Here is a 67,414-nt window from a genome sequence, read left to right on the forward strand (position 1 = left end):
ATCTCCCTCTCTATTATCTCTCTCTCTCTCTCTCTCTCTCTCTGTCTATCTATCTATCTATCTATCTATCTATCTATCTATCTATCGATCTCTCTCTCTTTATCTATTTATTATTTCTCTATATCTATCTCTCTATCTATCTGTCTATCTATCTATCTATCTATCTATCTATCCATCTATCTATCCATCTATCCATATCTATCCATCTCTCTGTCTATCATTTATCTCTCTCTATCCATCCTTGCAGGTGTATTGGGAGAGGAGTGTCTCTGAGTTCTGACGCACTCTCAGTATAAATACAGTCGACTGCTTTCATGAAACTTTATTGTACACAGTGATTATGTGGGCTCTTTCACTGCAGACTGCGGCCAGACGCCTCTGCAATACAAGCATCTCTACCCAGCTGCAGGGGTCACTTTGTAATCCTCCCAGTGTAATTTACATGCCTCATGCTATACACACAGCACTGCCTAAATACCAAAAAAATGACAAATCTCTGCTTTATGTCCCTGTGGCCAACTATGCAGCTAGAAGCGCAGGTTTTATAGCTCAGATACAGCCTAATAGTTCCGAGCCTTTTATCCAAACTTGTAGCCTTGTTAGATCTCATCAGTGCAAGCTATTGGGACATGACTTCTGTCTTGTATGTGAAGGGCTTTTTGACTCCTTTTGGCCCATCTCACTCTAAGCAGGTTGGTTTCTCTGCTTTCAAATCCCCCTGATACCTTCTCAAGGCCTTGTAGACTTACACTTCTTTTTTATAAATGTCACACACACTTGTTTCGGGTGTCACTTCCTAATAGACTTGAGATGATACAAGAATTGTTTTACCAAACCGGTTAGAACACAGTTGTGTGTGTGCAGCCTACTGGCATTGTGCAGACACTTTTTGCTCACATATACTATGTATAGTGTAAATCAGTTGTAGGTTTTTTTTTGTTGTGTTTTTATTTCTGGGACTATTTGTTCTCTGTCCAATATGTTTTGTTTTGGGGGGTAATAATGGGAAGGGTGTCTCTTTTATTTATCTGTAAGTATCTTGGTCTGTATGAGGGAGTTATCTCTAACTCGCATTGACATGACATTGAAGAGCCACAAAATAAGGTCCGTATCTTTGCAGAAGTTGCTCAGGGCCACAATCAGGGATTAAAGGCTACAAAGGAACAGCCTGCACGTAGCAGATAACAGCAAGAAGCAGTATAGACACAAGAACGCACGCATTCTGAGATGGTCCTTATTGGTAAGCAGGGACAGCGCCTGTAGTCATAACAGGTTCTGAAACGTGCGACCACCGCGAGCGAGTGTAAATGTGGTTTTCATGTGATGATATTTTCTGCATTTGGCACATCCTGTTCTGCAGAACAGGAAGTTGCATGTGGTTTCCTGTAACCGTGCGCTTGTAGGGCTGTGATCTACCATTGACTTCAGCTGATACTACAGGTGGTCCTCAGCCTGAAGACACTCAATATACATCTGTATTGGTGGCGTCATGGGGGGCCCATTGCCGTCCCCATTGAAGAAATATAGTGGACTGTTCTACATGTATGGTCAACTTTGCTAACTACAACTTGTGGAGTGGTCCGGTTAGGGAGCCAACTAGGTGCCAATACTGCTTGGCCTGGCTCTGCTGAACATGGAGGGTGCTGCGTAAATAGGTCCAACATACTTGCTTAAATTGGACGCAAACGCCATCTTGAGCACCTGAAAGTTACACCACTCTTAACACTTTAGATCAGGGGTCTCCAGACTTTGTCACCTGGTGATCTACTCTTGTCACCTGACGTCCATCACAAGATCTACCTTAAGAACTCATAGCAGGAAGGCACAGAGGCAATTCCATGTATAAATACCAACGATACCCCAAAATGCATTGAATTGTATGAGCGTGCGACTATTCTTTTTTTCTGCATGGCTATTTTTTCCGTTGTCTACCAGGAACTTTAAAACGATCATCTGGTCGACTGCGATCGATGTCTTTGGCCCAATTTTTAATTTATTTTGCAAACCACTTTTAAGGGCTCGTCGAGGAACCCAAGTGCAATTTCGGATGCAAGTCGCTCTGCTTTAGATGCAACTTGCAGACTGCAACTCACACCCAGTGAAATTATTGGAAAACACTGCATTATGGGTTAAAACATGGCGACTTGCTGCACTTGTGTTCAAAAGCGACCCCTTAAAAGTAGTTTGCAAAATAAATAAAAAATGTAAAACTCATGACTTACTTGTTTCAGGCCTCAGTTAAAGGGGAATTAACCCAACAAAGAAAATAATATACATACTATCTCCATTCTCACTGGGTTTAACTACAAGTGTCTGCTGCATTGTTTCAAGAGACGGAACAGGAAGTTGAAAAAAAATGGCCAGACAGACACTTCCTTTAATAGCAATGACATTTACTCATAACTTTTGAACCAATGATAATTTATAACAAATGTATATGGGGAAGTTGCTCAGAATTATATTTCTTTTCATTAGGCAAACTATTTTTTGGGGGGTTCATAGTCCCTTTAAGTCCTTTGCTAAAAGAGACATTGAAAATATTATACAGCGATGGTCCTGCTTTAAACTGCAGGTAAGTTATAGCCTCAGAAGTACTGAAGCACATCGGATCTGAGAATATTCATGTGGAATGGCACTGTTCTGCTCGTTCGGCCGTATCGTTCTGGGTCTCTGACAGAAGGTCGTATTTGGCTGACCTTTTTGCTCTTGCAGCAACGCTCAACCAAACCCCTTTAGCATGGGTATAATAGATTCTCCCACTGCAGTGTTATAAAGGTGTGAGTTTACTTTGGCTGAAAAGAATAGGCCAGGCCTACAAACTATGATAGCAGGGCCGGGCCAAGCCGTCCAGAAAGCCATAGGCAACCGGGCCGGCAACCTCGGCGTTTGATTCCAGCCTGTGAGCTCTCTGTGTACAATAGGAACAATAGGATAATGTATATAGTAAGGAAAGATGGGGTCAGAAGATAATGTGTATAGTAAAGAAAATTGGGGTCATTTTAGGTTTTAAAAATGGAGCGGCTGTTTAGAAATAAGCAATGGATTCTGTATAAATGAATGTATTATTGCACCCACTTTAAACAGCAGCTGAGAGTCTGCGGCCTCTGTCAACCTCCTCTCAAAGCCGCTCTTGTTCCCCCTGTGTTTCCTATCGGAGGAAGAGCAGCCGAGGCTGCGGAAGTGTCACTGAGCACAGGAAGAGACCCCCACTGAAATAATAGAACGGTCCCTTCTCAGCAGAGACACAGCTTCTGCTATACAGCAGGATGTAGGGACAGCACATTGGACTCTATAAAGGGGGCTGCAGTGGGGTGGCTTTTTAAAGGAACAGGAAAAGTATCATATGGAAAATGAGCTGGGGGGAGACACATCCTCCTTAGGGCAGCGCTAGATTTTGGTTCATTTAACAAAGGATTTAAAGGTAGGTTGTAATGGTTACCAGTCTATAGGAACAACTTGTACTAACCAATAGAAAGTAGGGGAAGCAGGTTCACTTTAAGGGCAAAGGCACACTAAGTGGGTTATTTATTAAAGTTCAAATGCCAAACACTCGAAAAATGTGAGGGTTTTTTTTTACTATAAAATCCGAACATTTAGTGGAAGCAAAAAACTTTGAATCCGAAAATCCAGCATCTCAGACCTGCCGAGGTTGTATATAGTAAGTCAATGGGAGAAGTCCTGAAGATATCCTGATCTGCGCTGGGTTTCGTGCAATAATCCGAAGATTTCGTGGTTTTCCGGCAAAAATTTGAAAAAATACGAGTTTTCGGGTGATAAATTCATACGATTTTTTCCCACACAGGAAATTTTAGGAAAAATTCATTTTTTTAAACATGTATAGTTTTCGGATTTTGATAAATAACCCCCTAAGCGTATGCCCCGCTTCTTTTTTTGTGTACACTGTTTAGTTGTCCAACTGTCTACAAAACAAACGCGGAGAGAAGCGGGGCATATGCTTAGTGTGACTTTGGCCTAAGGCTGGAGTTCTCCATGGCTGCACCTAAGGCTGCTGCTAGGGGCACCACCGTAGGAGGAGATGTTCCTGCAGGTTCTAGAGGGGTCAGCAGTGTGGTATGGTCATGGACCTCTCATTATCATGTGACCCCCAGCATTTTTCTGTTCTTCATAGGTCCAGCTGGGAATTACCTGACCTTGAGTGTGGAAAAATCACAGCCATCAGCGATTCCGATGGAGTCAACTACCCTTGGTACGGCAACACCACTGAGACTTGTACCGTCACCGGCCCCACCAAACGGGAATCCAAGTTCACCGTCAGCATGAATGATAACTTCTACCCAAGCGTGACATGGGCGGTGCCTGTCAATGATGGCAACGTGTCAAAGCTGACGGGCATCCACAGAGACCAAAGCTTTACCACTTGGCTGGTGGCAACAAACATGGCCACCAATGACATTATTATCCTTCACACAATAAAATGGAGGATGAGACTTGAAATTGAGGTCAACCCCAATATGCCGTTAGGGCAACGAGCCAAACTAAAGGAGCCCTTTGGGCAGGAGCAACCACAGGTACTCAGCAAAAATGAACCCATAGTTCCTAGTGCACTGATAAAACCCAACGCAAATGATGCCCAAGTGCTAATGTGGAGGCCAAAAAGTAGGCAAGGAGAAGTGGTCATCCCACCCAGGTGCCGGTAACAGAGACAGAAAGAAAAAAATTAGCTGCTAAATCATATTTTTTTGCTTTATTCTAAGCTCGGGTATCACTGTGTTATTTTATATGTGTGGGGGAGAGGAGCCTTGTCCAATAAAAGAGATACAGGAAATGGAGAACAGTTGAGACCTTCAAGGACATGGTCCAACAAATAAGCTTTGTTGACTCTTGTAGGCCATCTTCAAGGACCTCTAATGGTGCCCAGGACATAGGAGAGAAATCCTACCTACTGAATGCTCAGTCTTGGGTCTGTCGCATGAGAGAGACCTCACTGTCCAAATTTAAGGGCTTTAAACCCTGTGGAGCGGGTCAAGTTACAAAGTCTCACTTGATGGCTTCCCTCCATTTTAAGGAGGAAATCGACAAACTGGAGATTTGGAAGTTATTTATGATTTTCTTTTTATCAAATGTAACTTTTGTCCGAATCATGCATTTTGCAAAATTGCCAAAATCTTCTTTATAGGTTTATCATTTTAAAGGGGAAGAAACCCCAAATATAAAATTTTGCATACTGAAAACAACTTTAATTCTAAGCAAAGTTCCAGTTTCAATGATCTTTCCCTACTGGCCCTGACCATTGGAATGATGTAGCAGTAGCTAGTGCTCCCCCTCATGGGGCCCCATGGAGGTCTGTAGTATGGTTAAGGGGATGGCAGGTGGTGTGGGTGGAATGATGCTTATAACTACTTTTATTATGCAAAATTTAATATTTGGGCTTCCTACCTAATGATGAGGTAGTTGCAGCTTTTTTGGAGGATTGGGGGGGAGAGATGCAGGTTTTTTTCCCAATGGGAGATGATACTGGAAGTAGTGTCAGATTCCTATATGGCACATGTAGTATTTTTGGTTTGGAAGGCGTGTTTTATTCAATTATCTGCAGTGATCAAACTCAGGGAAAGGTAGCTAATTGCTTGGCTACTAAGGGTTGAATAAAAACATTGCTGGGCAATGTTTTTTGGTTATTTTTTTTTACCTCCGTATGTATTGAAATGAAACACTGAAGGCAAGTGGGATGGTACAGATAAGGAGACCTAACCCTTTTTTACCCCTTACCTTTGCATAGGTGGAACCACGCTCCAATAGAGCTGGAGTATCTTTAGGGGCCGGCAAAGTAAGAAAAAAGGTATTTGTCGTTTGCACAGGATGGAACGAATAGAATAGCTCAGATAATAGAGGTTAAATCTGCAAGTAATCGGCCATATCCGCACCGTCTTGCCTCTGGTGGAATGCGGCGGGACCAGCCTGCTTTGTGGCCTATATTTAGGGATTGGAAGCAGGTCGACATGCTTATGATCACAATGATTAAGGGGGTTTCAAATGTTCTATGCTTGATAAGGTTCTCTCAATGCAGAATTGTTGACGTCACGGTTGTGCACAAGGTCAACTGGGCCTCCTAAAGCCAACCAGAGAACCTAATAATATCAAGGGCCCAGTCTCAAAAACAAAATATGTAGTAAGGGCTAAATTATATTTTAGAAAGGGCTGATGGAATTTATGGTCTAAAATGGGGCCCACTGGGGGGTTCTCTGGTGCTCCGGCTGTCCAGTCCGACCCTGGTTGTCCAACCTTTGTTGTGTCCAACTGTTGTGGAAAAGCTGACATTTGCATATGTCTACCCACAATTCCAAGTGACTGTAAGCAACTTCATTTTATTTTGTCTGAATGTTGAGTTTTGATTGGCCGTGAGCGTGCAAAGATGTTTTAAATGAGGTCTCGTTCTTTTAGAATTTGCAGAAAAGTCCCGTTTTCTTCCTTTCATCACCTCTGCCATAATAGTCATCTCAGCACTGGGAGAGTGAACCAGCAGCAGACATAACAGATTTCATTATGTCTCCGTCAGTCTCATAGAGATATGGGCATGTTTTTACAGGCAAAGGACATTGGATGGGAAATGGTGCGAATGATGATATGGAAATCTCTTAAGTCTGATATGCCAAATAAAACAACAAAGCCAAAAATAAATAGTCTGATAGGGTTATGTCATAAAACTCACAAAGTTTGCACCAGGTCTAGTAACCTATAGCAACTAACCAGGCCTTGCATTTCTAACAGGTGGCCAGATGATTGGTTGTCAAGGGGTACTAGTTTGCGTTTGTTAGCCTGCAGGTCATGTTATCTCTTTATATAACTAAATGCTTAAATTGGGCAAGACAAGATGGGAAGCATGGCATTCACCAGCACAAAGTGGAGAAAGGATCTTGCTTGTGAGTACTTAGAATATAAACTATGTACCTATCCTGTGAGTAATTAGAATATAAGGAATGTTCTTGCCTGTGAGTACTTAAGACTATAAGGAAGGAACTTGCCTGTGAGTACTTAGTCTATAAGGAAGGAACTTGCCTGTGAGTACTTAGTCTATAAGGAAGGACCTTGCCTGTGAGTACTTAGTCTATAAGGAAGGACCTTGCCTGTGAGTACTTAAGACTATAAGGAAGGAGCTTGCCTGTGAGTACTTAGTCTATAAGGAAGAACCTTGCCTGTGAGTACTTAGTCTATAAGGAAGGACCTTGCCTGTGAGTACTTAGTCTATAAGGAAGGACCTTGCCTGTGAGTACTTAGTCTATAAGGAAGAACCTTGCCTGTGAGTACGTAGTCTATATGGAAGGACCTTGCCTGTGAGTACTTAGTCTATAAGGAAGAACCTTGCCTGTGAGTACTTAGTCTACAAGGAAGGACCTTGCCTGTGAGTACTTAGTCTATAAGGAAGGACCTTGCCTGTGAGTACTTAGTCTATAAGGAAGGACCTTGCCTGTGAGTACTTAGTCTATAAGGAAGAACCTTGCCTGTGAGTACTTAGTCTATAAGGAAGGACCTTGCCTGTGAGTACTTAGTCTATAAGGAAGGACCTTGCCTGTGAGTACTTAGTCTATAAGGAAGAACCTTGCCTGTGAGTACTTAGTCTATAAGGAAGGAACTTGCCTGTGAGTACTTAGTCTATATGGAAGGACCTTGCCTGTGAGTACTTAGTCTATAAGGAAGGACCTTGCCTGTGAGTACTTAGTCTATAAGGAAGGAACTTGCCTGTGAGTACTTAGTCTATAAGGAAGGAACTTGCCTGTGAGTACTTAGTTCTATAAGGAAGGACCTTGCCTGTGAGTACGTAGTCTATATGGAAGGACCTTGCCTTGTGAAGTACTTAGTCTATAAGGAAGAACCTTGCCTGTGAGTACTTAGTCTACAAGGAAGGACCTTGCCTGTGAGTACTTAGTCCTATAAGGAAGACCTGGCCGTGAAGTTAGTCTATAAGGAAGGACTTGCCTGTGAGTAACTTTAGTCTTATAAGGAAGGACCTTGCCTGTGAGTACTTAGTCTATAAGTACTTAGTCTATAAGGAAGGACCTTGCCTGTGAGTACTTAGTCTATAAGGAAGGACCTTGCCTGTGAGTACTTAGTCTATAAGGAAGGAGCTTGCCTGTGAGTACTTAGTCTATAAGGAAGGACCTTGCCTGTGAGTACTTAGTCTATAAGGAAGAACCTTGCCTGTGAGTACTTAGTCTACAGGAAGGAGATACTTAGTCTAAGGAAGGACCTTGCCTGTAGTAAGGAAGGAGTACTTAGTCTATGTACTTAGTCTATAAGGAAGACCTTGTCTGTGAGTACTTAGTCTATAAGGAAGGAGTACTTAGTCTAAGGAAGCTTGCCTGTGAGTACTTAGTCTATAAGGAAGGAGCTTGCCTGTGAGTACTTAGTCTATAAGGAAGGAGCTTGCCTGTGAGTACTTAGTCATGTGAGTACTTAGTCTATAAGGAAGGAGCTTGCCTGTGAGTCACTGTGAGTATTAAGGAAGGAGCTTGTCTGTGAGTACTTAGTCTATAAGGAAGGACCTTGCCTGTGAGTACTTAGAATACAGAATATGGCTGCCCAAGGGCCAACACCACAGAATCCATGGCCCCATCAGCTTGCTGCTTCACATTATGTGCCCTTGCCAATGGTTCACCAGCCCACAGACCGTCCAGATTTTACACAAGGAAAGTCAAATGGCGGACTGGCCAACATGTCCTCTAGGAGGAACATATATTATTTTCATTTGTTTCAAAGCCTGTCCTGAGATTTGGGCCAGTCATCTACAATCACCATTGTGCAATATCTTTGGCAAGAATAAAGATATTTATTTTCAATAAAAGTCCTTGGGTAAGTGCAATTGTCTTTCTGTAAGTCTCTTCGTCTTGGCCATTCATATACTGAGGCCAGTTTGGTGACCAGAAAGCAGATTCACACTGAGGCCGACCTGCTACTGGTATTATTTTGCATTAATTACCTTTCTAGCCACTCCCTCTACCTGTGAATCTTCCATTCTGTCCTTCAGACCCTTGTCTGGTTCTTAAGGTTAATGACTGGAACGCTCTGGGTCAAGAAAACTTTTGCCATCTCAACTAAAAAAGTATGAGAAACAGATCCAACAATGAGACCTATTTCTGTGTTAAAGGGTAACTAAAACCTATACCAGCCTCGAGGTTCAGCAGCCATACAACAGTAATGATCCAGGCGTTGGGAACAGGAGGTTTGGACAGGCAGTTGACTCCATCGTTTGGCCACTAAGGGTTTCTAGAGTCATTATTTTCACTGGACAGGAAGGAAGTAATTAACGCACTATGGCGGTGTTAAAACTCCAGGTCTAGTTTTTTGTGTGATGGAGAGAAACTGGAAGCAGCAGCAGAAGTTCCCTGTGATTCATACAGAAAGAAATGCGACGGTCGCTGAACTGAAACCGCCTTCTATTCAGCCTTTTTCTTCTTCTTCAGCCATAATGGAATCAAAAGCCTCGCTGAAAGATGGAACTGAATATTTTTTTTTTGTTTACCTGCGGCTTTGGGGCTTTTAAGAAGACGACGTCTGGGCAGCGGGCGCAGGCTTAAAACTAGAGATACAAGTTCGTACGTTGTGAGAAAACAAGACGACCAGCCATTTCTATAGGGAGGCGAAGGACAGAAGGAGCTGCACCCTTGAGTTTTTATTAGGGACAATAGTAACGTTGCACTTGGATCTCACTTTTATTCTCTATTTAGGCCCACTGATGGAGTCTTGCTTTTGTCTTCTTCTAATGGAGAGGTCAATGGGGCCCATCGGTATATTTGTTAGGCCCCTATTCATATAGTTAGGATTCAGCAGACAAGGTTCATGTTAATCACTAGTTGGGGCTCATTAATAAACAACCGGGCAAATTTGCACCTGGGCAGTAACCCACGGCAACCAATCAGATGATTGATTTCGGTGCTCAATCTGCAGCTGGCTGAAAAAAAAAAAAGCTAATCGCTGATTGGTTGCTACGGGTTACTGTTCAGGTGCAGTGTTTTAGAAATGACCCCAATTGTTACGTTTTAAAAATTGGACCTTTATTGAACAATCCTGTGGATCTTTGATCTTTGAGGGTAGAACTACACGGGCGATTTTCGGTGCGGGTCCATCCGTTCCGACGCGAGGGAGAGCAGACGCCACGACGAATGTGCCTAAACTAATGTAAGTAATACAAATGTCGCGCGTACAAGCTGATTGCATCAGGCACGACCCGACTGTCGGATGCCATTGCTGCCTGTTGCGTCTTCATCCGACAGTCGTGGTGTATCAACTTGTACGTGCGACATTTGTATTACATTACATTATATTTGGCACATCCGATGTGACGCCTGCGCTTCCTCGTGTCGTAACGGATAGACATGCACCGAAAATCGCCCGTGTAGTACTACCCTTAACCTACTTATTCTTATAAAATTAAATTTTAAATTTAATTTTGAAATCTGACATGGGGCTAGACATATTGTCAGTTTCCCAGCTATTGTCAGTTTCCCAGCTGCCCCCAGTCACGTGACTTGTGCTCTGATAAACTTCAGTCACTCTTTACTGCTGTAAATGGAGTGGTATCACCCCCCCAGCAGCCCAACAAAAGAACAATGGGAAGGTAACCAGATAGCAGTTCCCTAACACAAGATAACAGCTCCCTGGTAGATCTAAGAACAGCACTCAATAGTAAAATCCAGGTCCCACTGAGACACATTCAGTTACATTGAGTAGAAGAAACAACAGCCTGCCAGAAAGCAGTTCCATCCTAAAGTGCTGGCTCTTTCTGAAAGCACATGACCAGGCAAAATGACCTGAGATGCACCTACACACCAATATTACAACTAAATACACTTGTTGGTTCAGGAATGAGATTTTATATTGTAGAGTGAATTATTTGAAGTGTCATTTAGAAATAAAAACGACATCATAAAAATCATGACATGATCCCTTTAAGAACCTGCATTTGACCTGCCTCCTCTAAAAGACTTCATACAGGGGTACGTCACCGGAGTGGTTGGGGAACAAGGGGATATCACCCATAGTCATTGTGTGTAGGACCCATGGGAAAGCCCTGAGATCCCTGGGGGGCTGACCCACAAAGATGGAGACCAAGACCTATTCTTTTTCCATGTTCGGAGAAGCACAAGATCCATTGCTTAGGAATGTAGAAAATGTAACTGTATGGCAAAACCATATATAATGCATGTAGCTCAGTCTCCGCCCCCGAGGAGCATTCAATTGAATTACTCTACAAGGGTCAGCGTCTGCCGGAAGCAGTTTAACTTTCATTATGTTTTCCAGACAAAGGTTAATCGGCACGTGATAAAACTGCCTCTAGTGTGTGTGAATGTGATTGGGACCATAGATTGTCAGCTCATGGATTGCAAAACCATATATAATGCATGTAGCTCAGTCTCCGCCCCCGAGGAGCATTCAATCGAATTACTCTACAAGGGTCAGCGGCAGCCAGTTTATCTTTCATTATGTTTTCCAGACAAAGGTTAATCATGTGATAAAACTGCCCTAGTGTGTATGAATGTGATAGGGACCATAGATTGTCAGCTCATGGCTTGCAAAACCATATATAATCCATGTAGATCAATCGCCGCCCCCGAGGAGCATTCAATCGAATTACTCTACAAGGGTCAGCGGCAGCCAGTTTATCTTTCATTATGTTTTCCAGACAAAGGTTAATCATGTGATAAAACTGCCCCTAGTGTGTGTGAATGTGATAGGGACCATAGATTGTCAGCTCTTGGCTTGCAAAACCATATATAATGCATGTAGATCAGTCTCCGCCCCCAAGGAACATTCAATCAAATTACTCTACAAGGGTCAGCGGCAACCAGTTTATCTTTCATTATGTTTTCCAGACAAAGGTTAATCATGTGATAAAACTGTTTGTGTGAATGCGATCGGGACCATAGATTGTAAGCTCTTCTGGCGCTGGGGAAACGACTGTGTAATGTGACAGTGAATATTATAGGACTCTGAGTGCCTATAGGCTCATCTCATATAGAGAACTGATTGGTTTCCAACCCAGGAGCCCAACATGGCAGGAGACTTAGTAAAACAGAAAGAGAATCTAAATGTGTGTCAGTGGGAGAAAGTTCCTTTCAGGCAGGGCCATAGAGAATCTCCCTGAGCAGGTTTGGCTGCGCTTGAGCAAGTTTTGGCAAAGAGAAAGGAGAGGTGTGTTGGCTGCAGACGCCCCGCTCTTGTTACTAAGCCGCAGTATAATTAGAAAGGCTATTGATAGCGCTGCTACGGCTACTCCACTAATGTTCCAGGTAAGAGCTTTGCCCATTAGCCCTCAATAAGTGACCTGCAAATAGACGGGAGCCAATAAATCACCCACGGCAAATGTCCATCACGTCAAAACCAGGGCAACAATTTGCAGTAACAAATGAGATCTCATACAAACGCATTCCACGCGGGGGCCGGGGCTGCTGGTGTTGCAGTTGGTCCTGCTGATCACTAGACTTTGAAGCTCTTTGTGGCCACAACTTGATTCCTGACCTGCCCTCTTGGTGGTTCACCTTTAAGTTAACTTTTAGAATGGCTAATTATAAGCAACTTCTCAATTGGTCTTCATTATTTCATTATTTGCCTTTTTCCTCTGACTCCTTTCAGCTTTCAGCCCCATCCAAAAACCTTAGCCCAGGGGCCACTCAAAGTATTATTATTAATTCTCTCTTTCTCCACCTCTATTCCCATAGTCTCTATTCTCTACTCACTATGATCTATTATTCCATCTATTTAGCTTCATAGAAATAGGCCAAATGTTTAGCAGCAGAAGGGCCACTGACACCTGGGCCCACTGGGAGTTTGTCCTGGTATCCTGATGGGCCAGTCCGACACTGAGGGGTCACTGACCCCATCTTAAAACAAATGCTCTGTACAGCTACACATTCATTGTTATTGCTACTTTTTATTACTCCTCTTTCGATTCAGGCCTCTCCTATTCATATTCCAGTCTCTTATTCAAATCAGTGCATGGTTGCTAGGGAAATTTGGATCCTAGCAACCAGATGGCCAAGCAAGCTGGAGAGCTGCTGAATAAAAAGCTAAATAACTCAAAAAACACAAATAATAACAAATGAAAACCAATTACAAATTGTCTCAGATTATCACTCTCTACGTGATACTAACAGTTAATATTAAAGGGGTTGTTCACCTTTAAGATAACTGTTAGTATGATGTAGAGAGGGATATTCTGAGACAATTTGCAGTTGGTATTCATTTTTTATTATTTGATTATTTTGAGTAGAGATGCACTGGATCCCCTATTTTGGATTCAGCCGAACTCCCGAATCCTTCGTGAAAAATTTGGCCGAATACCGAACCGAATCCTAATTTGCATATGCATAAAACATCTTTTACTTACTTGTTTTGTGACAAAAAATCACTCAATTTCCCTCCTCGCCCTTAATTTACATATGCAAATTAGGATTCGGATTCGGTTCGGCCGGGCAGAAGGATTCGGCCGAATCTAAATCCTAGTGAAAAAGGCCGAATCCCGAACTGAATCCTGGATTCAGTGAATCCCTAATTTTGAGTTATTTAGCTTTTTATCCAGCAGCTCTTCAATTTGCAGTTTAAGCAATCTGGTTGCTAGGGTCCAGATTCCCCTAGTAACCAGGCATTGATGTGAATAAGAGACTGGAATATGAATAGGAGAGGCCTGAGTAGAAAGAGGAGTAATAAAAAGTAGCAGTAGCCTTACAATTTGTTTTTAGATGGGGTCAGTGACCCCCATGTGACAGCTGTTAGTGATTACTCAGGTGTGTTGCATTGACTCATTAGTACAGGGATTAGATACAGAGGCTTCATAAAAAAGACCTAGGCTTTAGGGCTCTTACACACGGCCGTTTTTACCTGCGCTCCCCTGCGTTGCACTTTCTTCCGTAGGAGCGCAGAAGTAGATGCACTCAATTATTGTGAAGGAGGCTGTACTCACACAGACGCATGTAATGCAGGTGGGACACAGCATGTTGCATTCCACCTGCATTCGGCGCATACATGCGTCTGTATGAGCACAGCCCCCTTCACAATAATTGAGTGCGTCTACTTCTGCGCTCCCCTGCGGCCACGCCCGGATTTATGGAAAGGCCACCAAGGCCCGGGCCTAGGGCGGCAGGATTTTAGGGGGGCGGCACGCTGCCCAACCACACCCACATTGGTTCAGACGAAAATTTGCACGAAAAAAGGGAAGGGGACAGGGACAACAAACGGCAAGGAAGTAAAAAATGTTTTCCCCTTCTAACCCCTAATTTGCATATGCAAATTAGGATTCAGATTCGGTTGAGCGGAATCTTTCGCAAAAGATTGGGGGGTTCGGTCAAACCCAAAATAGTGGATTCGGTGCATCTCTAGTTTTTATTATTTGTGGTTTTTGAGTGAATTTGGTTTTTTTTTATTCTGCGGCTCTCCAGTTTGCAATTTTAGCCATCTGGTTGCTAGGGGCCGTATTCCCCTGGCAACCATGTATTAATTTAAATAAGAGGCTGGGACATGAATAGGAGAGGCCTGATTTGAGAACTGGAAGGAGCTGGAGGAGGAAGACGAAAAGAAAAAAATAATGGTTAATTTTAAAGTTGCTTAGAATTAGCCATTCTATAACATACTGAAAGTTTTAACTTACCCCTTTTGCAATTGATTTTCATATTGTATCGAGTTATTTCGCTTTTTGCTCGGCAGCTCTCCCAATTTTCAATTTCAGCCATCTGGTTGCCGGGGTCCGAATTCCCCTAGCAACCATGTATTGATTTGAATAAGGGACTGGAATATGAATAGGAGAGGATCTGAATAAAAAGTAGCAATAACAATACATGTGTAGCCTTACAGAGCATTTGTTTCTTTTAGATGGGGTCAGTGACCCCCTTTCAAAAGCTGGAAAGAGTCAGAAGAAGAAGGAAAATGATTAAAAAAAACGAAGACCAATTGAAAAGTTGCTTAGAATTAGCCCTTCTATAACATTAAGTTTAAGGTGAGCTGTCCCTTACAGAGACTGCAGCATGGAGGACATATGAGAGGAAGGTTATGGGCCGCAGGCAATGACTACTGAGTATCACAGGAAGAAGAGACAGGAGAGGTCAGGGGCACATTCCTTCTATATATAAACAGGGGCAGAGATCTCGCTGACACCTGCAAGAGAAGCTCATGAAATAATCTGATGATTTAAATAGACACAGACAAGGATGTCGCTGGTCTCACAAGGAACTCGAGACAAAACAACGTGGGCTGAAAATAAGGCACAAAGCAGCAGGAGACGTCCTCACACCCGGACAAGAAGAGGTTAATCACAACCAACCAACAAACAGGCACGACTCCCACTTAATTATAGGGGTGGTTCACCTTTAAATTAACATTTACTGTTTTATAGAATGGCCCATTCTTAACTTTTCAATTGGTCTTCATTTTTTCTTTTTTATAGTTATTCAATTATTTGCCTTCTTCTGAACCTTTCAAACGGGGGTCACTGACCCCATCTAAAAACAAATGCTCTGTAAGGCTACAAATGTATTGTTATTGCTACTTTTTATTACTGATCCTTCTATTCAGATCCCGTCCTATTCATATTCCAGTCTGTTAAAGTTGCTAGGGTAATTTGGACCCTAGCAACCAGACTGCTGAAATTGCAAACTGGAGAGCTGCTGAATAAAAAGTTAAATAACTCAAACATCACACATAACAAAGCAATAGCAAATTTTCTGAGATTATCACTTTCTACATCATACACAAAGGTGAACAATCCCTTTAACCAAAGTTCATTTTTAGTATGTTATAGAATGGCCAATCCTAAGAAACTTTTTAGTTGGTCTTCATTATTTATTAATAGTTTTAGAATTATTTGCCTTCTTCTTCTTTCCAACTAATCTCCTCTTCTTCTTGGGGGCGACTAATCTCCTCTTCTTCTTGGGGGCGACTAATCTCCTCTTCTTCGGGGCGACTATTTTCTTCATGGTGGCGACTAATCTTTTCTTCGGGGCGACTAATTTACTCTTCTTCTCTCCTCTTCTTCGGCGCGACTAATCTCTTCTTATGGGAGACTAATCTCCTCTTCTTCAGGGCGACTAATCTCTTCTCCGGGGCGACTAATCTCTTCCTTTTGGGGGAGACTAATCTCTTCTCCGGGCGACACTAATCTCTTTTTCGGGGCGACTAATCTCCTTTGGGGCGACTAATCTCTTCTTCTTCGGGGGGGACGAATTCCCTCTTTTTCGGGGCAACTAATCTCCTTTTTCGGGGGGGGGGGACTCATTTCCTCTTCTTCAGGGGCGACTAATCTTCTTCGGGGGCGCCTAATCTCCTTCTTCGGGGAGATTAATCTCCCCAAAATGCTGACAGCCGGCTAGAAGACAACTTTGGAAAAGTGTTCCATCCCGCTGGTGATTTACATTCTAGCCGGTGGGAGGCAGTTCGGGGTGATTAGTCGCCTGAAGAAGAGGATATTTGTAGCCGGGTGACTAATCTCCCCGATTCTGAATGTGTACCCTGACTCTAATAATGATCCCTTTAGGAACAGGGGGTTTTATCTTAAAAAGCTGACCCCCCACACAAATGACAGATATGCAGAGAAGTAGAACAAGAGCTTTTATTCGGGAGAAAGTCAGATAAAATAGCGCGAGTCCTACTGGATGGGAAACATATAAACAGGCTACACTGTGACAGGTACAATACAGGGGGTCGTATAACAACTCGACTTCTTCTTACTTCTCTCAGCTCCTCCAGCCTCCAAATCCAGGCGACGTGCTGTAAAACAAGCGAGAGAGAAATGTGACCAACAGAGACACAATAACATGATTCTCACTATATAAATCAGTTCTTTAACCATGGAGGTTGTTGGACTACAACTCCCACAATGCTCTGCTCTGATGCTGTAACATCTGGGGACAGATTTGCCATACTGGGTGCCCAACATATTGACCGCCCATCCAACAATTTAACCTGCGAGGAGGCATTTTACCCAAAAATGGCTGATTGCATGGACCTAGATTTTGTTCTTAAAGGAACAGTAGCACGAAGCAATGAAAAAGTGTCATTTATAAAGTGGGTGCATTTATAAATATGGGTGCTGGTGGCTGATGAAGAGTCAATTATAGTGGGTGCTGGTTACAAATAATCAGGGGATGAAACATTCAGCAGCAATGGAAGATTGTGGATTATAAAGATCGAATGTTCCCTGTATATTGACTGATACTTACGGATTTGAAACACCAAAGCCAAACCCTAAGAAAGAAAGAGGAAGAAGAAGGAGACATTATGAGGAGTTCATTGAGTAAGAGCCAGCACATATTTATTACACGGGCTGGATGAGGAGCCGCTACCTACCTCCAGTGTTTCCTGCAGCTGCTCCTGGGCCGGCCCCAAACCCTGAGAATCCACTGCTCTGACCTCCAAACCCAGGGCTCTGCTGGGAAATAGAGCCGAAGGTCGGGGTGTTTTGGGTGGCTAAGCTCCCGAATGCAGCGGTGCTGCTGTTGGATCCAAATCTGTGAGAAGTTATAGGTTAGAAAGAAACAGGAGGGGGTAGGGTCATGATATAAATAATAATTGCTATTAGTGTGGTCGACTGCTGTACAGCTAGAGGTTCCTGCTGAATTGTGCGTAGTATCTCTACTGACAATTCTATGCTCTTTATACAGGCTATGAGCAAACTTATGGGGACTGTTCCTGCTGAATTGTGCTTAGTACAGGGAATACCTATGCTGCCATAGTTTTATGGGATCTCTCTGTACAGACTATGAGCAAACAGATGTATGTATGATTTCTGATGGGCTGTACCTTGTATAATAACTAGCTATTCCCTATGAATCTTAGACTTGTAACATCATTAGATAATGAAGGTTGTGCTCAGGAATTTCGGAGTGATGTTCAGGCAGGACCAGCCAGACACCTTCACGCAGACACAAGGTCCATGAGGGCGACAGGCAGGAGATCGCCAGGGACCGGGTCAAGGAAAGGGGCCTGAACCAGTAATTGGCCGAGGTTTAGGTGGATAGGGGACAGGCTTTGGGTGGAAAGAGGTGTGGCCATGTGGGGGTCCCAAGGTTCATTACGGAAACCCTCCATAGAAGCTAAAGAAAACTGCAACAGAGGAAAATATACATTAAACCTCCCCATATTTGGATTAGACACATGCCACCGTAAAATAGCCTTCCTGTTTGTAAATAGTCGCATTAAATACGAGGCTGTGGTCACATGATCAGACTGTATATAATAAATTTATAATCCCCGGTATAGACTTACCCAAATCCTCCTGTGGTGGCTGCAGAAGTCCCCTCGCCGAACACTTTGCCTCCCGTCGAGCCCAGAGTGTTTGAAAAGGCTGCCGCTGTACCGAATGCTGGCGACCCTCCGAAACCTGGGGATCCCCCAAATGTTGGAGGGCTGCCGAACACCGGAGCAGCGCCAAAGCCACCTGAGCAAAACAGAGGCAATAAAAAGGGGGGGGGGGTGAGAAAAGGGAGGAGAAAGGAGACACAATGAAACACTCACAGTAATAACAAATGTGGGTAACACTCTACTATATACAATAAGCTGTACCCTCATACTGTACTGTCTAATGGAATCAATATGGCACCTCCTCCCATATGTATAAATACAAATATACAGAGAAGGAATGTTCTGGGCACACAATAAGCTATACCCTCATATTGTACTGTCTAAGGGAATCAATATGGCACCTCCTCCCATATGTATAAATACAACTATACAGAGAAGGAATGTTCTGGGCACACAATAAGCTATACCCTCATACTGTACTGTCTAAGGGAATCAATATGGCACCTCCTTCCATATGTATAATACAAATATACAGAGAAGGAATGTTCTGGGCACACAATAAGCTATACCCTCATACTGTACTGTCTAAGGGAATCAATATGGCACCTCCTCCCATATGTATAAATACAAATATACAGAGAAGGAATGTTCTGGGCACACAATAAGCTATACCCTCATACTGTACTGTCTAAGGGAATCAATATGGCACCTCCTCCTCCCATATGTATAAATACAAATATACAGAGAAGGAATGTTCTGGGCACACAATAAGCTATACCCTCATACTGTACTGTCTAAGGGAATCAATATGGCACCTCCTCCTCCCATATGTATAAATACAAATATACAGAGAAGGAATGTTCTGGGGACACAATAAGCTATACCCTCATACTGTACTGTCTAAGGGAATCAATATGTCACCTCCCTCCTCCCATATGTATAAATACAAATATACAGAGAAGGAATGTTCTGGGCACACAAAAAACTATACCCTCATACTGTACTGTCTAAGGGAATCAATATGGCACCTCCTCCTCCCATATGTATAAATACAAATATACAGAGAAAGAATGTTCTGGGCACACAATAAGCTATACCCTCATACTGTACTGTCTAAGGGAATCAATATGGCACCTCCTCCCATATGTATAAATACAACTATACAGAGAAGGAATGTTCTGGGCACACAAAAAACTATACCCTCATACTGTACTGTCTAAGGGAATCAATATGGCACCTCCTCCTCCCATATGTATAAATACAACTATACAGAGAAGGAATGTTCTGGGCACACAATAAGCTATATCCTCATACTGTACTGTCTAAGGGAATCAATATGGCACCTCCCTCCTCCCATATGTATAAATACAAATATACAGAGAAGGAATGTTCTGGGCACACAAAAAACTATACCCTCATACTGTACTGTCTAAGGGAATCAATATGGCACCTCCTCCTCCCATATGTATAAATACAAATATACAGAGAAAGAATGTTCTGGGCACACAATAAGCTATACCCTCATACTGTACTGTCTAAGGGAATCAATATGGCACCTCCTCCCATATGTATAAATACAAATATACAGAGAAGGAATGTTCTGGGCACACAATAAGCTATATGTAACTATTATATGTAACTTAGATGTTATAGCTGAAGTAGTTACATGTAAGAAATATAAACTAACCCTGTGATATGGAAGTACATGAACATAAGTAACGGTATCAGTGTGACTGTGGGCTAAATGTAGGAAGTGCAGGGCTGCATATACGGTATATCGACTTCCTCTACAGAGATCCGGCTTTTCAGAATAAGCACTTGTTTCCCCTAAGCAAGACTCATATAACCATTTAGAGGCCCAGGGACCAGTAACCCTCACCAGTAACCTTGAGGCTATTCCTGCCAGTGCTTTTCTTATACACAGTCATGATAACGTAAGCTTAAAGGAGAACTAAAGCCTAACTAAAGAAGTAGCTAGAAATGTTGTACATGATGTTTTGTGTTTCTGTACCAGCCCAAGGCAACCACAACCCTTTAACAGTAAAGATCTGTGTCTCCAAAGATGCCCCAGTAGCTCCCCATCTTCTTTTCTGCTGATTCATTGCACATGCTCTGTGCTGCTGTCACTTACTGAGCTTAGGGACCCACTCACAATATACAGTACACATAGAATAGAAATGTCACAATATAAGGCTGATTAGTAATTAATACAGATAATTACTACATGGCAGCACAGAAACCAGTGCAATTAGCATCAGAATTGAATAATCAGCAAACCTGTAGCATCAGCTTATATTACAGGGGAAGCTCATTTTCTGCTGGATAATTAGTGACGAGCCCTAAGCTTAGCTTCTCAACAGCCAATCAGAGCCCACTGAGCATGTGAGTGTCACAGACACTTTCCAAGATGGTGACCCCCTGTGACAAGTTTGAAGTCCTGGATCATTGCTGCTATTGACAAGCTGAAACTTTAGCCTCGTGCAATAAGTTCACTATATAAAACATGCCATTTTTATCCATATTCATTTTTTAGGGGTTAGTTCTCCTTTAACATCACACAGGCCTTTGAAGAGTGAAAGGTTAACATTCCGTCAAGGGTCAGATCTGTGTAGGCATCCGTTCCCGTCCCCATAATAAATAAAAGCTGCCCTTGAATTATTGATTGTGTTGGTTTGGAGATTAGTTTACGGGCTTGTTTAATAAAGACCCGACGCCTGCCGATAATTAAAGCCTGGGGAAATCCCTGCTGTATAGGGACAGAGCTAAGGAACAGGAAAGGCAGCAAAATATAGATCTGACAGTCAGCAAAGTGCCCATTGCTTCCTCTCCGTGAGCCAAGGGAATAAATGTACATTCAACAAACGGCCAATTGCAAGTCTTAAAGGGATTCTGTCGGGTTTATTTCTAAATTACACTAATTCACTCTACAATATAAAATTTAATTCCTGAACCAGCAAGTGTATTTAGTTGTAATATTGGTGTGTAGGTGCATCTCAGGTCATTTTGCCTGGTCATGTGATTTCAGAAAGAGCCAGCACTACATAATGGAACTGCTTTCTGGCAGGCTGTTGTTTCTCCTACTCAATGTAACTGAATGTGTCTCAGTGGGACCTGGATTTTACTATTGAGTGCTGTTCTTAGATCTACCAACTTGTGTTAGGGAGCTGCTATCTGGTTACCTTCACATTCTTCTGTTGTTAGGCTGCTGGGGTGGGTGATATCACTTCAACTAGCAGTAAAGAGTGATTGAAGTTTATCAGAGCACAAGTCACATAACCGCGGGCTGCTGGGAAACGGACAATATGTCTAGCCCCATGTCAGATTTCAAAATTGAATATAAAAAAATCTGTTTGCTCTTTTGAGAAATGGATTTCAGTGCAGAATTCTGCCGGAGCAGCACTATTAACTGATGCATTTGGAAAAAAAAAAAATTCCCATGACTGTATCCCTTTAATAAAAGGGCACAGGAAGGACACTGTCAGACATTTCCTTTGCTGGATAGTAATTTGTGGTTACCATGGAAAGCAAGAAAGCCATCATTTGTGCCTGACCACACAGGAGCCACATTGCTCAATCCAGATTCTTGTGACATGCACTGTCTGGGCCTGACTGCATCTATGTTGTATGGCCTAAAGAAAACAGTATGGAAGCTCCCACCGAAAGTACAATACCTGTCTTAGTGGGGCTGTTGAAGCTGAATCCCTGGGAGGCCACGCTGCCGCCTGCACTGAATGTCGCAGAGGGTTTATCCCCAAACGATGTGCCGCCAAACCCAAAAGCCTTGGCTCCGCTGTTGCCAAACAGGTTGCTGGAATCTGCAATTAAAGGGGTTGGTCACCTTTAAATTAACTGTTAGTATGATGTAGGGGTGATATTCTGAGACAATCTGCAATTGGTTTTCATTTTTTTTTTTTATTATTATTTGTGGCTCTCTAGTCTACTATTTCAGCAATCTGGTTGCTAGGGTCTATATTACCCTAGCAACCATGTATCGATTTGAATAAGAGACTGGAATATAGGGATGCACCGAATCCAGGATTTGGTTTGGTATACTGCTTTTTTCAGCAGGATTCGGCCGAATCCCTGTGCCTGGATGAACCGAATCCTAATTTGCATATGTAAATTAGGGGCGAGTGGGGAAATCACGTGACTTTTCGTCACAAAAGATTTTTTCCCCCACTTTTTTCCTTTCCTGGCCCAAATTTGCATATGCAAATTAGGATTCAGATCGGCATTCAGCCGAATCTTTCACCAAGGATTCAGGGATTCGGCCAAATGGATTCAGTGCATCCCTACTGGAATATGAATAGGAGAGGGACTGAATAGAAAGAGGAGCAATAAAAAATTACAAATAATACGTTTGTAACTTTACAGAGCATTTATTTTTTTTTATAGATGGGGGGTCAGTGACCCCCATTTGAAAGCTGGAAAGAATCATAAGAAAATCATTTAAAAACTAAAACAAAGAAAAAATGAAGACCAATTGAAAAGTTGCTTAGAATTGGCCATTCTAGAGCATACTAAAAGTTAACTTAAAGGTGAACCGCCCCTTTAACAGGGAGATCAGACGTTCTGATAAGAGTCTGGTGCAGACCACTGGCCAGATTCAATACTCGACCTGCACTAGTCTACTGAAAGCCGACGGTTAAAGGAAAGTAATAACAACAATAAAATTATAGGAGTAATCATTTTTTTTTTAGCTGCTGGTGTCAGTGACCCCATTGGAAAGCAGAAAAGAAGTAGATGACAATTTGAAAAATATATATATATATATATATATATATATATATATATATATATATATATATATATATATATATATATATATATATATATATATATAAAAAAGACCAACTGAAAGTTGTTAGGAATAAGACGTTCTACAGATGGAACCACCCTGTTCAACTGTAACAACCAGGTGCCTTGTAAAGGTGACCTATCCCTTTAATGCAGAAAGGAGCGGGTTTTGCAGAGATCTGCAATGCAGAGAACGTCTCCCAGCTCCCACAGGGACTACAACAGCAGCCAGCTATCTGCTACATCATCAAGGACATCCAATAATCTGACAGCAGAGGCACCGTGTGACCTACTTGAGCTACTGTCCCCAGATTAAAGGGGAACTATCGAGAAAATTTAAATGTTTGAAATCTGACATGGGGCTAGACATATTCTCCGTTTCCTAGCTGCCCCCAGTCACGTGACTTGTGCTCTGATAAACAGCAGTCTCTCTTTACTGCAAGTTGGAGTGATATCACTCCCTCCCTTTCCCCCCAGCAGCCCAACAACAGAACAATGGGAAGGTAACCAGATAGCAGCTCCCTAACACAAAATAACAGCTGCCTGGTAGATCTAAGAACAACACTCAATAGTAAAATCCAGGTCCCACTGAGACACATTCAGTTACATTGATTAGGAGAAACAACAGCCTGCCAGAAAGTCCAATGGAGGTGCACACCGTCAGTTGTTTATCTTTGATTAGAAGGCTGTTAGTATGTAATTCCTCTGGATACTCGGTCCTGATATCCATAAATCATGTAACTGTATCAGAGAAGATGGGAAAACATACAACAGGCAGAATAACTGCTAATAAGCTTTTATTTTGTGTCCACACAGCCTGCCAGAAAGTAGTTCCATCCTAAAGTGCAGGCACAAGTCACATGACTGGGGGCAGCTGAGAAACTGACAATATGTCTAGCCCCATGTCAGATTTCAAAATTAAGTACAAAAAAAAAAAATCTGTTTGCTCTTTTGAGAATTGGATTGGATTTCCGTGCAGAATTCTGCTGGAGCAACACTATTAACTGATGCGTTTTGAAAAAAAAAAAAAAAAAATTTCCCATGACAGTATCCCTTTAATACAAGCTTCAGCATAGTGAGTATATTCTCAATACAATCAATTAAAAATACTGCAATGTTTCTGAATTAATCAAGTTTATCGTCACTATTCCTCTCTCAGCATCTGTTTCTCTTCATTCTGTCTTCATGCAGCAGTTGGGTGTCAGATATTAATTGACAGTTAGATCCAATATATCTTATAGGGGAGCTCCTTTTGCCTAGAAGATGTATTCGAGCTCACTCTATTAAACTCACCAGACATGTCTCTCTACATGCAGAATTTGTGCAAAAAGGAGATTTTGTGTACTCACCGTTAAATCTCTCTCTCTTCAGTCGCGTGGGGGGACACAGGAACAGTGGGGACGTACCAAAGCTGCCCCTTAAGATAGGGTGGGAAGGATAGGCTTACGAGGAATTTGCCAACGCAGCCTAAAGGACCTTCCTGCTGAAGCGTGTGTCAGAGGCCACAAACGTATCAAAATGGTAAAATTTTGCAAATGAATGGATCGATGTCCAGGTCGCTGTCTTACACAGCCGAATTGCTTGAACAGGTTGATGGAAAGCCTGCTCTCCTCCCTTGACGAAAGGCCTTGAGCTGTTCTGCCCTCCAGCCACCTAGCCAAGCCACCTTGGGCTTCCTAGTGGTCTTCCGTGAGATTGTCGATTTTCAACCACCAGGCTAGGGAAGACCGAGTCCTTTTGGAAATTTGAATCATCCGAAGGAGAGGTTTCTTCTTCCAAGATGATAGGAGGTTCCATTGAAGCTCTCGGAGGTGGAATTGTGCGAGAGGTACTACTGTCCTACCCCTTGAGGACACAACAAAAAATCTGAACGGGGGGTATAGCTGACAGGGGAGGAGCTAGTTTTACCTAGTGGTACCAGCTACACCCCCACTGTTCCTGTGTCCCCCAATCCGACACTGGAGAAAGGCAGTTGTTTTGTTACATTTTGTTTGTACTGGTTATTTGACTGAGCTCTAACAGATCTGCTAGGAAAGGAGCCTCCCCCCTATAACAAATATTAGATTAGTCATCTGACACTCAACTGCTGAATGAAGACAGAAGAAACAGATGCCGAGATTTTACTTGATTATTTCAGAAACGATGCAGAATTTTTAATTGATTGTATTTAGAAAGCTTCTTACATCAATATGAGGAAGCTTATATTACATTTTCATTTGCGTGATAGTACCCCTTAAACTATAGATGCTTTGGCCCTTGTAAACATGCACCTTGCTTGTATCATGAGACTCACAGTCTCTTTTGTTGTACAGAGAGTTTCAGCTGTAACAAGTGGCACTTACTAGATGCTCCGGCTGAGCCAAAACCAGAGGAACCTGGAGACCCAAAAGGATTCTTGTTGGCGGCTTCCTGGCTGGGTTTTGCTCCGAGGCCGCTGAATAACCCTACTGTACTTGCTCCGCCGCTGCCTGCTCCAAACAGGCCCCCACTGGAAGACGCTGGCTGCTGCAGAAACACAAGGAAAAGAATCACTTTGGGTTTATTGTGTATTAGGGATCCACTATTCTGGATTCAGCCGAACCACCAGAATTGTTCGCGAAAGATTCAGCCGAATACCGAACTGAATCCTAATTGCATATGCCAATTAGGGGTGGGTAGGGGAAAACACTTTTTACTTCCTTGTTTTGTGAAAAAAAGTGTCACGCAACTTCCCTCCCCACCCCTTATTTGCATATTCAAATTAGGATTAGGATCCTGGTGAAAAAGGTCAAATTCTGTCCGAATACCGAACTGAATCCTGGGTTCGGTGCATAAGTATTGTGTATTAAAGAATACACATGGTGCTACTAATATGCATATATCCTGACGTAGATATTTAGCCTCAATACTCCCATGTGTAGTGACTACAGCACAAGGATATAATGTAGGCCGAGGTTATACATAAAGCATTGAGTTGTCGAGAAACCAGTGCTAAAGGTTTCTGTTTCATACTAACAGCTGCTTTAAGGTACCAGATTTATGGGCATTCCGCAGCACACAACTCAGACAAAATTAAAGGTACTTTTGGGAACTGAAGAGCAGATATCGGGAACAGGAATGGTTTTGTATTTCGGAAGAAAGCATGGGAACTACGGGAAATGTGCTGCTTAAAGGGCAACTATTGCAAAAATGTAAATTTCATATAAGCTTCATCATTCTGAAATAAGAATGTTTCTAAATACAATCAATTAAAAATTCTGCATTGTTTCTGAAATAATCAAGTTTATCTTCGCTATTCTTCTCTGAGCATCTGTTTCTCTTCATTGTGTCTTCATGCAGCAGTTGGGTGTCAGATGAATGATCCAATATATCTTATAGGGGGGCTCCCTTTAATATCAGATAAATTAGGGGCTCCTTTTGCCTAGAAGATGTATTAGAGCTCGTTCTATTAAAATCACCAGAAATCCTGTCTCTCTACATGCAGAATTTGTGCAAAAGGCAGTTATTTTGTTAGATTTTGTTTGTGCTGGAATCAGTTATTTGAGTGAGCTCTAATACATCTGCTAGGAAAGGAATCCCCCCATAAGATATATTGGATCATTCATCTGACACCCAACTGCTGCATGAAGAGAGAATGAAGGGAACCAGATGCTGAGAGAGGAATATTGAACATGAACTTTATTATTTCAGAAACAAAGCAGAATTTTTAATTGATTATATTTAGAAAGTTTCTTACTTCGGTATGAAGGAGCTTGTATTAAATTTTAATTTTCGTGATGGTTCCCCCCGTAAACCCTCTACTCAGAAATGCTCAAGAAAGTGTTCCTGAGTGTAGGTCTGCCTGGCAATGGTATATGTTATCATATATATTAGCACACCCTTACCTGTCCAAAGACACTGGTGCTGCCGCTCTGCGATGGATTGAACAAGGAACCAGAAGTGCCAGAAGCAAATCCTACAGAAAGAGAAACCATGATTGCTTGGTACATATGGATGGTTGGTGGCATAACAAAATGGATGGTTGGTGGCATAACTTTACCTGCTGGTTGGCCAAAACCAAACGATGCGGTGGTGGTTGTAGAGACACTGGCACTTCCAAACGCAGGGGCAGCTTGGGGAAATGCGGCACTCTGCCCAAAGACTGGGGCACTGCTTTGTCCAAAGAGTACTCCTGAAGTGGATGTGCCGCTAGTATTGGATGCCTGCCCAAAAGAAAAGGAACTAGCGCTGCTGGTGCACCCAAAAAGGCTGCCAGCGCTCGATGTAGCAGTCGATGCTGCTGGTTGCCCAAAAGCAGGCTGGGTTCCAAAAGTAGGCTGCGAGAAAGGTAAAGTACTTTGTGAGGTGGCAGGACCTTTCCATAAAGGAGCTTGACCAAAAGAGGGCTGTCCAAAGCCTCCGTTCCCACCTGTCGCACCAAATGCAGATGTGCCAAATCCGGTGCTGCTATTGGCTGATGTACTGACGGAACTACTGGTTGGCTGAGCAAAAGGAGAGGGAGCTGCACCTGAAGCTAGTGCTTGGCCAAATACTGGAGTGGACGCTGCAGTTACAGTTGACTGAGCAAATGCAGAACTTCCAGCAACTGGTTGTCCTGTTAGAGAAACAGTCTGTGCGCTTTCAGTGGTAACAGGGGGTGCAGTTGTGACTAGCACTGGCACCTGGGAGGTAGGACCTCCAGCCGGGGTACTTGCTAAAGGGGACGCAAGCACTGTGGATGTGAAAGGTACAGTCTGACTTGAAATGACTGAGGCAGGGATTGCGGGAGCAGCAGCTCCTTCTATTTTTGCTTCAGCAGTGGAAGGAATGGTTGGTACAGGAGGAGGCAAAGCAGTGGCAGTTGTTGCTGCAGGGGTCACTGTGGGAACCTGTTCAGCTGCTGACTGAGTGGTCAGTGTTTGTTGCTGGGAAGAGGATGAATCTGCAGGTTCAGACAAAGGCTTTATTGGCTGTTTAACATCCAGTCCGCTGTTGATGGGAGCTGAAGGAGTTGTTGTCGCGGGAGCTGCTGAAACCAGAAGGCTTTGGAAAGAGGCTGGAATTGCAGAGGAAGCTCCTGCTGTGGTAGAAGTGCTCTGTGGTATCCCAAAAGTGAAGGCTGGCTTGTTCCCACTTTGGGTGAATGCACTCGCTGTGGATCCAGCACTTGCTAACTGTACATTTCCAAATAAAGAAGCAGAGGTGCTGCTAGTTGTGGAGGGTGCTTCTCCGACCTTTGCAGGCTGTGGGGCTCCAGCGAAACTAAACAACACTGGGTTACTGGGTAACTTGACTGGCTGTGCAGCGGTGGGTGTTTTGGCCACTTCCACCTTAGATGCCTCATCAGCCTGACCAACTCGCAGGCCTGAGAAGCTTCCTAATGTCTCTCCACCTGAAAACCCTTGAAAGAGTCCCTCCCCGGGTTTGCTGCTTGCTGCTGTAGTGCTAGTAACAGTTGCTGTAGTTGATGCGGCTGTAACGACACTGGGTTTGCTCATTGTAGGTTCCACAACGGAAGAACTAGAGGAGGAGGAGGCTGGTTTAAGTGATGCAAAGGAAAATGATCCTTCTGATCCTAAAGACTTGCCGGTTCCTCCAAACATATAAGAGGACGCTTGGTTAGAATCCCTTGCAGTAGCTGCACAACCTGAAAGAGGAGAAGAGAAAATTGCAGTCTGTGATTTTACCGTGCAAAGAGATCTAGTGGAGCAAGTGTCATTAATAACAGGTTACAGGCTGAAAGACAACAAAGAGATTCCTGGGCTTCTTATATTTGTAATTATTTTTTATTAATGTCACTGTTGGGGGTCAGGGGATGGCTTTAAAGGAAAACTATACCACCCTAACAATGTAGGTCTCTATAGAAAGATATTGCAACTACATTGCAGTGCTCCCCACTCCCCCAAAACCCGTTATTGCGTCTGCAAAAAGTAAGTGAGAAATATGGTGGGGGAATGGGGTTGTGGCCTTCACCCCCCCATTGGGCCCCGGGTACCCTAGTCCGAAATCTATGATCTTGGTAACTTTCCCTAGAACAGAATGCCTGGAGGTGTCAGAGAAAAGGAGATTTTATTTACTCACTGTTAAATCTCTTTCTCTTCAGTCTCTTGGGGGACACAGGAACAGTGGATTATAGCCGTTACCTACTGTTCTTGTGTCCCTCAAGCAGACAATGAAGAAAAGTGTATAGCTGGTCATACACAGAGATCCGCTCGTTTGGCGAGTTCTCAAAACGAGTGGATCTGCCCTCTATATGCCCACCTTCAAGGTGAGTGATATCGGGCTGATCCAATTGTAGGCCCCATGGCCCAACGATTGGATCAGGGCGGGCGGATTGCGGGACAGCATCAATGAACACATATGGTCCATGATCCAACGAGAATTTTACCCCTGCCAAACTCTTGGCCAGATATCGATCATGGAAGCCTGTCAGAGGGCCCCACACACCAGCCAATAAGCTGCCAACTCGGTCAGTCTGCAGCTTTTATAGGCCGGTGTATGGCCTATGTGTTTTCTGTGTTTTTCAGCTTGGTTCTTCTTCTTTTAGGCATGAGATGCTTTGCTCAATTAGAGATGGTGATTAAACATGGAAGCAGGAGCTTTGTTCTATCCTTGGGATAATCAAGGTGGGCTAGGTACTCAAAGTGCCAGTAATTCATTCAATCGCAGGTCTCTGCTCTGTTTACAGCTCAGTAACTGCACTGCAAGACTCAAAAAACACTTCCTATGATGTCACTGTGAGCTCATCACTGTGTGTCTTAGACCGTTGTGTCATACAGAAGTGCTGCATTTATAGAAAACGATTTCCCAGGGTGACTTACCTGCAGAGCTGCTTCCAAGGGCTGATGTAACGGGAGCAGGAGTCACATTGCTGAAACTGAAACCACCGCTGTGAAGACAAAGATAAAAGCGAGGGAATGAGGATGATTTATTTTCCTGTAACAACTAGCTTCTGTAGGAAAACATTTGTCTGCTTCAGGGGCAATAGGATCCCGGTTTGCATTATTCCAAGACAGAAGTCAGAATATTTAAAGGAGAACTAAAGATTAAGTAAGTAATGAGCTAACAACCCCTAAGCTTAGTTACTCTATTACAGATCTACTAGAAGGTCAGTACCGTATATACTCGAGTATAAGCCGAGGTACCTAATTTTACTGGGAAAGCTTATTGACTCGAGTATAAGCCGAGGGTGAGAAATGCAGCAGCTTCTGGTAAGTTTCAATCAAAAAATTGAGGGTTTCTGCTCCCATTGGAGGTGCCAGCGTCTCATTTTTGGATGCCGGCGACCATTCTTGGACGCCGGCGAATATACTTGGAGACTATTCTTGGGTGCCGGCGACTATTCTTAGGCGCCAGCGACTGTTTTTGCGCTTGACCCGAGTATAAGCCGAGGTAGAGTTTTTCAGCATATTTTGGGGGCTGAAAAACTCGGCTTATTCTCGAGTATATACGGTATATAAAATAGAGATTTCTAGCCATATTCAAATTTAGGTCTCCTTTAATACAAACTCCCAGCAGGATTCCCTTTTGTCATTCTAATGGATGTTTTTGTTTTTTTTATCTTCTATACAGTGATATCCCTTCTGACATAGAGAGAGAGACTGCAGTAAAATGTCACTTACGCTGCAGGAGAAAAGGAAACGGGTTTGTTGACCTGTGAGACGGATGGAGCAGGAGCCTGGGAAGCTGAAGGATCAGATTTTGGGATTGCTTGTGCTAGGGGAATAAAAGTTTTTTTTTTTTATTATTGTCCAGTCCAAAAGGGATTACAGCCATGACAGTTTATCATATAATATGTAGTGAATAAAAAGTCCTGCAGTGCTAATTCATAAAACATACTCCATTGCAGCTCACCTGCAGGTTTGTTGGGAGCGGATCCCTGCCATGTTTGAGGAGCAATGCTGCTGGCAGATGCAGGCGGATTCTTTAAAGGAGCAGCTGGGGCGGCCTAGGAGAGAATGCAACTTATAAATAACAGTAAATATCAGGCTAATGCACATCCATTGAAAGCCCAGGTGTTGTGAATATCAGCATCATGGAGGAGTGCTGGTATATGTTGTTTTTTTAAGGCTTTAGGCACTGAATTCTATCTATAGTCATACCTCCCCAACATTTTGAAATAAAAAGAGGGACAAAAAAAGTTGCCAGGCGTAGTGTGTCGATTTTTTTAACCACGTCTATTTTTTGTGGCCACACCTCCTAATTACCATGTTCCTTTTATAAAATTTGGCAGGTTATAAAAGTTTGAACACATTTCTGTGTTTTTTCCAACCGTTTACATTACAGTTTTGCTAATGAAGGTGAATTGCCCTTTAAACTGTGAGTCTAACTTCTCCTAAGGGACCTGTTACATTATATTGTTACAATTACTTATTTGTTATCTAGATTGCTCATCTAGATACATTTGAATTGTTACAAATGTATCTTATTTTCTGTTGTGGCTGTTCTGTTAGAAACTGTTTCTTTTTCTGGCTGGGACTTTCCATTACAAACGAGGGACTGCAGGTTGAGCTGTCAAAAGAGGGACTGTCCCTCTAAAAACAAGACAGTTGGGAGGTATGTATAGTATAGGCAGTAAAGCTATAAAGCTAGTAAAGGCATATTTCACCCACATCTGCCCACACAAGGTCATGACTCAATTGCTCAACCCATGACCTGTAAGTGGGGTCCCTAAGAGGCACCATGTTTGGAATTACCAAACTGCCATGGCTGTAAATAGAGAACCGCAAACAAGCTGAAAGCTACACAGGCAACAAATTCCATCCATTTTTCCTCTTTAGCAACCAACCAAGTGTAGGGTTAAAGGGATACCGTCATGGGAAAACATATTTGTTCCCAAAACACATCAGTTAATAGCGCTACTCCAGCAGAATTCTGCACTGAAATCCATTTCTCAAAAGAGCAAACAGATTTTTTAATATTCAATTTTGAAATCTGACATGGGGCTAGACATATTGTCAGTTTCCCAGCTGCCCCCAGTCATGTGACTTGTGCTCTGATAAACTTCAGTCATTCTTTACTGCAAGTTGGAGTGATATCACACCCCTCCTTTTACCCCCCCAGTAGCCTAACAACAGAACAATGGGAAGGTAACCAGATAGCAGCTCCCTAACACAAGATAACAGCTGCCTGGTAGATCTAAGAACAACACTCAATAGTAAAATCCAGGTCCAGCTGAGACACATTCAGTTACATTGAGTAGGAGAAACAACAGGCTGCCAGAAAGCAGTTCCATCCTAAAGTGCTGGCTCTTTCTGAAAGCTCATAACCAGGCAATATGACCTGAGATGCACCTACACATAGGGTTGCCACCTTTTCTGGAAAAAAATACCAGCCTTCCTATATATTAATCTTTGGTCTCTATTAATGACATTGGGATCAACCATTATTTTTACCGGCCAGGCCTGTAAAATACCGGCCAGGTGGCAACCCTACCTACACACCAATATTACAAAATACACTTGCTGGTTCAGGAATGAAATTTTATATGGTAGAATGAATTATTTGCAGTGTAAACAGCGTGATTTAGAAATAAAAACGACATCATAAAAATCATGACAGAATCCCTTTAAGAACCCATCACTGGGCAAATTAGTGCATCACGTAGTAAACTGCCACCATGGTTAGTTAAAGCATTAGGATCCTAAAAAAAAACACACCCAACCCAATATCATAAGAAAAAAAAAAGCTGAATATTTCAAGGGGAGAGAAAGACTCAATACCTGCCGTGCTGGGACGGAACCAACTGTGGCCAAAACTTGATGAATCACCTGGGCAGCGGATTGGGGAACTGTAGGCCTGTTAAACAAAACACAGATCAAGTCGACCCAGTTGTCAGTTTTGTTAAACTGTATAAGAGCAGAGACGGTATTTTCCGTTTTGTAACATGAAATGCCCTGACAGCATTGGTCATGGTATCGAGTCAGTATGATTTCTTTTAAATTCGTACTAGGGATGCACCCAATCCAGGATTCGATTCGGGATTGGGCCTTTTTCAGCAGGATTCAGCTTCGGCCGAATCCTTGTGCCTGGTTGAACCGAATCCTAATTTGCATATGTAAATTAGGCGCAGGTAGGGAAATCGCAAAAGACGACATTTTTCCACTTTTTCCTTTCCTGCCCATATGCAAATTATGCAAATTAGGATTTGATTCGGTATTCAGCTGAATCTTTCACCAAGGATTCGGGCGAATCCCAAATAGTGAATTCGGTGAATCCCTAATTTGTACACAGATATGTTGTGTAAAAACAGACTGCTGGAAGATTTGCTTTAGCTTCTCATCAGACTGTGAGTGATGGAGCCACCTGCAGGTTGTTTGGTCTCAATGCTTACCCTATCACTGTGGGAATGGTTGGGCCAGGCCCGTTATTCTTTAACTCTTTCACGTTGACAACCTGGGGAACAGTCTGTAAGGTGGATTCGGTCAAAGAGGCAGCTGGAAAATAAAACCAGGTGGGTAACTAAGAGTTCCAGCATTAGATATAGATACTGTACTTAGTAAGCAATACATGAAAGGAGAATTACCTGGAATCTGGCTGGCAGTTTGTCTTCTCATGGCAGCCACCGCAGCTTTTTGCGCAGCTGTTATGTTGGGGGCGCCATGTTTGACGGTCTTGGTGGCCAGCATAGTGCTGTCTGCACCTTGAGGAATCACTCGGATCGACTGTGACGGAGCTACAGCTGCAACAAATAAAATGCAAGGAATCAGAAGCATTAAAGCAATATTCCACGTTAAAAAAATGATGCGCTTTTCCATGTAAGGCTGAGCTAGAAATTAGGTCGTGGCTGCAGCCAAACCTTGTCAGTACGAGGAACTGGCAATTTTCGATTTGTGCTAACCCCACCCTACTTTGTTAGTGTCAGACTGCATCAAAGTGTAAATGTGCTTCAGGGTCCCATACACAGGTAACTGACTGTAGAGGCCTAACGGTTTTAATTTCAAAATGATGACACAGTTTACACTGCAAATAATTCACTCTACAATATAAAATGTCATTCCCGAACCAGCAAATGTATGTTTTAGCTGTAATATTGGTGTGTAGGTGCATCTCAGGTCATTTTGCCTGGTCATGTGCTTTCAGAAAGAGCCAGCGCTTTAGGATGGAACTGCTTTCTGGTAGGCTGTTGTTTCTCCTACTCAATGTAACTGAATGTGTCTCAGTGGGACCTGGATTTTACTATTGAGTGCTGTTCTTAGATCTACCAGGCAGCTGTTATCTTGTGTTAGGGAGCTGTTATCTGGTTACTTTCTCATTGTTCTGTTGTTCGGCTGCTGGGGTGGGTGATATCACTCCAACTTGCAGTACAGCAGTAAAGAGTGACTGAAGTTTATCAAAGCACAAGTCACATGACTGGGGGCAGCTGGGAAACACAATATGTCTAGACCCATGTCAGATTTCAAAACTAAATAAACAAATCTGTTTGTTCTTTTGAGAAATGGATTTCAGTGCAGAATTCTGCTGGAGCAGCACTATTAACTGATGCCTTTTTTCCCCATGACATGATCCCTTTAAATTTGCAGTGCATGGCCAAATGAACTCTGGGCAGACAGGTTGTACAGCTGCATGGGTCAATTTGCTTGGGAAACTGCAACTCTCCTAACACCTTTGTCCCATAGGCGAAATATATAAAGCTCCATTTATTATTCCTATGCTCTATCCATGAATAAAATACATATATTTTCCCTTCGCTAATAAGTACTTACGTGTGCTTGTAGCAGGGTGCAGGCCTGACTGAAAGGGTAGAGAAGCCGTGCCAAGTCCAGGCTGTACAGATGTTGTACGGGCCACTGCGGCGTGCTTGGGTACCCGAACTGGGGTGCTCTCGGGTGGAGGGGTCTCCTGCCTTTCTATTTCTTTAGGGGGAGGGTTCCTATTGTCATTGTCGGCCATGTCTGACAGAGAAGACGTCGAGCTCACATCATCCAGATCTTCAAAGAAGCTCGGGGCCAAGAAAGCAGAACGGGAAAGATTGGCTGCAAATCAATGTGGCTCATTAGTTTCAGAGCATATTCTTTTTATTTTGAAAGTTGAGGGTTCTGCTCTACCAAATGTTGCCTTTAGTCCTACTCTACTGGCACATACCATTCCAAGCAGTAGTGGCAAAAACAAGCGCTTCAGACAAGGTTTAAAGGGGAACTATCGCAAAAACTTTAATTTAATATAAGCTTCATCATACTGAAATAAGAAACGCTCTAAATACAATCAAATAAAGATTCAGTACCGTTTCTGAAATAATCAAGTTTATATTGACTATCCTTCTTTCAGCATCGGTTTCTCCAATATATCTTATAGGGGGGCTCCTTTTGCCTAGAAGATGTATTAGAGCTCATACTATTGAAATCACCAGTTTCTCTACATGCAGAATTTGTGCAAAAGGCAGTTATTTTGTTACATTTTTGTTTGTACTGGAATCAATTATTTCAGTGAGCTCTATTGGATCATTCATCTGACACCCAACTGCTGAATGAAGACAGAATAAAGAGAAACAAATGCTGCGAGAGGAATAGTGAAGATAAACATTTTAGAAACAATGCAGTATTTTTAAATGATTGTATTTAGAAAGTTGCTTACTTCAGCATGAGGAAACTTATATTACATTTTCATTTTCGCAATAATTCCCCGTTAAAGGAGAAGGAAAGCTACGGAGGCATTTTATTGCCATTCGATTAGCTGCAGTGGTGCAAGCTATAAAACAATATTTATTCTGTAAATGCTTTACTATACCTGAGTAAAAAGCTCTAGAATCTCGCTCTGTTTGTTTAGGATAGCAGCTGCAGTATTAGCTTGGTGTGACATCACTTCCTGCCTCTCTCTCCCTGCTCACTCATAGCTCTGGGCTCAGATTACAGCAGGGAAGGGAGGGGTGAGAGGAGCAAACTAAGCATGCTCAAGCCCTAGCCCTGGAGGTTTAAGCTGAAAACAGGAAGTCTGATACAGAAGCCCATGAGTACACAATAGAAGGAAATAAATGTGGTGTTTCTTTTGTTTCAGTTGGACCTTTTTGATAAGGCTTACTTAGTTTTAACCTTTCCTTCTCCTTTAAGGATTACTGGCTTGTGACTTCTTGGCCCTGGTTATCGCTTCCACTTGCCTTAGTCACAGGCATTTATCGTCACAAGTCAGCAAACATATAGATAGCCGTTCTGCCATAAAGCACGGCAAAAGTGCTGTACAGTCTCCTGTACAGGCAAGAAACAGACTGATGCCTCTATGCTTTAATTATTGCTTACAGGGATTTTCCAAGATATTTCCTACCAATTATTGGAAAGGTACCTGGAGCCAGAGATCGAACTGGAGGAGTTTTCCTCTTACTTAGGAAGTTTCTTAGCTGACTCTGCTTCACTGGGGATATCTTGGCTGCAGATGGACAAAGAACAGCTTAAGTCAACAGAACAACTATAACAACACACACATCCCAAGAGAATGACCCAGCAGAAAGTGCCAATTGCAACTAATTAAGGCCAAAAGCATTCCATCCCGTCATTAGGGGGTAGACAATCATTTACAATGAAACGTAGAAAAACGCTTGCTTGGGTTTGCAGAGCAGTAACAACAGAACACAATTGTAAGGAAAGGACACTAATAAGCTGGTCAGTATGATGCACCTTTAAGAGCAGTAAACATCTGGTGAGAGTGAAACGAGGGAAATGCTGTTGGACCTTTGGATTAACTGAGTCATACAGGAAAGTGAAGCCAGAAATCTGTTTTCTCCATAACACGAAGCCAGTGGAAAGAGTCAGTCGTGCACAGAAGGTGGTCAGGAAACTGGGCCGGCCCCATATTGAAAACATCAGGAATCCGGTAATGGCATCAATGGGAATTGGCTAAAGAAAATCCCTCACTTTTTATGGGAGAAACTTTTCCGCCGATTTTCCTTTCTGTGCTTCCTTACTGATGATTTTGTGATTCAACATGGAGTAGGAAGCAAGTTACTTACCTGGGAGTTTTGCCTGTGGTTTTGTTTGTGTGTCTATGGCGGTCTGGGACAAGGTCTTCTGCATGTTTTCCAACTCGACATCAAAACTGGAAAAGCGGGGAGTGCAGGAATTTGTTACAACCAGGTGGTAGAGCCATGTCAACAAAGGCAACTGATCAGGGAATTTAAAGGAGAACCAAACCCTTTATATTAAAATTCTGTACCCTACATAGACCCCCTCTTTGCTCCCGCCCAGCCTAGGTGTTACTCTCTGTAAATGCCCCTACCACTTTACTTACCCTTAGTTGCAGATTCAGTGCATCACGAGTGCCATCTTCTTCTCTTCGGTAATCTTCAGGTCTTCTTTCGGCGCTTCGGCAATTTCCTTGACTTTCGGTTGTTAAAAAACAGCTCCAACTGCGCATGCCCTGAAACTCACGGAAGTTACCGAAGCGCCGGAAGAAGACCCGAAGATTACCGAAGAGAAGAAGATGTCGCCCGTGAACTCTGAAGCGCTGAATCTGCAACTAAGGAAAGAGGTAGGGGCATTTACAGAGGGTAGATGTAGAGGGAACAGGGAGGGGATTTTAGTATAAAGGGTTTGGTTCTCCTTTAACAGTCAAAGCAAGAGATGATCATCATTAAAGGTGTTGTTCACCTTTAACTTTTAGTATGATGTAGATATTGATATTCTGACAGAATTTGCAGCTGGTTTTCATTTATTATTATTTTTGGCTTTTTGGTTATTTAGCGTTTTATTCGGCAGCTCTCCAGTGTGCAGTTTCAGCTACTTGGTTGCTAGGATCCAATAATCCTAGCAACCATGCATTGATTTCAAAAAGAATCAATTTGACAAGATCCGGAGGCCATGGTGTGATGTTGACCCGAGTTCTACTCCCTCTGGAATAGTTTTCCTGATTCAAGCATCCTCAGACTATAGAAGGTTACTGAATACTCCACTGACCGAAAATGGGCCTTAAACTCCAACACAAAAATTAGAGATGCACCGAATCCATTAATTGGGATTTGGCTGAACCACTGATTCCTTCGCGAAAGATTCGGCCGAACCAAATCCTAATTTGCATATGCAAATTTGGTCTGGGAAGGGGGGGAACATTGTTTACTTCCTTGTATTGTGACAAAAAGTCATGAGATTTCCCTCTCCACCCATAATTTGTATATGCAAATTACGATACGGATTCAGTTCGGCCAGGCAGAAGGATTCGGTCGAATCCTGCTGAAAAAGGCGGAATAATGTCCGAATCCCAAACCTAATAAAATGTATGTTTTGGCGTGTCCAACCACACCCTCCCATAACTTCTGTTATACTATGATTTGTGTCAACTTCTACCTAATACCTGATTATTTGACCTTATATGGATTAGTCTGCTTCATTGTCTGTTTTGTATGCATAAGGGATGTAGAAAATAAAACTTATCTATAAAAAAAAAACAAACAAAAAAAACCCATACCTCCCTACCCAACGTAGACCCCCCCCTGCCGCCTCCTCTCCCAGCCTACCTGGTACCTGGGGCAAATGCCCTTAACTTTCTAATTACCCATCGGTGCAGATTCTGTCCACGGCCGCCATCTTCTTTTCTTCGTTAAACTTCAGAAGCAGGATGACGTTTTCAGCGTAGTTGGAGTAATATTCCGGTCTTGAAAACTGCGCATGAGCCGAAGGTCACGAAAAAAGTCACAAAAGTTTTTCGGAAATTTTCATGACTTTCGTGTTCGCAACCGGAATATTACTCCAACTGATCATGCCAAAAACTACGGTTTGCTTTTGAAGTTTAACAAAGAAACGAAGATGGCGGCCGTGAACTGCCGGGGACAGAATCTGCACCAAGGGGTAAGTAAAAAGTTAGGGGCATTTGCCCCGGGTACCAGGTAGGCTGGGAGGGAGGGTCTACGTAGGGTAGGGTTGTTTTTCTATGTTACAGGCTGAATTCTCCTTTAAATGAGAAACTTGAATATGAACAGGAGAGGGCCAGGATAGAAAGACGAGTCATAAAAAGTAGCAATAACAATATATTTGTAGCCTTGGTTAGATGGGGTCAAACCCCCGTTTGAAAGCGGGAAAGTCAGAAGAAGAAGGCAATTAATTCAAAAACTATAACAAATAAATAATGAAGACCAGCTGAAAAGTCGCTTAGAATTGGCCATTGTATAACATACTAAATATTTACTTGCAGATGAACTACCCCTTTAATTTATATACCGCAAGGAAGTTTCGCAGTGCTTTACAAGGATTCAAAATGAAAAGGGGTCTCAGAATAATTTAATAAACAAGTGGTACAGATAATAGGATCAAAGGGCACAAGAGCAAGAGTTTTGTGAGGGCTGTAGGGAAATTGTCCCTGAGATTGGAATGCTTGATTGGGAAGGTGAATGAAAGAAATCGGAAGATTATCTCACCTCTTGGTGCTGGAGTCTGGCACGTTCCACTGAGAGATCTGGTTGTATAACCGCAGCTTCTGCAGGTTTTCCACTAGTTGCTCTAACTTTGGTCTTTGCTGGTTGATGATCTCCTGGTGGTTTGCCAGGCTGTTGAATAACGTCTCACGTTCAGGAATAATAATGCCCCTGAAATCACCAAGACATGAGGTCTGAAACTGTTGGCTTTAATGTGGATACCACAAACAGGAGCCTAACGTAGACTGGCTATTGTTGAGGTGGTCAGCATAAAGGCTTGAGCAGACCCCCCTACTTTTTTTTTTTATCCATGAGCCACATTGAATTGTAAAAGAAGAAAAGTTGGAAAGCAACAGAAGCATACATTAGTTCCTGGGTGTACGGGTTGCGATTTGCTATTGGTAACCCTTGTGTGGATTGGAAGCTACAGGAGGATCTATTAGGCAGCACACCTAGTTTTATGCAATTAAATCTTGCCTTCAAGCCTGGAATTCAAAAATAAGCACTTGCTTTGAGGCCACTGGGAGCAACATGTTGCTCATGAGCCACTGGTTGGGGACAATTTGGACTTGGAAGTAGTGATGTGCAGCTGGCCCGATACACGCGGGTTCGGGCTGTCCTTGTGCTCCTCACCTTCAAATGCCAGCTTCCGACTTCATAGCCGCGCGTCTGCCCGCCCCTTTCGAGATGTCATAGATGGAGCGGGTCGGGTGGGTTCGGGCCGACCTCATGCTCCTATTCGCAGGTGCAGGCTGAGCTCTTCTCCTTCTCTACCCGCCCGCCAACTTCAAAAGGCGGCTTCCTGCTTTGTAACATTGCGTCTGCTCGCCCCGCCCCTTTTGTGAAGTCATTAATGGGGCGGGGCGGTGTGGGTCTATGGATGGAACCCCGAAGTTGGATGCGGGCAGGGCGCGGGCTGAGTGAGGGCGGGTTAGGGTCGGGAGAAAGCCAACCCGCACATCACTTCTTGGCAGGGTTCTAGTAGTAACTTAGCTTTTGCTCAAAGAGATCAAGGTACACCTACAGGCTGAACCTTTATTTCTGCTCCAATATGTCTATTTATAAGGCATGACACCTACCGTTTAGGCTTATGGCAAAGCAAAAAAATATTTGCCCAATTCAGCCTTTAGTGTTGGCATAACGGACCAGTGGATGAATCATAATTGGGGCTTATAGAGAACCGCATTAATATGCTGATGTGGCCCTTGCCCAACGAGATTGCCAAACAAGCTAAATATTGACTGGCCAGGGCCTCCCAAGCATGAGACGTTTACATAGGCCAAGTTGGCTACTTTTCAATCAAATATACGTACTTCTTTTTTTGTTTTTCTTCCAGGTACTGATCCCACTCCAGATCTAAGACATCGTTGACATCCTGAACTGCATTCTTTACATACTGGTTTAGTCTTCGAATCTCCTGGAAGGAGAAGAACGGTGAGACTTGACTATTTGTAATCAAACAGTATGCAATTAGAGGGAAGACAATACAAAACTTTCTACCTATGCTTGATTAATCAATCAGCTGGTTAGCGGCAACGAGTTATTGAACCTGATCTTGCATGCTATCATATACTAGGGATGCGCCAAATTCACTATTTTGGAATCGGCGAACCCCTGAATCCTTTGTGAAAAGGGGAAAACATTTTACTTCCTTGTTTTGTGACAAAGTCACACGATTTCACGCTCGCCCCTAATTTGCATATGCAAATTAAGATTCAGTTCGACCGGGCAAAAGGATTCAGCCGAATCCTGCTGAAAAGGGCTGAATCCTGGATTTGGTGCATCCCTATCATATACGTCTACATGTTTCCGATAGAAGACACCATATGAGTTTAAAGTAATTAAAGGTGACCAGTAGTACCCTAAGAAACACATTCAGTTGGTACAGGTATGATCCGTTATCCTGAAACCAAAGATCCGAATTACGGAAAGGCCATCTCCCATAGACTCCTTTATAATGAAATAATCCAAATTTTTAAAATGTATTTCCTTTTTCTGTGTAATAATAAAACAGTAGCTAGTACTTGATCCCAACTAAGTTATAATTAATCATTATTGGAAGCCTATTGGGTTTATTTAATGTTTACATGATTTCCTGTCCAAATTATGGAAAGATCCCTCATCTGGAAAACACCAGGTCCTGAGCATTCTGGATAACAGGTCCCATACCTGTAGTATTTTCAAGTCTCCTTTTGGAATAAACACAACTGATTGTTGCACATTATGGAATTAGCATTTATGACTAGCTATGATGCAGAATGTTGCAGTTGAGCTGAAGACTCACTAAGGGATCCTGATCTAGGCAGTAGACGGCGTAGAAAAAACAACCTGTTAACTACCTGCATTTGTGTTTCACTCTTGGGGTCCAGAGGTTTCTTGTAGAGCAGCTGGAGATATTTGGGGTCTTGTTTAAGTTTATTCCGTTGCTGAACATCCTCGATGCTGGCGAATCCCTCTAGGTTTTTGATTTTCATGGCACTGAATTCTCCACGTAGAGACTGCCATGCAAATAGAGAGAGAGAGACAGTGTAGACATAGAAGGTTAATCTTACCAAAAACAGATTAAAGCAGGGAATTTTCCATGTGGCCAGACCCTAAAAGTTACATATAGGTCTCGTTGATCGTTTTTTACCGACAGGTCTGCTTTTGTAAGTAATTAAACCTGACACCTTTGCCAACCTAATTGAACTAGACTATCACCAGCACAACTGTGGCAGTTGCACCCTACTGTGGTTTCTGGGGCCCTGCTACTGAACAGTTGGTAAGAATGGGGTTCCCTCTGCTTTTCCTCAGCTTGCCGTATAGATGCTTGACAAACTGCCAGTTGAACACAAATTCTGCATGTGCACAACTCCATCCCTTGTAGTAGTCAGGTGCCAACGTTTCTGCACAATTTCTAACCAAGCACAAAGCTAATTTGAAAATGTGGAAGAAGACTGAAGAGGGCCCATTAATTACTTATTTACCAAGAACCCACCAGTAAATTAAAGCACCCTTGCCAGTGTGGCTTGACTGTGTTATAATCTTTGCATGAAGAAAAGGACCTGGCTATAATCAAGAGCAAAAGAAAAAAAACAAACCCTGCTGTAGGTATTAAAGGAGGAGGAACGGCTAAAAATTAAGTAAGCTTTATCAGAAAGGTCTATTTAAATACACCAGTAAACCCTCAAAGTAATGCTGCTCTGAGTCCCTGTTAAAAGAAACAGTATTTCTTTCCTTCTATTGTGTACTCATGGGCTTCTGTATCAGACTTCCTGTTTTCAGCTTAAACCTCCTTGCCTCGGGCGTGAGCATGCTCAGTTTGCTCCTCTCTCCTTCCTCCCCTCTCTGCTGTAATCTGAGCCCAGAGCTAGTAGTGAGCAGGGAGAGACTCAAGCAGGAAGTGATGTCACAGCAATCTAATACTGCGGCTGCTATCCTAAACAAACAGAGAGAGCTTGTAGAGCGGTTTACTTAGGTATGGTAAAGAATTCTGTAGAATAAATATAGTGTTATAGCTTCCTCTATTGGCAATCAACTGCTTCATTAGCTTTCCTTCACCTTTAAGGCACTGAGCGAGGATTGTGCCTTCACCTTTAAGGCACTGAGCAAGGATCGTGCACAAGTACACCATGCCATTAATTAACCTAATAATAATCAGTAAGACAGGAGGTTAATCTGTATAGCAAAGCATCCATCTTGCTCAGCTTTAGTGCAGCAAATAATTCCAGCTGTACACCAAGTTCTATTTAATTAGCTCTGCAATGGAAGTAATTACCTCTGTTGTTTCCTTAATCTCCAGGAAGAAGGAGTGAAGGCCATCGGACTCTGTCCTCAGTTGTCTCTTTTCCTCCTCGCTGCCCACTTGGAAACAAGCTCTGCTAGTCCGGGCTTTCAGATCATCCAGTTCCTTCTGGAAGTGTGCAATCTAATTGGAGAGGTGAAAGAGGGACATTGTCAGGAATACCGGTGCCTTGACCAATACACATCAGGTTATTTAAAAAGAAATGTTTAAAAGTTGTGCGGATATCAAACAAATGTTCTCTTTCTTGTTACCATGGCAGCGCTAACTAAATGAGAAAACTCAAGTGTGTGGGGGGGGGGGTTTTGCCTTGTGCTTTTTAGCCCCGCTGAACCATTGTTCTGTTTGAGGTCTTACGGATCTGCCAAGATGGTCTGCCTTTTCCCCCAAATTGTCCTCTGTTTGAGGATGATGTTTGTCCTGGAGGAGAGTGTCTCGTGCTTTTGCTTTTTGACAGGCGAAAAAAACGTCCCTCTGCAAAAGGAAGATTGTGCTTTTGGTTGGGGGAGCAAGGTGCTTTTGCCTCCTGTAGCTTGACTGATTAACTTGTTGAGATCCGGACGAAAGAGAAGTTTGCTTTTGAACGGTATGGAAGTTAGTGACTTCTTAGAGGAGACCATAACTTCATCCAAAGGGATCTGCGGGCCGATACAGACAGTGCTGCGGTTCTGCTGATGAATTCTGAAACCACTTTTGGTAGGAAGGATGGTACAGAGGACTGCCCAGTCGGAGTGGAAGGTTAAGAAGGGCGGCCTACACGATAGCAATGTAATTCTCCTACCGCACACCTGTAGTTCACCAATCCTGCAAGCTGGTGGTGCGTTCCTTCCGTTGAGGCTATTGCGACTAGGAAAACCTGCTTCCCTGTAATCCATTGTAGGGATATTGAAAACCATTGGTTCAATCGGTGCACTCTGAAGGGTCTTTAGGACTATTGTGAGGTCCCATGTTGACACTGGTGTCTGAAACGGAGAAATGACAAGGGCAACTCCCAGTAAGAAGGTCTTGACGTCTTGTAACATAGTCAACCTTCTCGGGAAAAGGATGGACAATGCAGAAATCTGAGATTCCAGGGACCCATGGTTATACCCTCTTGGAGAAATTCCAACAGAATGGGGATCAAGAATACTTTGAAGTCTGCTTTGCGTCTTAGACACCATTGCTGATAAGTGAACCACACTCTGTAATATGCTCTGGCCGATGTGGGCTTTCGTGCTGCTCGCATGGTACGAATCACCGCCTCTGAGAAGCCTTTTTGTTTCAGGATGTGGGTCTCTAAGAGCCACGCAGCCAAGTTGAGGCTGTGGGGGTTGGGGTGACGAATTGGACCTTGATGGAGAAGATCCGGAAGGGGCGGCAGGGTCCATGGGTCCTCCATTGCCAGATTGATGAAGTGTGAGAACCAGGAGAGCCGAGGCCAGTATGGAGCTATGAGAATGAGAGCGGTGTGTTCCCTCTGTAGCCATTTGATCGTTCTGGGAATTAGAGGAAGTGGGGGGAAAGCGTAGGCCAGACAGAAATTTGATGGGGCCGTGAGATCGTCTGCGGCTAGTGCCAGAGGGTTCCGGCAGTGCACGAAGAAGGTTGGTACTTTTCAACTGTGACGAGTCACTATGAGATCCATCTCCAGCAGTCCCCACTTTGGTGGTTATTTCTTGGAAAACCTCCTCCTTTAGAGCCCACTTGCCTGGGTCCAAAGTTTGTCGGCTGAGGAAGTCTGCCTCCCAGTTTAGCAGTCCTGGGATGAAGACAGCCTACAGGCTGGCTTTTGTAGTTCTACCCACCGAAATATTGAGTGGCTTGGTTTTTTTTAGTAGGGAAGACACCAGCACTTTGAAGTGAGAGATCTTCTCTGGGGTCAGTGACACCCTCTGTGTTTACATGTTGAACAGCAGTCCTAGGAAAACCATGGATTGAGTGGGTGTCATGGATGATTTCTCCAAATTGATGACCCATACGAGCTCTTGTAGTTTGGACATGGCTCAGCAGGTTTGCATCTCGAGCATAGAGGATGTTTGTGACCGCCTGCACATGCCGAAAACTTCACAGAGGTGTCTGGGGTCTCTCTAGTAAAAAGGGGTTGGTTAAAAAAAAAAAAAAAATCCTTTTTTTTTTAAAAAATATATACATCTCCTCTGTTGTGCTCTACATAGGAGAAGCCTGGCACCTGTGGTCCCGTGATCCTGGGGCTAGCTCGTGGCTCTGAGCTCGGTCTGAGTAGCGTGAATGCGCACCTGAGTTGCGTGTGTTCCGAAACTTCCGGGTTGCCAAGCTTGGATCCAACCCTGGCAAAATTGGCGCAAGTCCATGTGGAGGAACTCTGCTAATATACTACCCCCTGCTTGAGATTCTGCACCCTGCCTCTCGCACCGTTAAAAAGCACCCTGGCCAGACTGAGGCTTTCACTGTCCCTATGAGAGTAGCCAATTAGGATGGGGAGTTACATCCCCCTACCTGTGAGTTTTTACCGATGGCAGTTAAAACCTGCTTGCCCGGGAGAGGGGGAATAACCTTTCTGAACTGTGCCAGGGAGGGGACTGCAGATAACGGAGCATTTTAACCCTCCCAGGTCTCCTGGCCAGCCACAATCTTCTTGCATGGAATGAGAGAGGGTGATGAAGGCTGGGTTGTCAAAGCTAGTATATAATATCGGCATCCTTGCCTTGAATATCTCCATATGTCAGAAGGCCTGACAATATACCTGAGAGATCTATCCTAACACAACTAAAAACTGGCCTAGGCTCCGCCTGCTGGGGGGGTATAGCCAGCGGAGTTTTCTTTCTTGTTGTGTCCTGCCTCCTGGTGGTAGCAGCTATACCCCCATAGTTCCCTGTGTCCCCTAAGCAGACAGTGAAGAAAATTATATTTAACAGATGATAATGCGGATATAATAGAACATGGATGCTTGAGGGAAAGCTGTATCTCCACTAACCATGATGAGCGAGAACAATTTAACCTAGTTTAGCCGATTGGAAACACTTTACCACTTGCATTTACCTCTTCTCTTATGCCATTTAGGATAGAATCAGATTCCTTCGTTACTTTAGCCTGGTTTTCCAATGCCACACTTCTCTGAGGCTGGAATATAAAGGGGAAATAATCAGATGTGCTATATATCCTCTCTCTCTCGCTCTCAGCACAGCAGAATGCAGCTCACCTGAGGAGGAGTTATCTTCGTAGCAGGGGGGTTAACTCGTACAGTTTTCTGGACAGATGCAATTGAAACACTTGATGGGGCCTGTGGAGCTGAAAGAACATTGAAAGAAAACATTAAAAAAAAAATAAAAATAAAAATAAAAGCTCCCCTGTTTACAGCCTCAGAAAACAGTAGGTTTTACAAAGGCATGAGATCTGAGCAGTGCAGGTGAGACTTACCTTCAACAGCAAATGGCCTATTAGGTTGAACAGAAGCCTGTGATGGAATAACGGTGGGCTGGCTTTTGACAGGCACTGTAGCATTGGGCTTGGAAGTTGCAGTAAAAGATAAGGCAGCAGCACTAGAGATGGTTGCAGGGGGTGGGGTGTCAGAAGCATTGAATCTACAAGAGAGAAAGGGATAAATAATTAACCAAAAATGTTCATACTTTTATGATGGCAAAAAAACAAAAAAAACTTCGATACAAAAAGGCATGTTACATACTTGTCTTTAAGGTTCACTTTCACTGTGGATGGCGCTGGCGTGAAACCAGGTGCTGTTGCAGCCTGCACTGTAACAGGGGTTGCCAGGCTGAAGGGGCGGGTGCCCATGGCAGGCTGGAATGACATTGCTGGAGGAGCGGAAACTTTAGCAGTGTTGCTTGAAACCATCGCAGCTCCAAATGGAAAAGATGAAGGAGCGGATGCATTAGCTGCATTGTTTGCAGAAGAAAAACTAAATGCCGGAAGTGATGGTGGTTGCAAACTGCCGGCTGCAGGGCCGGCTGGTTGGAAAATAGATGTGGCAGCTGCTGCTGGTTGAGAAGTTGTTTTTGTTGGTGTAGCTGCAGGTGCAAGAGATGCAGGAGGATTCAAAACTGGGGTAGGAGCACCAGAAGATGCGGTTGACAGCCCAAAAGGATATGGAGGTGGAGCTGCACTGCGGGGGGCAGCAGAAGCAGGTGGAGCAGGAGCGGACACTGAAGTCAATGGGGCAGGAGGAGTAGAAACTGCAGTTCCACCTAAGATAAGGACAAAACAATGATCAGTTTACTGCAGTGCAAGGAAGACGAAAACCATTTGGTCTTACTAATAGTATCAGATAAACACAATAATAGAAGCATAATAAATATTAGGGAGTTTGCCAGAGCACAGCTCAAAGAAACAGCTAAAAGTCTAAAATAGAATAATGCTATCAACGCTGTATTTTGTAGACTAAACATAACCAATTAAACAATTGATTTATGCATTCAAAGTTGGTTGCAGGGGGTCATCATCTAACTATGTTAAACATCTTTACAAGACCAAGACTACGCACATGCTCAGTGTGGTCTGGGCTTCTGTTGGGAGGTTAAGCTTAGGGGTTGTCAAATTATCAAAACAGCACAGGTCAAATAATATCGGACTGATTAATAATCAGAATATGCAGACTGCACTGGATACAAATCTCTACGCGGTCGCTGGCTGTTCTACAGGGAAACAAAGCTGCTTGAGTTCTGGGAAGTCCCTCCTCCTGCGTTTGAAAGTATGATTCTTTCCTTGCAGAGCAGTTAGGGACCGTCTGAAGTTTCTTATCCGCAGCAGTCAAACGAAGGAGGAATTTCACTGCATGCAGCCGGGTTTATTATAAAAATGGTATACATTGTTTAATTAAAGTATATTGGAGATAGGTTTCTTTTTCATTAAAGAAAGTAAAAATGGGATATTGATTTTTTACCTCCCCTTTAGGAGTTCTCCTAGGCTGAAGTGTGGCCAACTGTCTTTTCACCATTCACCTACACTAAACGTCTGTAAGCAGAGATGCTGACAGTTTTGTTGCCCGTGAAGGAACTTGGGAGTTAAATTTTAGCAGAGAGCCATCGCTAATTAATTAGTTGTCTGGCAATCACCGTCTCATTCAAAGTCTATCTACAAAAAAAGGCAAATGATCCCCTTGGATTCAGATCAAACACTTACCGACAACTTTCATTTCCCGCTCTCCTTCCAAGGAAAGCTGCTCCGGTGATGTGGTCAGTGGTTTAACGCCTTGATTTAGGTTGACTACATGGAACGGGCAGAGGACCCCGTCTGTGGACAGGAGGAGTAAAACCGGAACGGGCGGCAGTATTTGTGATTCACCTGTACAGAGTGATTAGATTGTTAGCGTGATTTATTATAGGGTACCTATGCCCTAAATTGAAGGGGGGGGGAGAGGTCTATGGTAGAGCAGAATTCTACCCATTTGTAAAAAACAGAGTACCCAGCACCCCAAGTAGACCTCCCTCCCTCAACTGCCCCCCAGGGAAACATCCCATACTTTATACTTACCCCTCTGCATAGATTCTGCCAGCGGACTTCCGCGTATCCATCTTCCAGGTCCTCTGTAAGCGGACTGAGAGATCTTTATTTCTGTGCATGAGCAGTTGGAGCAGTTTGCCGTTTTGCGACAACTGTGCATGCGCGGAATTACACGGAAATTGCCGATCTCCCAGTCAGCTTACCGAGGACCCGGAAGATGGATACGTGGAACTCCGCTGGCAGAAACTGCACCGAGGGTTAAGTATATAAAGTATGGGGCATTTCCCCGGAGGGGGGGCAGTTAGCCTGGGGGGAGGAGGGAGGGAGGTCTACCTTTAGTCTTTTTTACAAATGGGTTGAAAACTCCTTTAAGGTAACCAGCAATGTGCAATTATTTAACAAGATTTGTGGTGCATGGGAGTTCCACCAAACAGCAATGCAACGGTATCAAACTAAGCTCCTGACAACAGATATCAATATTGAAGGAAGAAAAACCGATAAATACTTATTTTGGTGGGTGGGTATTAAGGGTCCACTACTGAGGGTACAATCACTTTACACTTACATTGAACCCATGTTATATAAGTTTATGGAAACAGCCACGTGACGACTTATTTAAAAGTTTCCATACCCATGGGAAATCTATGTGTTATTAAATGCATTCATCGTGCATGGTTTTTCCTGAGCGGATAGGAGGGTTAAATAAAGGCTGAGCAGCTGCCTGGATGAGGAAAAGACGTACTGATAAATACTTCCAGCTGACAGGTATAATCAAGCGCTACTCCCATAGGAAGAGTATCATCATTGTTTTCGGTCATTGGCATCTCAGCCCGACTGCTGTCTTCTAGCAACCACTGCTCCCAGCCGACCTGCAAAGGAGACAATACGATCAAGGACATGGTATTCCCTTTGCTAAAAACCCACAGTACAAATGACAATCAAAAAAATGATTCATTGTTGTTTTAATTTCAGTATCACATGCAACATGCCTTCCTACACAGTGTAGAATATCGACTGAATAGGAGCCACAATATAATGTAAGCTAACGTTATTACCTGATCAGGGGGCCGTGCAATCACACCAACATCTACAGAGGCTGCTGATGCTGCCAACAGAATCTCCCTAGAAAAAAAGAAATGATTAAATGTCTAACATTATCTCTTGCAGAGTGATGGATGGAAAGGGCAGGAATGGTTATTAGCGTAACATTTATGTTGAAATCATCAGATCAAAAAGGATTATTCCGCTAGAAAGTTTGCAAAGCTCAACTCACCAATCCTCGATATAGTTCAGGAAGAAGTGGTGCTGCCGCTCGCTGCAGATGCTGTAGCAAGTCTCTGTGAAATTTAGGAACCTCTCAGCTCGTTTGTCTTCTTTTTTCTACAAAGATTATAGACTATTATCACCAATTTCAAAACATAAGACAAAGAGGAAAGTAAAGCCCTGCTTACACTTTAAAGTTGGGCATGGACAGTCAGATATGCACATTATCTAACCTTAGATTGTAAGCTCCACTGGGACAGGGACTGATGGGAATGTGATAGGGACCTTAGATTGTAAGCTCACTGGGGCAGGGACTGATGGGAAAGTGATAGGGACCTTAGATTGTAAGCTCACTGGGACAGGGATTGATGGGGATGTGATAGGGACCTTAGATTGTAAGCTCCACTGGGAAAGGTACTGATTGGGATGTGAAAGGGACCTTAGATTGTAAACTCACTGGGACAGGGACTGATGGGAATGTGATAGGGACCTTAGATTGTAAGCTCACTGGGAAAGGGACTGATGGGAAGGTGATAGGGACCTTAGATTGTAAGCTCCACTGGGACAGGGACTGATGGGAATCTGATAGGGACCTTAGACTGTAAGCTTCACTGGGACAGGGGCTGATGGAAAGGTTATAGGGACCTTAGATTGTAAACTCACTCGGACAGGGATTGATGGGAATGTGATAGGGACCTTAGATTGTAAGCTCCACTGGGAAAGGGACTGATGGGGATGTGATAGGGACCTTAGATTGTAAGCTCACTGGGACAGGGACTGATGGGAATGTGATAGGGACCTTAGATTGTAAGCTCCACTGGGAAAGGGACTGATGGGGATGTGATAGGGACCTTAGATTGTAAACTCCACTGGGAAAGGGACTGATGGGGATGTGATAGGGACCTTAGATTGTAAACTCCACTGGGGCAGGGACAGATGGGAATGTGATAGGGACCTTAGATTGTAAACTTCACTGGGACAGGGACAGATGGGGACGTGACAGGGACCTTAGATTGTAAGCTCCACTGGGACAGGGACTGATGGGAATGTGATAGGGACCTTAAATTGTATGCTCCACTGCGAAAGGGACTGATGGGAATATGATAGGGACTTTAGATTGTAAACTCCACTGGGAAAGGGACTGATGGGGATGTGACAGGGACCTTAGAATGTAAGCTCCACTAGGACAGGGACAGGGACAGATGGGGACGTGACAGGGACCTTAGATTGTAAGCTCCACTGGGACAGGGACTGATGGGAATGTGATAGGGACCTTAGATTGTAAGCTCCACTGGGAAAGGGACTGATGGGAATATGATAGGGACCTTAGATTGTAAGCTCCACTGGGACAGGGACAGATGGGGATGTGACAGGGACCTTAGATTGTAAGCTCCACTGGGACAGGGACTGATGGGAATGTGATAGGGGCCTTAGACTGTAAGCTCACCGTCTCTCTACATCATACTAAAAGTTAAAGGAAAACTTTACCCCCAAAATGAATACTTGAGCAACAGATAGTTTATATCAAATTAAGTGGCATATTAAAGAATCTTAAACTGGAATATATGTTTAAGTAAATATTGCCCTTTTACATCTCTTGCACACGTAGGTGCAGCGGAGTAATTGGGAGTTTGCTATGACATGGGTGACTTATCTCTGTTTGGAAGAGGCACCTCTGTGTTCCCTGCCAAGAAAACACACATTTAAAGCCCCAATTGTTTTTGATCTCAGTTTGAGACATATTTAATTGTGTTGGAAAAATGGCAATTGCCTCCCTGATTTAAAGGATCAGTAACATCAATTTTTTTCATTAAAAAATGTTAGCGTAGCACGAAAAAAAACCCAGACATATTGAACTCCGCTTGCACTCCTCTTCAGAAAAGGCGACACGACGACAATCCTTCAAGCGGCGCTCAATTTCTCCTCCTTGGTTATTTCCTATAAGGAAAGCAGGGAGGAGAAATCGAGCGCCGCACGATGGATCGCCTTTTCTGAAGACGAGCGCAAGCGGAGTTCTGGTAAGTTATTTCTTAATAAAGACTTAGAGATTTAAAAGTTTAATATGTCTGTGTTTTTTGTTTTTTTTCATTCCACACTAATTTTTTGATAAAATTTTTTTTTATGTTACTGGTCCTTTAAGGTTTCATTGACCATCAGAAATGACTCAACCTCTCTCTATGTTTTTAGTCGTAAAAGTTTTTAAAAGAGGATGACGATATTCTATCAACAAACATTTGGAACAGGTGAAAGGGGGTAAATGCACATACCGGAAGTGTGACTATTACTAGTTGGGGAGAGGCCTCTAGCGAGCCGTCAGCAGCCGCATACACCACGGTGAAGACATAAGTACTGAGCCACAGCACATCCAACACTGGAAACAAAACAAACCAGTAGCTTTAGGCGACGATAGATAAAACCACAGGCTTCTACTATCCCACCATATGGTAGTGGTAAATAACCATACCTTTTACGGGGTTATCAGAATCATAAAATGAAGGGCAGGGGATCACTTTTTTCTCCTGAAGACTCTGCAAGCAAAAAAAAAAAAATAAATAAAAAAATGAACATTGATTGGGAATACTGGCACGTAGAAAGTCTATTTATCAGCTCACTAGCTGCAAAAAAAATAAATAAACTTATCCAACAGTCAATGGAGTCTGATAAATAGTCCGATGCGGTACATGCACAAATTAAAGACAACGCACATCCAGTATTCTGCTAAGCAATAGACGTGGATACTTTTGATGCAGTATGGCATATACCACTGAATCAGACTTGCTTACCAAGGGGTTAAAGGGGCACTAAACCTTAAAAATGAATATAGGTAAAAATGCCATATTTGATATAGTGAACTTATTGCACCAGCCTTACGTTTCAGCTTGTCAATAGCAGCAATGATCCAGGACTTCAAACTTGTCACAGGGGGTCACCATCTTGGAAAGTGTCTGTGACACTCACATGCTCAGTGGGCTCTGATTGGCAGTTGAGAAGCTAAGCTTAGGGCTCGTCACTAATTATCCAGCAGAAAATGAGCTTCCCCTGTAATATAAACTGATGCTACAGGTTTGCTGATTATTAAATTCTGATGCTAATTGCACTGGTTCCTGTGCTGCCATGTAGTAATTATGTGTATTAATTACTAATCAGCCTTATATTGTGACATTTCTATTCTATGTGTACTGTATATTGTGAGTGGGTCCCTAAGCTCAGTAAGTGACAGCAGCACAGAGCATGTGCAGTGAATCAGCAGAAAAGAAGATGGGGAGCTACTGGGGCATCTTTGGAGACACAGATCTTTACTGCTAAAGGGCTGTGGTTGCCTTGGGCTGGTACAGAAACCCAAACTAGAAACTACTTTCATTAATCTTTAGTTCTCCTTTAATTGTAGGCTAACCATCATGGCTGTAATGAATAGGGCTTTTGCTGAACATAATTAATGCATATAGTTTTAATAAAAAAAACACAGGTAAGTGAATGTCACTTACCGGCAGGTATTGTACAACTGTTCCATTCTGTTTCCCTACCGCTAGCTGCTTCCCTTTTGGACTCCAGCAGACTGAAAAAAAAAAGGTGCAAAAAAAGATAAATATTACAAATACATCATTATCAGCAGAATGGGCAAACCAGGTGACACGTCACTTACCTGAAGTCACACCCAAAGTGGCTGGGAGGTTGGCAAAAACACTGACTGTGTCTGTAACTTGCAGGACCGAGATACTGCCATCGCTCAGACACACTGCAACCATAGAGGGTAATGTGGGATTCCACTGTAGGTCAGTAACAGAGCTGCTGGGATCCCTGAGCAGCTTGCAACTTGCAAATGGCATCTTGTTTTGTTTGGACTGCACAGAAAAGCAAACAAATTACTTACCAGGCCATCATATTCCCAATATAAGACATACCAATGGATTTCAGTATAAACAACAATTACTATGGCCTATGATCCTTGACGGCCACAATGAGGTCAGTATATAGAATAGAATCTCCGATTAGAAAGCAACTTCCAATATGCTGACAATACAAACTAGTTTGGCAATTACACAGAACAAATTACAAAAATGCTAATGACACTTTTATATCGACAGGAGAGAAATCAGCGATGTATTTTGCAGCCAATACATTGACTCCAAAATTAAACACATTGACAGAACAGGCTGAAATCACTGCTACAGACAAGAGAGAGAACCACGAGATTTCATTATCTTGATGCATCCCAAAGACTCAATAAATTGACTTCCAGCAGCAGTAGACTCAGCACAAACACACTTATATGATTCCACTGGCTGCATTTGGTCTTGCATTCACCCAAAAGCTGCTCAGGTGTTTATACGGACTGCCATTTAGAGCCATATTTACTACTCACGTGCCTATAAAATGTGCCTCGTAAGTGCCAGTTACTTGCCTACTCGATAGGGCGGCAGAGCCGAGGAGTGTGGGATACTTAAAGGAACAGTTCAGTGTAAAAATAAAAACTAGGTAAAGATAGGCTGTGCAAAATAAAAAATGTTTCTAATATAGTTAGGCAAAAATATAATGTATAAAGGCTGGAGTGTTTGGATGTGTAACATAATAGCCAGAACACTACTTCCTGCTTTTCAGCTCTCTTCGTTTCCACTGATTGGTTACCAGGCACTAAGCAATCAGTGACTTGACGAGAGGGGCACATGGGTCACAACTGTTGCTTTTGAATCTGAGCTGAATGCTGAGGATCAATTGCAAACTCACTGAACAGTTATGTCCCATGTGGCCCCCCTTACAGTCACTGACTAACTCAGAGTTGAAAAAGAATTCAACCCGTAATAAAAAAAAAAAACCTGGCCATACACGGAGAGATCCGATCGTTTGGCGATGTCGCCAAATTAATGGTTCTCTCCCCAATATGCCCACCTTGAGGTCCGCCGTATTGGGCCGATCCAATCGTGGGCCCTAGGGCCAATGATCGGATCATAATGAAGGGTAACGGGCAGTCGGATCACGGGACCGCATTAATGACATTTAGTCCTCTCCGATCGACAGCTGCCTGACTTTCGGCCAGATATTGATCAGGGAAGCCCGTCGGAGGGCTCCATAAGCTTACGACTCTATCGGCCCATGTATGGCCACCTTTAGAGAGCTGAAAAGCAGGAAGTTGGGTTGTGGCTATTACGTTAGAGATCTGGTTGCTTCTTCTTTTATAGATTACATATTTGGCTAACTAACTATATTAGAAACATTTAAATTTTATTTTGCACAGCCTATTTACCCAGTTTTTATTTTTACACTGAACTGTTCCTTTAAATCAATGTGGTTGGCACATGTACAGTACAACAGTTCACATGTGTCTATCTATGGCAGCTCAATTTCATTTGTCTTTTCAATTCAGAAAGCCCCTGGTTATGTCTGAGACTTATGAAAGCATTGGCTTTAATCATGAAGGATAGAAATACCTCATTCAGTAGCGTCCGAACATCATAGAAGGAAACAGAAGAGCCCTGTTCAGCAGAGGTCATACACACGGACAGTGTGAGGTTATCAGAGCTCAGGGCCAAATGGTGAATGGGAGCGTTCATAGGCACGTGTATACCTTGAGGTCCCACGACTGCAGAGGCAAGAAAAAGAAACATAGTTATAATGCAGCAACATAGTTGGTGAAGCCTTCAATTAGCCTGCAACATTGTTTAAAAACAATAACAAGCAGGAGTTAAAGGGGACGTAAAGTCTAAAATAGAATAAGGCTAGAAATGCTGTATTTTGTATACTAAACATTAACTTACTGCACCACAAGCCTAATCAAACAAATGACTTATGCTTTCAAAGTTGGCCACAGGGTGTTGCCATCTTGTAACTTTGTTATACATCTCTGCAAGACCAAGACTGTGCACATGCTCAGTGTGATCTGGGCTGCTTATGGATCGTCATAAATGATCAAAACAGCACAAATCAAATAATATCTGCCAGGAGCCGATAAAGCAAGACTGATTAATAATCAGAATAGGGTCCTGTGTTGTCATGTAATCTAACGTGGATTTTATAGTTTTTGTATTGTTTAATACAAACTTTCTGCAACTCTGCAGAACCAGTGGCTGCAGCAAAGATCCTCCAAATAGAATCCCAGTTTATCTGTTTAAATCTGGCTCCATGATCTTTGTCCCTGCAGCTGGAAACAGTAAAGGGGATGTAAAGGCAAAAATAAAATCCAATACAAATCTCTACACAGTCGCTGACTGCTCTACAGGGAAACAAACAAAGCTGCTTGAGTTCTGCATGGCTGGGAAGAAAGCTGGGGGCTCCCCTTACTGTTCATAAGTATGATTGTTTCCCTACCCAGCAGTTAGGGACAGTCTGAGAATTCCTATCCACAGTAGTAAATTATGGGAGAATTTCACTGCATACAGTCAGGTTTCTTATAAAAACAGTACACATTTTTTAATTAAAGTATATTGGAGATAGGTTTCTTTTTCATTAAAGAAAATAAAAATTGGATTTTATTTTTTTGCCTTTATATGCCCTTTAAGCAAATGCTGCTTTTAATAGCAAACATTTTTACAAATAACCCATTTTTACTAAATGTATATTGGAACGTTGCTTAGAATTAGGTTTTTCTTTTATTACACACACACTGAACGTACAGATTTATAAACAATGCAACCAATTATGTATTTATATAGGTCAAGAGAGACCAGCCCAAATGGCCTCTAATGTGTGTGACTGTGATAGGGACCTTAGAATGTAAGCTCCAGTGCAACAGGAACTGATGGGAATGATGTGTAATTTTTGTACAGTGCTGCAGAGTATGTTGGCGCTATATAATTAAAAGAGCAATAAAAAACAGAAGATTTACCATTTCAATGACTTCCATGAACCCCATTTTGTACTGATGGAATGTCGCTCATATGACAAACACGCAACACATACCATGTTTACAAGCGTTAAAAACAGTTGACATTGAATTACCGGTTTTATTTGCATTTTCTTTAGGTTTGACGGTTACAAGAATGTCCTTTGTGTGGAAAACCTTCAATCCCATAAACCCTCCCACGAACAGAAGTCCATACTTGTTTGATATCACAAGCAGGTTGGAGCGCTGCTTGGGAAGATCCGCCGGATAGTCAAAAAGTCTGACCTTTTTTAACTGTCGAAACTGGAAATCCTGTAAAAACAAAAAGAAGTAACATTTTAGCAACGATGTTTTTCTTTGTTGAAAGTCCCTTGAAATTGAAAAAAACTCCTAAATAATTATATTGAGCCTCTTCATCAGCAAGCTCTCTCTATTACTCACCCACCGTCATCATAAATAGAAAAAATTGCACTGACAACAACAGCGAGACCTTTCCAGCCCATTAAAGTAACAGCAGTGTTGGTCACAATTCATACCCAGATTGCACTCGTGGGTGTTGCACATTATAGAGATTTAAATATTTTATACATTACGCAATATTTCCTGTTGTGATACAATATGTGTGAATTTCAAGCTTTAAAAAAAGAGACCTGGTGAATAGATTAAGTTCTCCTTTGCGAGGCAGCGCTTTCGAGTCGGAAGCATTCCAACTCCGACTCCTAAAATAACGTTATCTTCTGAGAACATTTGCAAGTGGTCTTTCTTTTTTTATGATTATGCAGCTATTGAACTTTTTGTTCAACGGTTCCCCCGGTTTGGTAGGGTCTCATTTATCTAGCAGCAAGGCTGGTCTCGAAGAGCAATAGGGTTTTGGCTACGGGGTCAGTGACCCGCATTTGCCAGGTACAAAGAAAGAGAAAATTAAATAATTCAAAAACTATGAAAAAATAAAGAATGAAGACTGCAAATAGGACATTCTATACCATACTAAAATTAACTCCACTATATCTGACATCTGAATCACTCATCCCAAATCTCACCCTCAATGGCCTTCAGGCTGAGCCCCTTTAGCACATAAGGTTACAGATATATAGAAACATTGGGGTGTCACCCTGCTATAGTTCCAGGGGTACCCAGGGTACAAATAATCACTCACCCCAAATCTCCCCCTAACTGACCTTCAGACTGGGCCCCCTTAGCTCATAACAAGGTTACAGATATATAGAAACATTGGGGTAACAGTCACCCTGCTATAGTTCCAGGGGTACCCAGGGTACAAATAAGCACTCACCCCAAATCTCCCCCTAACTGGCCTTCAGACTGGGCCCCCTTAGCTCATAACAAGGTTACAGATATATAGAAACATTGGGGTAACAGTCACCCTGCTATAGTTCCAGGGGTACCCAGGGTACAAATAAGCATTCACCCCAAATCTCCCCCTAACTGACCTTCAGACTGGGCCCTCTTAGCTCATAACAAGTTTACAGATATATAGAAACATTGGGGTAACAGTCACCCTGCTATAGTTCCAGGGGTACCCAGGGTACAAATAACACTCACCCCAAATCTCCCCCTAACTGACCTTCAGGCTGGGCCCCCTTAGCTCATAACAAGGTTACAGATATATAGAAACATTGGGGTAACAGTCACCCTGCTATAGTTCCAGGGGTACCCAGGGCACAAATAAGCACTCACCCCAAATCTCCCCCTAACTGACCTTCAGGCTGGGCCCCCTTAGCTCATAACAAGGTTACAGATATATAGAAACATTGGGGTAACAGTCACCCTGCTATAGTTCCAGGGGTACCCAGGGCACAAATAAGCACTCACCCCAAATCTCCCCTAACTGACCTTCAGACTGGACCCCCTTAGCTCATAACAAGGTTACAGATATATAGAAACATTGGGGTAACAGTCACCCTGCTATAGTTCCTGGGGTACCCAGGGTACAAATAAGCACTCACCCAAATCTCTCCCTAACTGGCCTTCAGACTGGGCCCCTTAGCTCATAACAAGGTTACAGATATATAGAAACATTGGGGTAACAGTCACCCTGCTATAGTTCCAGGGGTACCCAGGGTACAAATAATACATATATATAGAAACACCGATGCCTCTTACAGACACAGAATATCTAATATGTAAGTAAATAATAAAAACATTTGCCAGGACTGGAACCAACCTGTAGCCAATAAGAACACTAGATAGTTCATAGAGACCAAAACTGAAATAATAATGAAACAATATTCTCTGCACCGCTGGTTCTGCCTCCTGAAACATTGTAGCAAGCAGAGCAGGCTGAAAGGTAACCAAGTTCTGCTAGAGTGTTTCAGGAGTCAGAATGAAGGCGCAGGAAGGGACAGACAGAGTGAAAGGGGATCTAAGAGACAGCGGAGAGCCGGTCTATGATTATGACAGTCCCCCATTCACCTTAGTTTCCCTCTCAGGGGGTAAATCAGTGTCGTCTTCCATTTCAGCGGGAGCGATTGACTGGAGATTCTGGACTCGTATAATAAAATGAGAAATATGACAGCCGGGCCTCGTGCCAGGGCCGAACGTACTCCTAAAACCAACTTTCTCCCGCGTTCCGAGTCTCGTTTCCAGAGATCCCACAAACCAACGCGCGGCGGCTGCGCAGTGATAATTCCGTACTTCCGGCCTTATGACGCAAGGTAAACGTTCTGACTGCCATCCGCGGCCATGTTTGTTGGGGGCATGCGTGAACTAGTCAGTCTGGCTGATAACACTGGCTTCAATCAGATTCCGGGACAGTATGTGTTTGTCATTATATGAGCTGACAGTGAGCACTGGTGGTGGGCATTAACTGCACTTTTATTTCATAAGGGAAAAGTAACAAGTTGTTTGGAGAACTTTTACCTGACAGAGGCTGGAATTGCTCCAGATATACAGACACGTGACACACACACTGGAATGGATTGTGGTTTTTGTCAGTAAACAGTAGCCTGGCAACAGGACTTTATTGCTGGTTTGACATGAAATATTATATAGGAGGAGGCAGCACAGTGAGTGGAGTAGAATGAGGCCCTTCACTGTTCTTATGTGTCAGTCACAGTTGCACTTGTTGTGTTCCTGCTACAGGCCCAGCCCTTGTCTCCAAGTGTCCTACGGCCCAGTCCAACGTTTCCCTGTTCTTGGTTCTACTCCTGCCCTTAGTTCTACTCCTGCTCTTAGTTCTACTCCTTAGTTCTACTCCTGCTCTTAGTTCTACTCCTTAGTTCTACTCCTGCTCTTAGTTCTACTCCTGCTCTTAGTTCTACTCCTTAGTTCTACTCCTGCTCTTAGTTCTACTCCTTAGTTCTACTCCTGCTCTTAGTTCTACTCCTGCCCTTAGTTCTACTCCTTAGTTCTAGCATACCTCCCAACTGTCCCTTTTTCGGAGGAACAGTCCCTCTTTTGACAGCTGAACCCGCAGTCCCTCATTTGTACTGGAAAGTCCCTCTTTTCTATGCACTGAACAGCCAGAAAAAGAAACAAAGTTTCTCACTTAATTGGCTTTTAGCAGAGAGCCCAGAACAGGTAACAGGTGCAAATAAGATACTTTGTAACAATTTAGAGACACAAAAACAGTTCAGATAAGGAGAAATATTTTAAAACTTTCATAACCTGCCAAATTTTGTAAAACAAACATGGTAATTAGGGGGTGTGGCCACAGAAAGGGGTGTGGTCAAAAATTGCTGCGATACGTGCTGGAAAAAATTTTTTGTCCCTCTTTTTACTTCCAAAATGTTGGGAGGTATGGTTCTACTCCTGCCCTTAGTTCTACTCCATAGTTCTTGTCCTGCTCTTAGTTCTACTCCTTAGTTCTACTCCTGCTCTTAGTTCTACTCCTTAGTTCTACTCCTGCTCTTAGTTCTACTCCTGCCCTTAGTTCTACTCCTTAGTTCTACTCCTTAGTTCTACTCCTGCTCTTAGTTCTACTCCTGCTCTTAGTTCTACTCCTGCTCTTAGTTCTACTCCTGCCCTTAGTTCTGCTCCTGCCCTTAGTTCTACTCCTTAGTTCTACTCCTGCTCTTAGTTCTACTCCTGCCCTTAGTTCTACTCCTGCCCTTGGTTCTACTCCTGCCCTTGGTTCTACTCCTGCCCTTGGTTCTGCTCCTGCCCTTAGTTCTAATCCTGCCCTTAGTTCTACTCCTGCCCTTAGTTCTACTCCTGCCCTTAGTTCTACTCCCGCCCTTAGTTCTACTCCTGCTCTTAGTTATACCACTGCTCCCAACATACTGCCAATAGAAAGATATTTGGACCACACCTTTTTTTGTGGCCACACCCCCCAATTACCATGTTCATTTTACTAAATTTGGCAGGTTATGAAAGTTTGAACATATTTCTGTGGTTTTTAAGGGGTTATTACAGTTTTGTGAATGAAGCTGACTTGCCCTTTATGCTGTGCGTCAATCTCCCCAAGAGACCTGCTCATCTTACATTGTTACAATTGTTTTTTTGCTTGTCTAAAATAGTGACAATTGTTTCTTTGCTTGTCTTAAATAGTTACAATTGCTGCTTTGCTTATCTTAAAGGAACTGATGTGTTTGCTTCAGAAACACTACTATAGTTCATATAAACAAACTGCTGTGTAGCAATGGCGGAAATTGAAAAAAAGACTATATGGCACAGGTTAAATAGTGGATAACAGATAACATCATTATGTTCTACAGAGTTTATCTGCTGTGTAACCTGAGCCTTTTCTCCTTTGAGTGGCTGCCCCCATTGCTACACAGCAGTTTATATAAACAATATTAGTGATTCTGAAGCAAACACAAAGGTTTTACCAGTGCAGCTAAATTGTTACAAAGGTATCGAAGTGCAACTGCCACGTATTCTGGGCTGTCTGCCCAAAGGCAATTTCAGTGACGTTGTATCTTTTTCAGTGCAGGAGATCACAGAGACAATCCGTCGGGACATTTCAGTGACAATCTGGGACTTCTGACTGAGCAGCTGAGAGGTATGGTCATAACAATTGTTTAAAGGAATGGTTTTCTGTTAAGTTAACTTTTAGTATGTTATAGAATTTCCAATTCAAAACAATTATTTCATTGGTCTTCATTTTTTTTTCTATTATCTGCTTTTTTCTTCTGACTCTTTCCAGCTTTCCATTGGGGGTCTTTTAAAAAACAAATGCTATACAAATTGCTATACAATAACAAATTGTTATTACTACTTTTTATTACTCATCTTTCTATTCAGGCCTCTCCTATTCATATTCCAGTCTCTTATTCATATCAATGCATGGTTGCTAGGGTAATTTGGACCATAGCAACCAGATGACTGAAACTGCAAACTGGAGAGCTGCTGAATAAAAAGCTAAATAACTCAAAAAAAATAAATAATCCAAAATGTAAAAATGATTTCCTTTTTCTCTGTAATAATAAAACAGTCGCTTGTACTTGATCCCAACTAAGATATAATTAATCCTTATTGGAGGCAAAACCAGCCTATTGGGTTTATTTAATGTTTACATGATTTTCTAGTAGACTTAAAATCCAAATTACAGAAAGATCCTTAATCCAGAAAGCCCCAGGTCCCTGAGCGTTCTGGATAACAGGTCCCACACCTGTTGTTGAAATCAGCTGAAAAGAGACCTGTAAAGAAGGATACAAGGCAAAGTAAGAGATGAAGGCCTGGCTTCTGCTGCATTGTTTCAAGAGTCAGAACATGTAGTGCAGAGAAGGACAGGCAAATACTGCTTTCAGTTGCAAATGTATTTCTAAATAATTTTCAAACCCCATTTCTGTCTGTTCTGCTCAGTAGTGATGTGCAGGTCAAGAAAAACTAAACCCGACCCCACCCGACCCTCACCCAACTCAACCCTCACCCGACCTGACCCTCACCCAACTCAACCCGACTCTCACCCAACTCAACCCTCATCCAACTCGACCTGACCCTCACCCAACTCAACCCTCACGCGACCTGACCCTCACCCAACTCAACCAGACTCTCACCCAACTCGACCTGACCCTCACCCAACTCAACCCGACCCTCACCCAACTCAACCCTCACCCAACTCGACCTGACCCTCACCCAACCCGACTCTCACCCAACTCAACCCTCATCCAACTCGACCTGACCCTTACCCAACTCAACCCTCACGCGAGCTGACCCTCACCCAACTCAACCAGACTCTCACCCAACTCGACCTGACCCTCACCCAACTCAACCCGACTCTCACCCAACTCGACCTGACCTCACCCAACTCAGCCCGAACTTGCCCACATCTGCTTCCTCCCCTCTATATATAGACTCACACTGTCTTCCCTGCTGATGACATCACAAAAGGGGTTAGGATAGCTTGAGAGTATAAAAAAAGAATGCCGAAAGCAGGAAGTTGGCGGCGTAAAGTCGCGGGCGGGGAGAGCAAGAAGAAAAAGCTCAACCCGAACCCACATACAAAGGGTGTGCTGAGGTTGGCTTTCTGGATTACGGGTTCCGTATAATGGATCCCATACCTGTACTTTCAGTTGCAGCTTTATGTTTTTTGCCGATATACAATTTAGTGGGAAAACGATTCCGATTCAGAAGCTGCTGCAAAATAAGCCCGCCGTTGCCTTGATAAATGAGCCCCTGCCATTAGTTCTGACCTTTCTCTGTCTGTATTACATGCAGCGCTTGCATTTAAAGCAAATTGTATTAAAGTTTAATAACTTAATTAAGTTATTAATCAATACTTAAGTAACATCAGCACCCAAGCTAATGAGGCCTTGTACTGATGTTAATTAGAGGTATTTTTGTATTTATACTAGGGATGCACCGAATCCAGGATTTGGTTCAGGATGTGTCCTTTTTCAGCAGAAGTCGGATTCGGCCGAATCCTTCTGTCTGGCTGAAATGAATCCAAATCCTAATTTGCATATGCAAATTAGGGGCGGGAAGGGAAATCATGTGACTTTTTTTCACAAAACAAGGAAGTAAAAAATGTTTTCCCATTCCTAATTTGTATATGGATTTGGTCTTTATTCGGCCAAACCTTTTGCGAAGGATTCGGGGGTTCGAATAAATATAAATATTTATTGTGTGCCCAGAACATACCTTCTCTGTATATTTGTATTTATACATATGGGAGGGAGGTGCCATATTGATTCCCTTAGACAGTACAGTATGAGGGTATAGCTTATTGTGTGCCCAGAACATTCCTTCTCTGTATATTTGTATTTATACAAATGGGAGGAGGGAGGTGCCATATTGATTCCCTTAGACAGTACAGTACAGTATGAGGGTATAGCTTATTGTGTGCCCAGAACATTCCTTCTCTGTATATTTGTATTTATACATATGGGAGGAGGGAGGTGCCATATTGATTCCCTTAGACAGTACAGTATGAGGGTATAGCTTATTGTGTGCCCAGAACATTCCTTCTCTGTATATTTGTATTTATACATATGGGAGGAGCATACCTCCCAACATTTTGGAAGTAAAAAGAGGGGCAAAAATTTTTTTTCCGTATGTAGCGCAGCAATTTTGACCACACCCCTTTCTGTGGCCACACCCCCTAATTACCATGTTTGTTTTACAAAATTTGGCAGGTTATGAAAGTTTGAAAATATTTCTCCTTATCTAAACTGTGTTTTTGTGTCTCCAAATTGTTACAAAGTATCTTATTTGCACCTGTTAGCTGTTCTGGGCTCTCTGCTAAAAGCAGAAACTTTGTTTCTTTTTCTGGCTGTTCAGTGCAGAGAAAAGAGGGACAAATCCAGTACAAATGAGGGACTGCGGGTTGAGCTGTGAAAAGAGGGACTGTCCCTCCGAAAAAGGGACAGTTGGGAGGTATGGAGGAGGGAGGTGCCATATTGATTCCCTTAGACAGTACAGTATGAGGGTATAGCTTATTGTGTGCCCAGAACATTCCTTCTCTGTATATTTGTATTTATACATATGGGAGGAGGGAGGTGCCATATTGATTCCCTTAGACAGTACAGTATGAGGGTATAGCTTATTGTGTGCCCAGAACATTCCTTCTCTGTATATTTGTATTTATACATATGGGAGGAGGGAGGTGCCATATTGATTCCCTTAGACAGTACAGTATGAGGGTATAGCTTATTGTGTGCCCAGAACATTCCTTCTGTATATTTGTATTTATACATATGGGAGGAGGGAGGTGCCATATTGTTTCCCTTAGACAGTACAGTATGAGGGTATAGCTTATTGTGTGCCCAGAACATTCCTTCTCTGTATATTTGTATTTATACATATGGGAGGGAGGTGCCATATTGTTTCCCTTAGACAGTACAGTATGAGGGTATAGCGTATTGTGTGCCCAGAACATTCCTTCTGTATTTCAGGATATAGACATACTGGGGGACTGCCACTCCCACTGCGAGAACAGCATAAAATCAATAGGAATGATCATTGCACACAATAAACCATCTCTTCGCTACTCTCTTTTTATGGGATATAAATGGTAGAAAAATTAACTGTGTTCACTAATTACATTGTCCCTTTTCAGCATTCCCTGCATGGCCACAGTTTACTGCCATATCATCCAACATAAACACACAGTCAATTTCCTGTCAGACTGTCTCGCGGGAAAAATAAAAATGTTATTGTTTACAGCATGATAGAAAGCTAAAATCAATAGATCAATAAGATGTGAAGTACAGCTCGAGCCAGCCCATTGCCCTGTTTAAATAGAATTATTACACTTCAAAGGGGAACTCCACCCAGAGCTTTTTTTTTTTTTTTTCCTTTATTTAATGAAAGGCAGTGTAATTCTTAGCAATGATTTTAGTGTCGTTTGTAGATGTGCTTGCAATTAAAAGCAGTATTTGTCTAACTACACTGCTGGTTTGGACTCCTGAAACAATGCAGCAGAAGCCCCGCTGATTAATAGACCTGCAGGAAAACTGAGGTCTGCTACTTTGCTTCCAGAGTGAGAAGCACATAAAAGAAATGAAAGTACATTGGGAAAGTGATAAGAATGAAACTTTAATTTATTATACAGCTATGGGACCTGTTATCCAGAATGCTGTGGACCTGGGGTTTTCTAGATAACAGATCTTTCCTTAATTTGGGTCTTCATAACTTAAGTGTACTAGAAAATCATGTAAGCATTAAATAACCCCATTAGGCTGGTTTTGATTCCAATAAGGATTAATTATATCTTAGTTGGGATCAAGTACAAGCTACTGTTTTATTATTACAGGTATGGGACCTGTTATCCAGAATCCTCGGGACCTGGGGTTTTCGAGATAATGGATCTTTCCATAATTTGGATCTTCATACCTTAAGTCTACTAGAAAATCATGTAAACATTAAATAAACCCAATAGGCTGGTTTTGCTTCCAATAAGGATTAATTATATCTTAGTTGAGATCAAGTACAAGCTACTGTTTTATTATTACAGGTATGGGACCTGTTATCCAGAATCCTCTGGACCTGGGGTTTTCCAGTTAATGAATCTTTCTGTAATTTGGTTCTTCATACCTTAAGTCTACTAGACAATTATGTAAACATTAAATAAACCCAATAGGCTGGTTTTGCCTCCAATAAAGATTATTTATATCTTAGTTGGGATCAAGTACAAGCTACTGTTTTATTATAACAGGTATGGGACCTGTTATCCAGAATGCTCGGGACCTGGGGTTTTCCAGATAACGAATCTTTCCTTAATTTGAATCTTTATATCTTAAGTCTACTAGAAAATCGTGTATAAATGAAATAAACCCGATAGGCTGGTTTTGCCTCCAATAAGGCTATTCGTTGCTTTCTGTATAACGGGATCCCATACCTGTTCAATGAATATTCATGCTTTTGCTAAAACCTGGAAGTACCGGCTTGATTTTTTTGCAGCCCAGGATCTGTAACTTGTATGTGGCAAACACTTAATGGATCCGAAAATCAACCCTCTGCCCTAGAGATTAGCATGTGCCGGTATGGGATCAGTTAGCCGGAAACCTGTTATCCAGAAACCTCCAAATTACGGAAAGGCCGTCTCCCATAGACTCCATTTTATCCAAATAATTTAAGTTATTTCCTTTTTCTCTGTAACAATAAAACAGTATCTTGTACTTGATCTCAACTAAGATATAATTAATCCTTATTGGAAGCAAAACCAGCCTATTGGGTTTATTTAATGTTTACATCATTTTCTAGTAGACTTAAGGTAGAAAGATCCATTATCCGGAAATCCCCAGGTCCTGACCATACCTGTAGTAGTTTGCATTTTTTTAATTTACTGAATTCTACAGTGTTCTTCTATTTTCTTTCCGTAATAGAGATCCCCTGCTGTCAGAAAATTGGATTTGGACCCTGCTGTCTAGTAACGGCTGAAGCAAGATTCGTACGCACAGTTAACTGCCGACACAGATCGAAAACGTTTAAAAGACACAATGTGAATGAGCAGTGGTGGAGGATCAGCGCTGTGGGTAAGTACCTACCTTATTATGATGTCTGCTCATGTATGAACACTTGCTGCAATGGGTCCATGTTATACCAGCTAAAGGGTTTATATTTTGTACAGGGTGGGTTTTAAAGGGGAAGTAAAGTCTAAAATAGAATAAGGCTAGAAATGCTGTATTTTGTATAATAAACATAAACATGAACTTACTGCACCACAAGCCTAGTAAAACAAATGATTTATGCTTTCAAAGTTGGCCACAGGGGGGTCACCATCTTGTAACTTTGTTAAATATCTTTGCAAGACCAAGACTGTGCACATGCTCATTGTGATCTGGGCTGCTTAGGGATCGTCATAAATTATCAAAACGGCACAAGTCAAATAATATCTGCCAGAAGCCGATACAGCAAGACTGATTAATAATCATAATATACAGACTGCACTGGGTCCTGTGTTGTCATGTAA

At 42.8% G+C, this 67,414-nt stretch overlaps 2 protein-coding genes across 5 annotated transcripts in view; one reads left to right on the forward strand and one right to left on the reverse strand.

Moving 5' to 3' along the window:
• The window catches only part of LOC108706136 (protein FAM78A-like), a 12,768-nt gene extending 5,044 nt beyond the window's left edge, over window positions 1-7,724 (forward strand). For both annotated transcript variants that reach the window (XM_041572447.1, XM_041572448.1), the window contains exon 3: window positions 4,130-7,724. In XM_041572447.1, the coding sequence (XP_041428381.1) occupies window positions 4,130-4,658 (529 nt within the window). In that variant the 3' untranslated portion in view covers window positions 4,659-7,724. The remainder of the gene's footprint in view (window positions 1-4,129) is intronic.
• An 8,811-nt stretch (window positions 7,725-16,535) lies between these two features.
• nup214.L (nucleoporin 214 L homeolog) lies at window positions 16,536-59,280 on the reverse strand. Of its 3 annotated transcripts, none has more exons than XM_041571892.1 (36): window positions 59,032-59,279; window positions 56,718-56,913; window positions 55,211-55,362; window positions 53,428-53,626; window positions 53,270-53,340; window positions 52,249-52,312; window positions 52,052-52,155; window positions 49,795-49,901; window positions 49,577-49,643; window positions 49,264-49,390; window positions 48,201-48,362; window positions 46,750-47,266; window positions 46,485-46,648; window positions 46,267-46,355; window positions 46,107-46,187; window positions 43,086-43,235; window positions 41,668-41,826; window positions 40,642-40,745; window positions 39,332-39,499; window positions 36,935-37,020; window positions 36,271-36,354; window positions 34,701-34,970; window positions 33,521-33,676; window positions 33,329-33,431; window positions 32,718-32,793; window positions 30,850-30,943; window positions 30,618-30,711; window positions 29,817-29,884; window positions 27,056-28,642; window positions 26,901-26,971; window positions 25,380-25,542; window positions 21,912-22,055; window positions 18,205-18,376; window positions 17,287-17,447; window positions 17,160-17,184; window positions 16,536-16,707 (listed from the first exon to the last, which is right to left on the reverse strand). In XM_041571892.1, the coding sequence occupies exons 1-36, from the start codon at window positions 59,071-59,073 to the stop codon at window positions 16,674-16,676; spliced, it is 6,111 nt and encodes a 2,036-aa protein (XP_041427826.1). In that variant the 5' UTR covers window positions 59,074-59,279; the 3' UTR covers window positions 16,536-16,673.
• Between the last annotated feature and the right edge of the window lie 8,134 nt (window positions 59,281-67,414).

Source organism: Xenopus laevis, chromosome 8L (genome assembly GCF_017654675.1).
Source record: "Xenopus laevis strain J_2021 chromosome 8L, Xenopus_laevis_v10.1, whole genome shotgun sequence".
NCBI lineage: Eukaryota > Metazoa > Chordata > Amphibia > Anura > Pipidae > Xenopus > Xenopus laevis.

Bases quoted from the DNA above. Each gene is read 5' to 3' on its own strand.
- nup214.L (XM_041571892.1), bottom strand. From the start codon at position 59,073: ATGGAAGACGACACTGATTTACCCCCTGAGAGGGAAACTAAG. The intron at 46,649-46,749 runs GTATGTAACATG...TCTCTCTTGTAG, and splicing joins AAAGTGAACCTTAAAGACAA to ATTCAATGCTTCTGACACCC. The intron at 22,056-25,379 runs GTAAGTGCCACT...CTTTAATTGCAG, and splicing joins TGGCTCAGCCGGAGCATCTA to ATTCCAGCAACCTGTTTGGC.